The sequence below is a fragment of the Nothobranchius furzeri genome, chromosome 5 (assembly GCF_043380555.1).
Source record: "Nothobranchius furzeri strain GRZ-AD chromosome 5, NfurGRZ-RIMD1, whole genome shotgun sequence".
NCBI lineage: Eukaryota > Metazoa > Chordata > Actinopteri > Cyprinodontiformes > Nothobranchiidae > Nothobranchius > Nothobranchius furzeri.
The window spans coordinates 927,976-1,000,064 of NC_091745.1; the positions used below are offsets into that span (position 1 = coordinate 927,976).

The 72,089-nt window shown below is 42.3% G+C and overlaps 1 protein-coding gene across 1 annotated transcript; it reads right to left on the reverse strand.

Moving 5' to 3' along the window:
- Positions 1-1,317: 1,317 nt before the first annotated feature.
- ttyh2l (tweety homolog 2, like) lies at positions 1,318-59,472 on the reverse strand. The gene is made up of 14 exons (XM_015948400.3): positions 59,083-59,472; positions 57,097-57,269; positions 43,157-43,268; positions 28,635-28,855; positions 18,393-18,488; positions 17,182-17,254; positions 12,177-12,246; positions 12,025-12,080; positions 11,278-11,370; positions 11,102-11,194; positions 3,910-4,052; positions 3,582-3,770; positions 3,427-3,505; positions 1,318-2,258 (listed from the first exon to the last, which is right to left on the reverse strand). Exons 1-14 carry the CDS (start codon positions 59,209-59,211, stop codon positions 2,178-2,180), a joined length of 1,608 nt encoding a protein of 535 aa, XP_015803886.1. The 5' UTR covers positions 59,212-59,472; the 3' UTR covers positions 1,318-2,177.
- Positions 59,473-72,089: the final 12,617 nt, after the last annotated feature.

The window sequence follows — 72,089 nt, forward strand, 5'->3', positions numbered from 1 at the left end:
CAGTCCTCGTTGGCGGTGGGGCAGCATAATCAATTATAGAGGGAAGTGAACATGGAGTGTGCAGTAGAGCGGGGGACAGGTGCAGGGAGGGTGCTAGTTTGGAAGATGCTCTCTGAACAGCTGGGTCTTCAGGAGTTTCTTGAAAACCAACAAGGAAGCCCCTGTTCTAGTAGTGCTCGGTAGGTCATTCCACATCTGTGGAACAACACGAGAAGAGTCTGGATTGTTCCGAGCGTGGTTTAGGCACTGCTAGCTGAGGATCCCTCGATGACCGGAGCGGCCGGGCCATGACGTAAGCCTTTGCAAGAGGATTCAGGTAGATGGGAGCTGTACCATTCAGGACTTTGTATGCTAGTGCTTGCGATTTGAATGTGATGCGTGCAGCTAGTGGTGGCCAATCAAGCTCAACGAACAGAGGGGTGACATGTGCTCTTTTTGGCTGATTGAAGACCAGACGCATCGCTGCATTCTGGACCATTTGAAGAGGCCTCACAGTAGAGGCTGGAAGTCCAGTTATAAATGATAAATTCATTGTGTTTATTATATTTAATTTATTATTAAACATTTTCATAAGAATATATTATAAAGCACAAAAAGGTCAAAGGGCTAACCAGGGCTGAGGCAGTGGCAACAATTGAGCCTGGTGAGATGATGACAGGTAAGAAAATTTGAGCCACTGAAAGAGAGCTGCAACAGAAAGCTGTTTTGTAGGTCTTTTGGAATATTGAAATATGTAATAACTGAATTTTTTGTTGCAGTGAAAACGAGGCGCTTCTCATGAGACTCAGAAGAGAAATCGAGAGACGTTCAATCAGCTGAAGTTTTCTGGAACATGGTTGATTTAAAAAGTTTGAGGCTGGTTATTTCTTCTTGTTTTTAATAATAATACATGCAAACATCAAACAAATTGGAGCCTAGTTGCGGGTGTTAACTGTGCTACAAATCACCAAAAAGTAAAATCTGTCTTGAAGTTTCACAAATCACATATTAGGTTTTATGTAAGCTGCTATTAGTGTAGAATAATATGGTGCAGGCTGAGCAGTGCGTGTGTTATAGTCTTTGAGCTAGAGCAGATTAACGACGGTCAGAGTGGAGAAACATTGGGTGTAATTGCCCTTTAGCCATTTCCTGAACTGGAAGCTAACTTCAGCCTCGTAACTGAGTTTTTAATCGGTCTGTTTTTAGACCGACAGCCAACTGAGGACAAACCTCTTCAGGTCAAACTAAATCTTTGCTACCATAATGCTATTACAGCGGCTAATTCTAATTAGATAAGTAGTTGACTAGTGATAGTAGGAGAACAGGAACGCAGTCAGGAAAATTTTACAACCGTTTAATTCGACATATTCAGAACAAATAACAAGGAATGAAACATTTCTCAAATAAATTTCACATTTTAATGGTTAAATAGATTAATTAAATTTTGCATTTTCTGTTTCTATTCATTAGTGGCACTTGATGCTTTGTTGTTTGAAAAAGAAATCATTTATCTGTCCTAAGATTCATATTTTGTCTGTTGCAATAAAATCAGAACATCCATATAAACATTATTCACAAAATGACTTACGTAAATAAATTCAGAGATCTGTTCCCACAGGCAGCTACATCTCTACAGTTGCAATAAACATGGAAAGGTATTTGACATAAAGGCATCTTTGGCGTGTTTAAAAAACATATATTGTTTATATTTCCTTATGCATTACATTATTAATTAGAAACATTTAAAGAGTGGGTTCCATTTCATGGTGAAACTTCTAAAATAAAAGCCAAAATGAAATGCATTCTACTTCTAAATAATAGAGATGTTATAAGACTGAAGGTCACAAACATTACATCCTGATACTGTCCAATCATATCCAATCATGCCACAGGGATATTTATAGAAAATAAAGATGTTGGCCCTTTGGAGTTCAAGGTTTTTATATTTGGATCATAAATGTTGTCCCGTTTACTGTAACACATAAGTCTTCAGCTGAGTCTTTAAAAGTCAGCTTTGTTCAAAACAGCATAGAGCTTTCCAAGCAGTGTGCCCATGTGCTACTGAAGTCATGACATCATGCCTTAGACTGGCCGAAGCCAGTGGTCCCAGTAAACAGGATTTTGTCATGAAGACAGCTTTCATGGTGGAAGCTCAGAACGTCAAACAGGAGCACTGAAAGAGTTTGTTGGGTAGCAGGCTACACCTGAAAGTCGGTCCCAAAACGTCTAATCTGGGCATCGGTCATAGACAGGTAAGTTGTCCTCATACTGGGGGAGTACTGCAGAAAAACAGAGATCAGAAAGATTAGAATTTGAAAAACAGTTTAAAGCAAATTTTTATGCTCTGCCCTTCAGTGTGGGGGTTGCAGAGTTAGAAGGAAAATATTGCTGCTGCTATGACTCAAAAGAACATAAAAGAAGAGAAGAAGTATAAATGAAATGTAAAATAATTTTCACTCACATGCAAATCTCAGCTGGCAAAACAGTGCCAGGAAGTCAAAGCTGGGCTAACAAATTTACAGTAAATGAAAGGATGAAAGTGAGTTCAGAGATAGACGTGTGCAGAAAAATCACAGAAAACACGAAAATAACAAAAGTATTCCAACGTACAGCTTCACTTCAGTACTGAGAAACTGCTCACACACACACACACACACACACACACACACACACACACACACGCACACGCGCGCGCACACACACACACACACACACACACACACACACACACACACACACACACAAAATGCTCATCAAAACAAACAGAGACAAGGCACAAAATGCAGCATTTATTGAACCCCCCCCCCCCCCACCACCACCAGGTTTTCAAGCAGCTCTGTCACAGATACACCAGAAAACCGATGTCTATGCCTGTTGGAAGCCGCCTCACTGAGGCAGACACACTTTAAACGATGTTCCAGATTCTTTTCTGCCTTCTCTCACTCTAAAAGGAAGTCTTTGGTACGCTGAGGACGGCTGAAGCCACGGAAGCAGAAAACTTCACAGCAAGAAAAACCCTGCACAGCAGACCCTTAGACTGTGTATTTTTCTGTACTCCATCTGTTTTCTGTAATTTAGCCCTAGCTCCGTAGACACAACGGGCTACACGGTGAGTTAAAAGTGGAAACCCACTCTGAGGTTGAAGACAAATAAGCTGATTTTATGCTTTTGAAGCACAGACAAATTTACATGGAAGATAAATGTTTGAAAAACAATCAGAATGAGTAAAGTAAAAGGGAGCTCGGTATTATAATAAAAATGCACTTCCATAAACATCCAGTAGAGATCAGTCTTCCATCACATGCACAAAGATGAAGGTGTCTACATGGTGGTCCAGGAAAGCTGTGGGCTAGTGTCTAGTATGACTGTTTCCAGTCAGTGCCACCACCCTCTTCATCAGCATCATCATCACACTAACGATACTAAAGCCTCATAAGGCCAACGAACCGAAGGAGGCGGGGATCCTCTCCTTATCAGTGGCACATTCTCATACCGAGGCACCTCTCCAAACAGCATCGACTGATTCCTGTAATTCAAAGGCAAAAGTGGTAAGAAAGTAAAAACCAGATGCACAGATGCAATCATCTGCAGTCACAGCTCACATGTATTCAGGAGGTGGTATGGTAGAATTAGAAGTAGATTGAGGAGGTGGATGCAGACTGGCCTGACTGCCAAGGCTGCTGATGTAGCTACAGAAACTGTGCGTGTTGGATCTTTGAGGGTTGTATGAGAGCCGACGTGCTTGTGGATTGAATGGATCCTCCGCATCGATGTCGTTGTACTCCTTTTCCCTAGATTGGCAGATGTTGGTACACACAAAGATGCAGAAAGACAGACAGATCAAGAGAGAGACAGGCAGATAGAGCGCCTTTTGCGGAAGTACACTGTGGGCAGTACATAATAGAGTAAAAGGGTTCGCTCGGCACTGACCTGCTGCCCATTAATGTCCACAAGCGGAAAATCACACACAGCATGGCTGAGAGCGCGCAGGCAGACAGGAGAGAAAACAAAGAGAGGTAGAGGAGACCTTCCACCCCATCGTAGCACACACCCATCAGGGCATCCAGGTAGTCCTGCAAAACTCAGCTGTCAGCATTCAGTAAATGAAGATAAACAAGTTGCTAATGCAACACCACGACCATTACACAGATGGGGTTGCCTACAGCTCCACTGATTTAAAAAATATAGCTTCTGTAAAACTGGCAACTTTATTTTTTGCCCTTACTTCATTTCACTTCAACCAATAATATGTTCTCTAATGGTTTTGAGTTTCAATGAGCCAAGCACATTTTTCCTGTATGAAGACGTGCTGTAAAAGGTGTCCATGGACTTTCTTGTACATCTGGTTTTTAGTGGTGCAAGGATCTTGCTGATTCTGAATGATACTTTTAAAACAGGTTAAACGTGATTAGTTGGAATAGAGTTTTTAATGAAACTGCTTCATGTTCTTGGGTTATAATAAATACTAACTGCCATTCAATGGGGAGTGATCAAAAGAAAAAAAGCTCAGCCTAATTTTGATTATATGAATGCTATTGTTGAAATTTCTGTGTACTTTAATGACACTTGTGCAGTATCTAAATTTTGAATAATTGGCAACCTCATAAAAATGGTTGTGGTTGCACGCACACACACGTGTGTGTGTGTGTGTGTGTATATATATATATATATATATATATATATATATACTTCTCTTTCTTAGAGCTAAATGATCCAACGCTCCTTGATGCCACCACAGTGGCAAATTGACGGCATTGTTCTGTAAAAACGGCTGAATACTTGGTGCTGTCCTTGCAAATCACAGCGGTCATACAAAATAATAGATGTAGTAGTTTGGTAAAATGGAATATTTTGTGATCTAAGTTATATTATTAACCTTAATTTCATGTTATGGAGTTAAACAGGTGTTGAATAAAACCCAGCCTTGTGAAAATTCTGCAAATCTTGCTATTGTTCAGTGAACTACTGATTAAATTTGTACTTTTTAAAGGGGTGTACTCATTTATGCTGAGCACCGTAACTTCAACCAGAATCCCGAGTCTCGTTGGAAGCTACAGGAAGTGTTTAGAAGTGGTTATTTCTGCAAAAGGAGGATCTACAAAATACTGAGTAAATTTATTTTTTGTGGTGCCCAAACTTAGGCCTGCCTAATTTAAATTTTTTTTAACAATTATTACATACTTAATGTAAATCCTATAAACGTCATTTCACTTCTCATAATCAGTCTCGATTTCTGCTGCGACATTCAGATGGTAGGGTCAGTATTTGGTGTCAACAAGATGAAAGCATGGATCCATCCAGCCTCGTATCAACGGTTCAGGTTGCTGCTGGTGGTGTAATGATATGGGGGACGTTTCCTTGGCACACTTTGGGCCCCTTATCACTGACTGATCATCGCTGCAACGCCACAGCCTACCTGAGTATTGTTGTCTATCTCTTTATGACCACAGTCATGAAGCCACTACTTAGTTATTTTAGCTGTGTGCTTTTTAAAATGTTATTTTATTCATTTATTTGGTTTGGACAATGCATGTTAATGAACATACATAAAAAAAAAACATTGCATGTAAACACGCCACGCTATAGCCAAGGGCTCATTTCCTTCTGTAGTAAGACCGGGTCACACATGGGCCCAAGAAGACAATCAAACAATACTTATAATACAGTATATGTGCAATAATGAAAATACATTTCATTACAATTAATACATTTGAAAGTGCATTTAACTCATTCACACTCACACGCATACAATTCGGTCTCCCTAAAAGACTATTGAAAACATTCAAATTATAACCCCCCTACAGATGAGCGCACTCTTGACTAACCAGTGTTTGACTTGAAGGAGCTGAATGCAGAACACTAACCCCTACTGCATTCTGGAAGCCTCAGCGGTGTGGAACGGCAGCGAAACGGCACTGCTTTCAATACAATCCATTATACAAAGTCCTCCAACTCACAAAGCTGGAAAAGCACTTGACCTCATTTTCACCACAAACTGTGCCATAGACAATCTCTGTCACACCGCTGTATCTTTCAGCACGACTCTACAAGGGAGGTCCACTGCTTCCTCCCCAATGGTCTCATTCTGCCGCAACCTCCGCAATCTGGCACCCAACCACTTCTCCTCTCTTGTTGCCTCCACTCTTCCATCTCCCAGCACATTCTCTGCTTATGAAGTGAATGATGCCACCGAGTCACTCTGCTCCACACTCTTCAACTTTCAAGAAACTCCTGAAGACCCTGCTCTTCAGAGAGCATCTTCTAAACTAGCACCCTCCCTGCACCCATCCCCCTCTCTACTGTCCACTCCTTGTTCCCTCCTCTCCATGATTCATCATGCTGCCTCACTGCCACCTACGACTGACTGGAAATTGGTTGTTATTCTTGTTGTTGTTAGCCTAAAGGGCAACATGCCGATTATCACTTGTAAGTCGCTTTGGACAAAAGCATCTGCTAAATACATAAACATAAACATTATAGTCTATGTAGTGCAACAAACCAGCCGCGCCGCTAAAGATGGGATTGGGTTCTATTTTTTCCGCAAGTTCAGCAATTACCGCAGTTAACATAGGGCTAGACAGGAAATCACACTTGGTTCCAGTGTAAAAACCCCGGTAATTTTCAAAATAAAAGTATTGCAGCAATGTAATTCCATATACTGTACATGAAACTGACGTGTGACCTAACGACTTATTTACTCACAGCATTGTTCCAGAAGTGCAGCAGTGTGATTTCATGGCTTTATTCCCGGCAGTGGAGAGGATCAACATCATATATGACATCAAACAGCGATATCAATGTGATTTCCATTTTTTGGTTTAATGGCGGACAGCAAAACAAACCATAACTTTGGGAGTCTCGAGGGAGTTTGTGATCTTGCGATGCAAGCAAGGAGCATGGTAGGGAAGCCGCTTCACTGCTGAGACTCTCCCAGTGTGCACTCAAGTGTGTCGCGAGTAAACCGTTCCACTGCTGTTCTGCACCGCTTATGCTTTCAGTGTGCAGCCCGGGTTAGGGTGTATGTAGAATGCTTCGGGTCATTGTCATGTTGGAAGATAAACCTTCGGTCCAGTCTGAGATCCTGAGCACTCTGGAGTAGGTTTGTTTCCAGGTTATCCCTGTACTTGGCCGCATTTTTAAGTGTTACGATGGTCTGTTTCTCTTCCATTGTTAACTGCCTTTTTCTCGCCATTTTTGTAGCAACGCACCATTATCTGCAGTATATACTGTTCAACTAATGCTCAGAAGGGTATGGTACCACAGTATGTTCCAACACTGCTTTTATGCAGACAGAGGGGGTTGTAAGTAATCCAGAAAAGTTGGAACACCTGTGGGAATTGGTAGCACCAGCTTTCAAGGATTGACCAACCTCTGTTGCTGCAGAACAGCTGTGTTCCCTGAAAAAGGCCTTTTAGTATAATTCTGAAATGCACATTATTTTCAGTTTTGAGTAACCTTACCTCTGTTTTAACCTCTGGCAGTTAACCACTTAACTTTGTACCATTTCAAGCTATTCATTGGACTTGAATGACTTATACTGCGCGCACGCACGCACGCACACACACACACATACACACACACGTGTATGTGTGTTGGTTGGTTTTGAAAAGACAAGTATTGGCTGAGTTGTATTAACTGAGTGTTTATGGTATGTTGGTGTATAATTAGAAGCATTTCAGAAGTCTCAAAGCCTTTTATTCACACAGAGTTGATGAAAGAAATCAACGTTTTCAGTGTTGATTTCCCAAGTTGAACATTTCCTAGAAAGGAATTCAAAATGTTGATGTTTTGTTCTTTAAGCCTGTTATATGTTCACCTTCTAGCACAGTGCTCCACAAAATAAATCAGTATGAGTGTGGCAGAGGCATAACTGTGAGTCTATTCTCTTGCCTCAAGTATGTTTTATTTAGGCAGAAACGGGACTGATGGTAGTCCCCTTCTTTCCTTCTTTACTTCAGAAGCTCAAAAACAATCAATAAAAAGGAATTCATTTGAGAACTTGACTTTACCTTAGTGCTCAGCAGTCCACCCCCTGAACCTTTAGCAACCCATCAGTCTGTCCCTGATGTTTTCTTGAGGAAAAATAGTTTCTTTGCCACCCTTATTAACACCATTCTTTGCAGATGCACTCACACCTGCCTGCTTCCAGTTTGGAGAAAGCTCTGTACTAGAGCCCTGCACTGAAGCCCTAGGCCCAGTGGTCAGCCCGGCCCGTCGGCCTGAGGGCCGGGCTTCGGGCCGACGACTGTGTAATTACCTCGGACACGGGCCGGGCGCCTTTATTTTTAATCAAGTTTAAAAAAAAAACCTGAAACACTTGAACGCAGCAGCACCTGCCTGCTTCTCACGCACGGTTAGCTCAGTTAAGGTCTGTGTGGTTTATAAATGCACCGATATAAACGATTCTCAAACTGCTGATTGAAACCTGTGCCCCTATTCTAATATGCCATTTTATGTCCACTTTGATATGTCAGAAACCTTTCGTTTATTCTCATGAAAACGGCAGCATTCTGTTTTTCTGTGAATAAATTCGCTCTGCAGTTAAAAAATACAGCATTCATTGCTGTTTTTTTTCTAACTGGAGAGCGCATTTTCAGAGCAGATTAAATTTACAAACGCATCCGATTAATATAGTGCTCGTAAATTTCATCTGCCGCTCTCGGAATATACGCTCTGTTAGAAAAAAAAGCTGCATTGAATGCTGTTTTTCTTTCTTTCTTTCTTTCTTTCTTTCTTTCTTTCTTTCTTTTCTTTCTTTTCTTTCTTTTCTTTCTTTACAGATAATTAGAACGCTGAGCATTCTTCGTCTTCGTCTTCCTCCGCTTATCCGGGTCCGGGTCGCGGGGGCAGCATCCCAATTAGGGAGCTCCAGGCCGTCCTCTCCCCGGCCTTGTCCACCAGCTCCTCCGGCAGGACCCCAAGGCGTTCCCGGACCAGATTGGAGATGTAACCTCTCCAACGTGTCCTGGGTCGACCCGGGGGCCTTCTGCCGGCAGGACATGCCCGAAACACCTCCCCGGGGAGGCGTCCAGGAGGCATCCTGACCAGATGCCCAAACCACCTCAACTGGCTCCTTTCGATCCGGAGGAGCAGCGGTTCTACTCCGAGTCCCTCCCGAATGTCCGAGCTCCTCACCCTATCTCTAAGGCTGAGCCCGGCCACCCTACGGAGGAAACTCATTTCGGCCGCTTGTATCCGCGATCTCGTTCTTTCGGTCGTTACCCAAAGCTCATGACCATAGGTGAGGATTGGGACGTAGATCGACCGGTAAATCGAGAGCCTGGCTTTCTGGCTCAGCTCCCTCTTCACCACGACAGATCGGCTCAGCGTCCGCATCACTGCAGACGCCGAACCAATCCGCCTGTCGATCTCCCGATCCCTCCTACCCTCACTCGTGAACAAGACCCCGAGGTACTTAAACTCCTCCACTTGAGGTAGGACCTCTCCCCCAACCCGGAGGTGGCAAGCCACCCTTTTCCGGTCGAGAACCATGGTCTCAGATTTGGAGGTGCTGATCCTCATCCCAGCCGCTTCACATTCGGCCGCGAACCTACCCAGCAAGAGCTGAAGGTTAGAGCTGGATGAAGCTAGGAGGACCACATCATCCGCAAAAAGCAGAGACGAGATTCTCCTGCCACCAAACTCGACACACTCCACACCACGGCTGCGTCTAGAAATTCTGTCCATAAAAGTGATGAACAGAACCGGTGACAAAGGGCAGCCCTGGCGGAGTCCAACCCTCACTGGGAACAGGTCCGACTTACTACCGGCTATGCGGACCAAACTCACGCTCCTCTGGTAAAGGGACTGAATGGCCCTTAACAGAAAGCCACCCACCCCATACTCCTGGAGCGTCCCCCACAGGGTGCCCCTGGGGACACGGTCATAAGCCTTCTCCAAATCCACAAAGCACATGTGGATTGGTTGGGCAAACTCCCATGCCCCCTCCATCACCCTTGCAAGGGTATAGAGCTGGTCCACAGTTCCACGGCCAGGACGAAAACCACATTGCTCCTCCTCTATCTGAGATTCAACTATCGATCGGACCCTCCTCTCCAGTACCTTGGAGTAGACCTTTCCAGGGAGGCTGAGGAGTGTGATCCCCCTATAGTTGGAACACACCCTCAGGTCACCCTTCTTAAAGATGGGGACCACCACCCCGGTCTGCCACTCCCTAGGAACTGCCCCCGATGACCACGCAATGTTGTAGAGACGTGTCAACCATGACAGCCCTACAACATCCATAGCCTTGAGATACCCAGGATGAACCTCATCCGCCCCCGGGGCTCCGCCGCTGTGTAGTTGTTTGACTACCTCAGCAACTTCTGCCCCCGAGATCGGACAGTCCATCCCCAGGCCTCCCAGCTCTGGTTCCTCCTCGGAATGCGCATTGGTGGGATTGAGGAGCATTCTATCACGCTAAAACATTATGAAAGGTAAAAAAAAAAAAAAGTCGGGTCGGGCCAGAGAATCCTGAAAACCTGTTCGGACCGGATTGGGCTGGGGCTGCACCTCCTCGGGCCGGGCCGGACACGGGCTCAGATTTTAGGCCCGTGCAGGGCTCTACTCTGTACTGCTCCAGTCCCACAGCTCAACTTATTTTAATGGTCCCGAACCTTGCTGGACTTTTGAGGTGCACAAATATAAAGAAAATGTGTTTTTTGGAAGGGATTCAGTTTCATAGCAAAGAACATTTTTTTTCTGTAAATTGTAATTTATCTGATGACCCTTCATGACTTCCTGGAATTTATGCAAACAGACATCACAAAAACTGAAGCAGCAAACTAGTTTGCTCAGTTGCGACGGATTACATTTATATCATTTCCAAATATGTTGGCAATAACTGCAATCTAGGTGATATTTTGAGTCAAAACCAGATGTGTACAGAGATGAAAAGTCTTAATATTTGAAAAATCAAGCTTTCAAAAAGAATCTGTTTTAGAATGTAATCTGTGTTCTTCAGAAGCAGCATTAAACATTCACAAAAGGTGTTCAAATGTGTGAGTAAGCAAAGCACAGCAAGATAAGGTCAAAATAATTATAGCTGGTCGTCTCTAAGTGGCTTTGAGCTCTGATACAACGTGTTACTATTAAAAATGTCCCAGTCAGACTCTGACCGTACCTTTCGTATCCCACGGCAATCAAGCAGCGCTGTTAGCTGGTGCACACTGAACTCAGTGGAGTTTAACAGCCGCTGGATCCCTAAAAGGTCTCTCTGTAGAACAAGGTGTACAATGGGAGACAATGACGCATAACCTTCCACAGCCTGGTGTAATAGTCTGTCAGGGAGCCACTTACCTGAGCAGCGGGAAAAACTGGCACAGAAAATCTCAGCAAGCCCTGGATCTGGATTTGCATGGTGGTGAGAGAACGCTGACAGATTGTCAGTGACTGTGAAAACACAATCAAACCACCACATCACAGATGTCCACAACAAACAAGAAGCGGATCTCATTAGGTTTTGTTTGGGGACGATGCAATGTGTCAACAAATAATTTGGTATTAAATAAAGATTCATAATGTAGGGCAGATTCCTCTATAGACAGATTATCCTTTGCCATCAATCATCTCACCCACAATGATCCCTTGCCCATTATCACCAACAATCTCAAACAGAAACAAAGGAGTAATATGTATATCAAGTGGGCCATCGGGGAAAAGATGATCCTTTCTGAGTAAACAAGCACAGTTTTAATCCGTTAATGGGTGTTGTGATGGTAGCCAAGAATACGGGTTTTAATAATTACAGCTCATGGATTTACCCCTCCTCCCAAAAAGCAGCACAATACAGTGATTCAGAATGACATGAGATTACACTAAATAAACCTACATATTAAGACATTTCCAAAGTTAATCAGTCTGTACAATGCTTTCTTCAGAGGGGCGTATATCTCCAATAATAGTCCCTCAAGGTCTCATTATAAACTGCGTGTGTAGAACGAAAAAGAATCCCACATTTAAAAAAAAAGTTATATTCATTTTACCGTGTGATTCATGTTAAGAGACTATCTGAGAAAGCAGACAGCTAAGACATTTAGTCAATACCTGCTGAAAGGGGTTTTGTAGATTTGGACTGCAGAACAAATAATAGTGTGCGATATCTGCAAGGTGAAAGAAATGAGAAGGTTACCAGTGTGTCCTAGTGTTCTGTGGAAAGAGCTGTTGTCTGTGCACTTCTGTCTGAGGAGATCAATTACCTGCACTGAGGAAATCCTGGGTTTGGTTGACAATATACCTGACTGGAGACACACAGAAGTCGCTGGTGACCTGCAGGAGAACCACAACACACAAGAAGCATGCAGAGCTAAATGTGCAGCACTAATGGCAAGAGGTAGGCTACATCTGAATTCTCACCAAGCATCTGAAGGGACATTTTCTAAAGTGGGAAATTATTGAGGGCTGCGCAGTGGCGCAGTGGTTTGAGCTGTTGCCTTGCAGCGAGAAGGTCCTGGGTTCGCTTCCCGGCTTAGGATCTTTCTGCATGGAGTTTGCATGTTCTCCCTGTGCATGCGTGGGTTCTCTCCGGGTTCTCCGGCCTCCTCCCACAGTCCAAAAGCATGACTGTTAGGTTGTTTGTCCTGTGTGTCTCTGTGTTGCCCTGCGATGGACTGGCTCTCTGTCCAGGGTGTACCCCGCCCAGCTGCCTGTTGACTACTGGAGATACCAGACCCCACGTGGACAAAGCGGGTTCAGAAGATGGATGGAAATATTGACAATCTTTGAGCACATTAAACATTATTTCCCAGGATTTTATCGCCTTTAGCAAATACTTTGGCCCACATTCCCAAACATTTATTGCTAATCAGTAAAAGAAACATAAAAATATATCAAGTTTTATGTGGTAGTTCATACAATTTTAACCCTCCCACTGTCCTAATGGGTGTGACCCAGCGAGGAAAGTTGACCATTGAGCAGGATTGATGGTTTATCCCTTGAGGTCCATGTGGCAGGGGTGAGGAGTGAGCACCACCTCACCCCTGCCACATGGACCTCAAGGGATAAACCATCAATCCTGCTCAATGGTCAACTTTCCTAACAGAGTCACCCATAAAGACAGTGGGAGGGTTAATGATGTTTTTCTCATAAATACTAAAATCAACTTCATTTGTGGCATGCTTTCTCTTCTACCAGTAGAGCTGCTAATGGACACCTACAGACAATCAGAGGTCAAGTTCATGCACTCTCTGTGAATGCTCATCAAAGCAACACATCAATCTGACCTTACAAATAACCAAATAAAACTACCCACATGCCTTATTAACAGCTGGGAGAACAACAAGCTTCCATTCACACGAATGAGGCTCAAAGGCAACACGAAACCAGTTATTCTGCATAAAACATTCCTGCAATCCATTTCTAAATTGCCCAATGTTTAATTTGTCAGTGACCATCAAGAGGTGTCTTCTTCCAACTCACCACCACGTATGAGACGGACATGACAGGAAGCAGAGCTGCTCTGGTTTTACAAAGCAATGATGCGACACACAGACACACAAACGCGTACACAAATGTACTGATCACAAAAAAGCCTAAGGATTTAGCAGTAAATGTATATAATTCATCTAATATGGCGTTATATAGAAGATTAAATAAAGTTACGTCAGATTAGTAAAATTTTAAGAGTGAATCATTTGGTTTTAGATTAATAAGTCAATGTCATTTTTAAATATCTACTAGGGGTGGGCAATATGGCCGAAACACATTTATCACAATATTTCAGAGCATTCTGATTTAACGATTAATCCGACAATACAACAAAGAACAAAAAGTGTTGCTGATTTTCATTCCTTATTTCTTCGGCAGTAATATTAGAGCCCTATAAAATCATTTTATTTTTTACCAAATTCCACTTTTTATTCTTCTGAATTTCACATTTCCATTATAACCATATATATATATATATATATATATATATATATATATATATATATATATATATATATATATAAAGTCTAACATAATAACATGAAAAAATAATTAAACAAGTAGCCAGAATTCAAACTGCACACAAAAAAATAAAGTGACTTGGTTCTGCAGAAAACGGAGTGATTTTTCAAGATCTTTAAAAGATTTTATTCATATTTCCATTAAAAACATGTTTATGTGCAAAACTAGGTGTTACTGTGTTTTTTAGTAGATGTTTAGGAATTACAAAAAGCGAGAAATGACGTCAGCAACAAGCGGGAAAAAGAACGTGGTGGATGCTGTTTGTTTATATTCAGAGTTCAATAAAGTTAAGAAAAAAAAACAGACGAGCAGCCTTGACTTGAAAACACTGCATCCCACCTTCATTTGCAAAGCCTCACCATAAGTAGATGAAGCTTTTCCATTTCTCCAACAAAAATATCTGATGCATCAAAATAAACGTGTGCCTGGCACCTAATGTAGAAGTGGCAAGCTAGCAGAAGCCAGTTACATTCGTGTTAATGAAAATTAATTTCTGGAGTTAGCACTCAGCCAGCTCTTGCTAGCTTGATGCTTCACGTATCTCTTTCCTGTCTGTGTGGAGAAATGGGCTGTGTGACCAGATAACAGCAGCAGCCGAAACACCTCAGAGCCACCATGAATCTTTTCCATCTCGCTCATGAGCGAACACGCTGATATTTCAGCCGTTTGCCTTCACAACTTTAATAACTCTGTGCCGTTTGACCCACGTGAGCATAATGATGTGTCAACATCATTTGCATGTAATTTTTTTACACCAGATAAGATAAAAAATACTGGTACTATCGTGGAAGTTATATGGCCCACCTCTAGAGTCTACATATGTCGATCTACATCAACATTACAATACAGGGTTTCCCCCAGAAAACGTGATGCTTGTATATGCCCCAGGCTGATTCTATCTGCCAATTGGAGGCTCCCCTTAATGGAAGGGGTGCTTTTGAGCTGACCAATTAGCTGGCAGTGGGTGTGTCGGCCCTGTTTGTCTCCAGGCAGACCGCTTAGGGAAGAGGGCTAAAAAGACGTCCGATTGCGCGCAGAAGTGCTTCCTAAAGTCCACAACAACCTCTGTCGTCTTTTAAGTGTTTAGCACCAGGACATCAGCCATTTGATCATGGCTGCACAGGAACAGGGCCTGAAAACCAGAGCAACAGAGGCCAAGATCTACCACACCAGACAAGACCCAAAGTGTGGGCTATGCAAAGAGCCCCCTGACACAATCCACCACAGAGTTGCAGGGCTGGGCAGTATGGCTTAAAATCAGTATCACGATATATTGAGGATTTAATCTCGATAACTATAAATGGACGATAACTACATGCATGCGCAGAAACAAAAGTTGTCCACTAGATGGGGCTGTCACATGTATTAGTTGAGTCACATTTTTCCATGACTCAAGGCGGTATAGCTTCTTAAAGGGGCCAACCTACACACATCTTTTCATTTTTATCATCAAATTTATTGACATGGGAAAAATTATCACGATAAGAGTCAGAAATTTCGATAATGATAAATTCTCGATTTATTGCCCAGCCCTACTGCAGGGTGTAAGATGCTGGCAGGGAAAGCTTACATGGAACGTTGCAACCAAGTGGCAGGCATCTTGTACAGAACATCTGTGCAGAGTATGGACTAGAAGCCCCAAGGTCAAAGTGGGTAACACCCTCTAAGGCATGGACGTAATTGGGTGGTGGGGGGTGGTGGTGGTGGTGGTGGTGGTGGTGGTGGGGGGGGGGTATGTCCCCCTGTCCCCCCCACTTTTTCCAAAGTCAAGTTTTGACCCCTGCACTTTTTACCATCCAAAAACAATATTACGCTATGTTAAATTGACACTGGTTGAGCTCTAGGACCAAGCGGAAAACAACCGTTTGTGTTGAAGCCCGTTACCCATACTGTAAGCATACTGTAAGGACTTCTAAAGTGGGACTTCACACTTCAGCAGCTGTTACCTTGTCTGTATTAGAACATTCTTTGGGCTTTAACATGAACATGTCCATTGATTGGGAAGCCTCCTTTTGAGCAACCTGTTTGTTGTGAGTGTTGGATTTTTGGTGCTGTTTAACGTCATACTCCCCACTGTGAGACACAGAGAAATTATTCTGACAAATATCACAAAGGCTCTGTCTGAGGCGCCAAGAACAGGTTTTACCCATGAATGAATGCTCTCCCAGTCACTGTTGTAAGAGCATTTTCTGGCCCTTCATTAACCCTCTAAGGGTCATTTTAGCACATCCTGACTCAAGAAAATGATTGAAAATATGAAAAAGTTGCAAAGTATCCCTGTAACATTCATGATGCAACAAGTTTACATGCTTGCTTTGCAAAATTCCCACATTGAGAAGCATGCTCCTGTAAACATCTTAAGTTGGAGGACATGGCAGCTTATTACCCATTCAGCTCCGATGTTATGCATAAGTGTGCCTAAGTTTAGATAGTGCCAATGGACTGACAATTGGTAAGAGATGGATCTTTGGTGAGTTTACTTGAGCTGAGCTGGGACATAACATTCAAATGCTGACGGTGACATAAGCCACAGATCTAACAGTGAAACAAAAAGATTTGTTTGATTTGCATCCATGTATTTGTTTTTGAGTTAAAATCAGTACATTCCTTTTCTTTTGAATGCAAACAGAGCAAATCCTTGGGGGATAAAATCCAGACGTGAGGCTTCCCCACTGGGCACAGGACAAATTAACAAAGGACTCAGTGGACCTGAGGGCTGGAGGAAAGCTGGAAGCAAGGGGGCTATCTTCTGGACCCCTGACAGCTTCCCTAATACGAGCACCATTAAACACATTAAGCCCAGATGCGCTGAACACATGGTTTACACTCTTGAAGAGAGAGCAATCTGTCAAAAATAAAGAGGCCTAAAAGGGAAATAAAAAGGGAACACAACAATAGAAATGACTTTGAAAAAAAAAAAAAGAGAGAGGCAGCAATTAAAGCTAGAAAGCTGCTTTATTTACAGCTGGGCTAAGACTCCTGAATCTAAAAGACTCGGAATGTATAATCAGCTTTACTGCATGGCTGACCTTAGGAAAGAGCTTACTATAAACTTCACAAGCTGATACACACACCTCGTAAGAAGCTAACATTGCTGGACACTGACTGAGAGAAACACCCTGGGAGGGGTGCACAAGACAAATACAGGAAAAGCAAATAAGAGCCATGGCAGTAAGGATAATTACATAGAAGAAGTGACATCAATTCATTGTGTTAATTATATAAATGATTGGGTTAAATAAAGAATTTACTCACCACAGCTGTAGCAGTGCCAGTTCCCAGTGAAGCCCAGCTCAGAATCAAGGACAGAACAACAAAACCCATGATCCTGCAGTAAACAGCATTGTCAGGGTTTATAGGTCGGGGGGGGGGGGGGGGGGGGGGGGACGACAAACACTATTGGGGGTATCTTGATGAATCACTTTGTCCTCCGAGTGTTTCAGTGAGACAAATGTAGCCCCATTTTTACCCAATTAACTAGATTTATGCATCTCTTTTGTTTGAAATGTGCTCCCCTTCTGCCTAAAGACAGAGACCCAGCTGTTGCGACACAGCGTACGAGAGTGATTTTTTGTTTCTATTAAAGTTTACACAAAGATAAATTAATTCATAGCTTAAAGTTTGCTTTCCACAACCCTTAGAATGGTTTTAAGTATTTGGAAAATATTCAGTGCTTTCTGATGAAATTGTGCAATATAATGATCCACCAAATAGTGGCACAGTTTCTGAAACAGCTGCTAAGTCTCACTGTAATTTTAGAAAGAGACTAATAAAAAAATTAAAAACACACACATTATAAATTGTTCCACTACCAGCAAGAATATTAAGAGCCTACTAAAGTGCAGAACATGAGCATGAAGTAGATGTGCTGTGAGAAAGAAAAAAAAATCCCTTGATATTAAAAGTTAGACGAAGGCTGTACTGCTCAACCCGCCCCTCAAACCTCCTTGAAAGCACCAATAAAGCAGCCTGAGAGCACTTAATAATCAGTTAAGGGAGCAGCCTCATCCTGCTCAGGCGATCAATAGGCATTAGTGAGGCCCATTAGAACAGGATGTGAGAAGCGATCCTGAGCATCATCTGCTAAAACGAACACGAAGGTTGCACTAAATTGGGCAAATGGGATGGAGCAGTCGGAGCTGTGGATTTGATTGTCAGGTGTTGGTTTGAATCACTGGCAGCAAATTGCTGAAACAAACATTCTGCAAGTGACTCTTTGGATTCTAAATCGGAAATAAACAACATTTCACCTAGCTGGCTTGACTCAGGGTTTTTGTGTCTCCTATTTATGCATTCCCAAACTGAAGAAAGGGCTAAAAGGTCTTTGAAGATTTCTGTTAATGAAGTGCTTAATTGTGTATGGTGCCAGACTGCCTGACCAAAACCAATATGTAACAGAAAAAAGAAATTAGCCTGAAGCTCAAAGAAGAGACCAATTCTCCCACATTCACCATGATGGTACCTACGTGATGAGAAGGCATTGAGACTGCTTGGCAATCCCCAAACACATGCCCAAGCAGATGACCAGATCAAGGATCAGCAGCAACAGATAAATCAGCCATCTACAAGACAGGAAAATGATGCATCAGTAACAACCCCCATCATTAACCCTCCTTAACAGACATTATTGGCACATGTTCAATACTTGGTGTGTGCTCACTAAACACATGTTCGGCAGGGAAAGTGAGAGACAAACGTGTGTCTTGTATCAGCATTCCTATCTCTCGGTTAGAGCCCATCTGTTTCAGGTCATTTCCAGCTTGTTTGGCTAAATTATTCAACAGCATCAATCCATAGACATTAATGTTTTATTACACTTTTAAAGTGTCCTCCTCAAGAATGGCTGACACAAGGTTTGAATGACATGTGCAAGTATGCATTTCTTTTTTGGGGGGTGGGGGTGGTGGAGACTAGCCAAATTCTCTATTCCCATCTTTTTGTGGTTCGCTGGCACACCCTGAACATGGACGTTCAGGTTGTCACACGAACAGTTACATTCTGATGATACAATGGACTGACACAGGCTTGGTGTGCTGTACCTGCAGGATAATAGTTATTCTGTGCACTGAGGTCAGCAGAGAATATGATTCACTCACAGTGAAGAGGTACTCTCACAGACTCAATAAACTGCAGTCTGACCATTACTCTACTCAAAGACGAGGGCACATGAATGAAGGTTGTGCACTTTACTTTGTCTGTGAAGACAAAACCAAATTCACACATAAAGACAGAAAAAATATATATAATACTGGGAACTAAATTTAGAGAATCATTTCTGCTTTGTTCAAATAACATTGGATTGGCTGTAACATTTCCAATAGGTCCCTGCAGTGTGCTGTTCAACAGCTACATAGAATCCAATCAAAACCCAGGGGACCAGTGTCGGATAACTGTGTTCTAAAGACAAGATCCGGTCTCAGTGCAGCAAGGACACATGGATCTGAGTCATGTAGGATTATGTATGAAATCAATATAAGGATGCGGTTTCACTACCGGAGGAAAAAAACTGTTATTTGGATGGTGTCACAATCTGCTCCTGCCTCCCTGACTGTGACTCTCCCCTGCCTCCTGATTAGTCCTTATTGTTCTCACCTGCCCCTTGTTAATCTGCCCATGTGTTCCTGATTGTTTCCCTGAGTATTTACAGTGGGGCAAAAAAGTATTTAGTCAGCCACCGATTGTGCAAGTTCTCCCACTTAAAATGATGACAGAGGCCAGTAATTTTCATCACAGGTACACTTCAACTGTGAGAGACAGAATGTGAAAAATAATCCATGAACTCACATGGCAGGATTTTTAAAGAATTTATTTGTAAATCAGGGTGGAAAATAAGTATTTGGTCAATAACAAAAATTCAACTCAATACTTTGTAACATAACCTTTGTTGGTAATAACAGAGGTCAAACGATTACAAAACTAATTGAAACAATTCATTCTGTCCTCAACACGGATCAGTCGTCAGGTTTGCACACACAGTAGCTGGTATTTTGGCCCATTCCTCCATGCAGATCTTCTCGAGAGCAGTGATGTTTTGGGGCTGTCGCCGAGCAACACGGACTTTCAACTCCCTCCACAGATTTTCTATGGGGTTGAGGTCTGGAGACTGGCTAGGCCACTCCAGGACTTTCAAATGCTTCTTACGGAGCCACTCCTTTGTTGCCCTGGCGGTGTGTTTGGGATCATTGTCGTGTTGGAAGACCCAGCCACGTTTCATCTTCAAAGCTCTCACTGATGGAAGGAGGTTTTGGCTCAGAATCTCACGATACATGGCCCCATTCATTCTGTCCTTAACACGGATCAGTCGTCCTGTCCCCTTAGCAGAAAAACAGCCCCAAAGCATGATGTTCCCACCCCCATGCTTCACAGTAGGTATGGTGTTCTTGGGATGCAACTCAGTATTCTTCTTCCTCCAAACACGACGAGTTGAGTTTATACCAACAAGTTCTACTTTGGTTTCATCTGACCACATGATATTCTCCCAATCCTCTGCTGTATCATCCATGTGCTCTCTGGCAAACTTCAGACGGGCCTGGACATGCACTGGCTTCAGCAGCGGAACACGTCTGGCACTGCAGGATTTGATTCCCTGCCGTTGTAGTGTGTTACTGATGGTGACCTTTGTTACTGTGGTCCCAGCTCTCTGCAGGTCATTCACCAGGTCCCCCGTGTGGTTCTGGGATTCTTGCTCACTGTTCTCATGATCATTTTGACCCCACGGAATGAGATCTTGCATGGAGCCCCAGATCGAGGGAGATTATCAGTGGTCTTGTATGTCTTCCATTTTCTGATAATTGCTCCCACAGTTGATTTTTTCACACCAGGCTGCTTGCCTATTGTAGATTCACTCTTCCCAGCCTGGTGCAGGTCTACAATTCTTTTCCTGGTGTCCTTCGAAGGCTCTTTGGTCTTGGCCATAGTGGAGTTTGGAGTCTGACTGTTTGAGGCTGTGGACAGGTGTCTTTAATACAGATAATGAGTTCAAACAGGTGTCATTAATACAGGTAACGAGTGGAGGACAGAAAAGCTTCTTAAAGAAGACGTTACAGGTCTGTGAGAGCCAGAGATTTTCCTTGTTTGAAGTGACCAAATACTTATTTTCCACCCTGATTTACAAATAAATTCTTTAAAAATCCTGCCATGTGAATTCATGGATTTTTTTCCCCATTCTTTCTCTCACAGTTGAAGTGTACCTATGATGAAAATTACTGACCTCTGTCATCATTTTAAGTGGAAGAACTTGCACAATCGGTGGCTGACTAAATACTTTTTTGCCCCACTCTATACCTCCCGTCTTGTTTGTCTTTGTCGGATCATTGTTGTTTGTTGTCAGCGTTGTTTTGTCCTGTCGTTCTCGCTCTGTTATTAAAACCATTTTACTTTATCCGAGCCTGCATTTTTGCCTCCGGGTCAGCTCTCCACACATGGTCCGCTGTCATCCACACCCGCAACGTGACAGAATGATCCGACCAACCTGGACCTGTGGTGAGCTCAAGACATCTCCCTGGAGGATTATTTTTGCTTTGTCTCCTTTTCAGCGGAGGGAGATTCCGTCCTGTGGGGTTTTAGGCACATCCTACCCTTTCTCGGGGTGGTCAAAATCATTTTTCCTCTCCTACTGTTTCGCTCTGTCCTGCTTCCCCACGGAAGCTGCGGATCCTGGAGTTTTGGTGAGGTAAAACACCCTACGCACACCAACATTCTTCGGGGAGGTAGGGCTGGACTTCCTGCTCCATTTCTGCTTCCCTTCACCTGAGCCTCCGCCTATGGACCCAGTTGTATTCTGATGTGCACCTGCTCTGACCGCTTGTTGAGTACCTGCCGCCGATCCTGGTTTCCTCGCGTCGCTCCTGCAGTTTCATCTACTTCCTGGTACACGCCTGCGGGGCCTACGCCTGCAGGTCCTTCATGCTGCAGCCTCTTCAGAGTCCTGCTACTGCAGCCCAAACCAGAGCTCAAGGAACTCTCCAAAGCCAGAGTTGTGCCGCCTATTTCAGAGGCCCCTGCTCTGCCAACCAAGTGTTCGAGTTCCAGTGTCCGAGTGTTCGAGTTTCCAGTGTCCGAGTTCCAGTGTCCGAGTTCCAGAGTCTACGTGTCTGAGTTTCAGTGTCCGAGTGTTCAAGTTCCAGAGTCTACGTGTCCGAGTTCCAGTCCAAGTGTTCCAGTCACCTCAAGGCACTTCACATAATAAACATTCCAATACAGGTCAGGGGCCTCATTTATCAAGCTTGCTTACGCACAAAACGGGGTCGGAAAAGTGCGTAAGCAACTTTCCACGCAAACTTTAGGATTTATGAAAGAAAACTTAGCGGAAAAATGTGCGCAACTTTAAGTTGACTAAGGACCTTGCTTACGCCCATTTTGGACGTCGAGAGCACCTGCAGTGCTGCTGCTGAGAAGGATAAAATTAAGAAATCCTGCACGCGCACACACACACACACGCACACACACGCACGCACGCACACACAGCCTGAAGCGCAGAATGCAGAATATCAGCAGGGGGACAGATTGAGACAGAATGTCATGCGTCTGTGACAGTGTGCGTCCTGCCACTGTGACCCGATTGATCATGCACCCTGGCTACTTGGACAAGGGAGATCTCTGTTTGGCTGACTGGTTAACACGTGTGACTTACACCCGGCAGTCTGGGGATTGAATCCCGATTGGACCACTTTTTTTAATATCCGCAACATGTTATATCATGTTCAGCAGATACTATTTTTATTTTGGGTCAAATATGATTTGCACGTGAACACCCATGGGAGCTGCGTTGCGTGAGGAGCATTGTGGGTAGTTCATGTTCTTCGTCATTTAGTTCTATTTTGGGGTGTTTATGTATGTTTATTTTGGAGGGTTGAGTTGTTCTTATTACTTCATTCTGAGTTGTAAACATGGTGTTACTTGTTAAGACATGTTGGCACCATCGACATAAATACTGGACAATTCGTGTCAATAGGCTCCAATAATACGTTTTTAAGCATAAATGGGAGGTGGCCACCACCCAAGGGGAAGTTTTAAGCACCAAGGAAGCAGCCGCAGCTTCCACAGAGGATATCACGGGGCTGCTCCCAACTTCCCACTTGTTGGACTTGTGGCGGTTTGGGTCACATCTCAAACATCTATCCCTTGCGACCACTCGACCGTGGGGGTGGGGGGGTAACAAGTGAATAGGGGTTAAAAACTCTGCTCCACATTTATGTAGAACCAGCTGTAGCTGATCTGAAAAACGTGAGGTTATACGCAAATGACTACGTGGCTGCACCGCACTGGTCTCCAGGTGAGGCAGCTGCACCTCCTCCTGGCTCAGCCACTTACCTGCCGATATAACACGCTGGCTCTGTGAGTCGCTCGCCTCCTTGAAAAAAATGCCCTCCTCCCCTGTTTCATCTAATGATCGTGGTTGACAGGAAATCCTCCAGAATGCTGCAGAATCTGTGTCTGCTCTTCTGAGCGGTAAGCCTTGTGTGAGTGCGTGCATGCTCCTTAACAACTCGTTTTTAATTCAATTCAATTCAAGTTTATTTATATAGCGCCAAATCACGACAAGAGTCGTCTCAAGGCACTTCACATCATAAACATTCCAATTCACAGTTCATTAAGCCAATCAGAAATAATGTTTCCTATATAAGGAACCCAGCAAATTGCATCAAGTCACTGACTAGTGTCAGTGACTATACAGCAATCCTCATACTAAGCAAGCATGCAGCAACAGTGGAGAGGAAAACTCTCTTTTAACAGGAAGAAACCTCCAGAGAATCCTGGCTCAGTATAAGCAGCCATCCTCCACAACTCACTGGGGATCAAGACAGAGCAGACACACACACACACACACACACACACACACACACACACACACACACACACACACACACACACACACACACACACACACACACACACACACACACACACACACACACACCAAGTAATGCTGTGATTTCTTAGTAAATATTCTATTTGGTGAGATCAACTTTATTGTATTTATCCTAGTGGATCTCTAATTAAATGGGTAAACTAACAGTAACATGTCCAAAGTCAAGGAAAGCAAAAAGTTATTATCAGGAGAGGGAGAATATTTAAGTGGTTAGCAGCAGTGTGCTAGACGATGGCCCCCTCCATGAGGCCACCACAGCTCAGCAGAACATCGTTGTAGCTTCTTCTGGGGAGAAAAACACTTAGAGAGAAAATAAAGTTAACAGCTGAAATTGCAGAAAGGAATAGTGTTAAAGAGCAGATAGTAGAAGAAAGCAGTAGAGTGTGGAAAGTGGTCAGTGTGTCCTCCAGCAGTCTAAGCCTATAGCAGCATAACTACAGAGATAACTCTGGATAATCTATCCTATTTAGATGGAGGCATATTGGAGGCAGGGCAAGGGAGAGCCGTCTTTACCGACTGTACACTCCACCTCCCTCTACTCCCCCACTTGTCCTGATTTATGCTTGGTTTATGCTTGACGCATTCACTTTCCGCGCGGTGATGCGGCTCGCGGATGGAACGCACTTCACAACTCGCAGCGTTTATGGTTTGTGCGGCTCCTCTCTGCGGTGAGCCAATATTCTCCCAAACTGTAGGGGGCAGCATGGAGCTCTACAGCATGCATCCAACACTACACCATAGTAGAAGTAGAAATTACTGTTTACAACATGGCATTTCAGCATTTTTAACAGCGTCCTCATCTTTTCCGACAGTGCGAGCTATTTCTCTCCAAGAATTATTAACAACATGTTGATCCCGGTGATCTCTGAGATCTGAATCATACAAATGTCTGTATTTACCAACCTCTGCCATACTAGTCCTTGCCGGTCCGCCATGTTTTTCCGCGTCCGTCCGTCCGTCCGCGTGGTTAGAAATTTTCCGAGGTGCACGTTGCGGAAATTCTGGGCCGTGCGGAGGTGCGGCGGAGAGGCGTGGTTGTTAAAATTATGCAAAATGACGCAACTTTTCCGCGCGGAGCCGTGCGGACCTCGCGGACGCGTCAAGCATAAACCAACCTTTAGGCTAACATCAGATTTTACCCATAGGCCCTATCAAATAAAAATGTTTTAAGCCTATTCTTAAATGTTGACAAAGTGTCTGCCTCACGGACTAAGGCTGGGAGCTGGTTCCACAGGAGAGAAGCCTGATAACTAAAAGATCTGCCTCCCATCCTAATTTTAGATATTCTGGGAACCACCAGTAGACCTGCAGTCTGAGAGCGAAGTGCTCGGTTAGGAACGTATGGAACAATCAGGTCACTGATGTATGATGGAGCTTGATTATTAAGAGCTTACAAGATGGAGAAACACCAAGCCCGTTCAAGGACTCAGCCAGAGTTTCAGCAGTTTTGGAACCACTGGAGGAGATAATGCAAAGAAGGATTCTCCAGAGAATCAAGAAAATTATGGACAATCCTGAGCATTCTCTTCACAAGACTGTCCGACAACGGAAGAGTGTCTTCAGTCAGAGGCTTCTTCAGTTTCGCTGCAACGCTGACCGCTACTGGAGATCCTTCCTGCCAACAGCCATTGTAATATACAATAACTCTTTGATGACTTTATTATTATTATTATTATTATTATTATTATTCTGAGCTACTACAGCAATCAATTCCCTCTGGGATTAATAAAGTATTTTTGAATTGAATTGAACTGAATTCTTCTTGATAGGCTCATAAACTGGGTGGAACTATGAGGCACAGTCCATAGTTGGTTCCAATTGTATCTTGAAAACAGGGGTTATGTTATTTCTATTGGGGATCACAAATCAAAGCTCATCACCATGACATGTGGGGTCCCCCAAGGCTCAATTCTTGGATCACTACTCTTCAATCTCTACGTGCTTCCCCTGGCTCAGGTCATAAACAATAACAATATTGCCTATCATTGTTATGCAGATGACACCCAGATCTACCTAGCTCTATCATCTGGTGATACCTATTCTAGTCCTCTAGACTCACTCTATCAGTGTTTGGAGCAATAATAACTGGATGCAGTCAAACTTTCTCCAGTTAACCAAAGACAAGACTGAAGTTATTGTCTTTGGAAATAAGAAGGGTAGGATGGAGGTACTTGGCTCCAGAGGAATAAAGACAAAGACCCAGGTTAGAAATCTTGGAGTGATAATTAATTCAGACCTGAGCTTCACTGGTCACATTAAAGCCTCTTTTTAGAGTATTTCTCTTATCCGATGACACCATCTAGTGGCTGACAAGCACATCACACGAATAGCTTCTCCTTCCGTTTTTTTAAGATGGCGACTTCACGTTTCTTGTTTATAAATGTGCTTCTGTAGCCGACAAACAGAGATAAACATGTTTTTTTGCAAGTATTATTCTCATGTCATGTTGCGTTCTCATATATTTATATTGTAGACTTATTTGTCCGTGAAAGTTAATCAACTCTGCATCAGCCGAGGTATTCCTTAAACTTGACTCAGGGGTCTCATGATCAGACAAGACCTAAAGAAACTCATTCATGCATTCATCTCCAGCAGGCTGGACTATTGCAATGGTCTTTTGTCAGTTCTTACCAGTAAACAACAGAATCAATTTCAAAGTACTTTTACTAGTTTATAAATCACTCAATGGCATGGGGCCAGAATACATGTCAAATCTCTTTCCATTGAGGTGGTCACTCCATGCCCAGCAGGGTTCTAAGATCCTTAGGAAGCAGTCAGCTGGTAGAACCTCATGTCAGAACCAAGCAGGGTGAAGCTTTTAGCTACTATGCTGCACACAGATGGAATCAGCTTCCTCATGATCTCAGTGCCCCCAACTCTAGAAACTTTTAAATCAAAATTGAAAACCATCATGCTTTCATCAGCCTTTGAATACACATCCTTGTAGCGTCATGCTGACACATCCACACGGATGACCAATAAGATGTGATGATTCCATTTAAATATGAAATATCAACCTGATTGATCTTTGAATGTTTAACCAGAAGAGTTCAGGATTCTTTACTTGTTCAGGGACCAGAAACACACTTTGTATTAATTCAGGCAGAGTCAGGTATATAGTTAAAAGGAATTTTATTATTTTCTAAACTAATTATAATACATGACAAGCTATGAATAATGATATGTGATGGAGTGTATATGCGGTGATGGAATGTGAGTTGAAGGTGGTGTGGTGTAAAGTAGATGTGTATCAGAACCTTTGTATCTGAAAGAGATTGTGAATTCTGGGTGTAAAAGAATTTGTTGTCTGCTATAAACTAGAGAGTTGGTTATTAATAAAACAGCATCAGACGCAATCTGTTGTGTCTACGGACCCTGATTGGAGACCCCCGGTCAGATCCGGAATGTCAGGAAGTCTAGTGGACCTCAAGGCACCGAAGTTCGTAGAATTAACGCAGTGCGACCAGTCCGGTCTCGAGTTGTCTCCAGGTCACAACAGCAGGAAGGTTCGTTGCGTCTAACAAGGATGCTCTCTGAAGGTGCCGTGTGGATGTGTCAGCTGGCACTGTGCCAACAGGTTTGACAGTGCGTCAAAGAGAGGTGTCTCAAGGTGGCTGGTTCCGAATCGGCCAATTCGGAGTTCCGCTCAAAACTAAATAACCCGGGAAGTCACTTAAGTTTTAATAATCTAGAGCTTATGATTTCTGCGAATCAGAATTTGACATGTTTGTAGGTTTTTACCAAACATCCCTCAGAAAACCACACCTTCCAGATACAAGATTTTTAATGTGGATAAAGAAACTTTAAACTTTATGTGACCTTAACCTTAATCTGCATCTAATGAACATTGTGTATGAGTGTAGATAACGATTCACTTATTAAATCAAACAGTACTGATCATAACATATAAATGGATCATTATAATAATATTCATTTCAACTTCACACAGATTATTCAAACATTTCATATAACATGTGGTTCATTCAACCATATGATTATTTATGATTATTTAACTTGTGAGTTGTAAAAGTTCACTTTTCATTCAGAGTGTGGAATCCAGCAGTCTGAGATAAGTTTGACAATCTTGTCTTCATGAACCGTCAACAAGCACTGCAGAGTCTTCTGGGTGTTAGAAGATAGAACAGCAAATCCACCTAGATAGTGGAATTATGTCTATAGATGACCGGACAATATGTAGGTCGATATACAGGCCAAACTGACTCTTGTTGGATGTTAAATTCTTATGCTGCACTGTAGTTGCTCACCCTTTAACTTTGTTTCTTTTTCATTTTTAAATTGTATTTTCTGTCACATTGATTTTAATGTTCTTGATATCGTTCCTAATGGAAAACACAGTGACTTGCCTCTGTGTATGAAATGTGCCATATAAATAGAGCTGCCTTGCCTTAGGCTACTGCCCCTGCGACCCGACCCGGGATACGCGTCATATCTGTTTGGGATTATTTCTTCTTTACCCATTACATTCAGCTTTTTGTTTTCACAAAACATTTTCAGTCAGCATCATAAAATTATCTGTAGTCAGTGCAAGCAATAGTTTTGGAATGTGAAGATAATTTAAGGTTAAACAGATGCTGCCATGTATAATTTTCTGAGGCTAATGCACTTCAGAGCTCAACCGCACACTAGAAAATAAGTTCAATTTCAGCTTTCATTTATTTAGCAGTCAGAAAAAATAGCCCTTTCCGGCTCTGGTTCCTCAGGAGATCAATAATATCCCATCTGCTTGTAATCTTTTCTGAGCAGAGTTTTTACTCCATATACACACATAAATAAAAGAGCTTTTATCTTTACAAGGGACTTGCGATGTTCTGCCTACCTGTAATACTCAATGAATGCTGTCTTCTCTGCAAAGGCTGCCAAGTAGACTTTAGTTTGGCTGATGTTTGGTAATGCAGTCAACTCCTGGATGATGTTGTTAACCATCAGCCGTATGAAGCGCAGAGATTGGATGTAGTCGGCTCGAGCAGCAAAGATCTCATCCAGACGTTCGAGGTGCTGCTTAAGTTTATTTTCAATGTTGCTCACAGATCCAGCAACCTGAGGAAACAATGTAGAATAGAAAGAACAATTTCAACTGGAACATAGGATGATGTAAGGTGATGAAATGCCAAACGAAATTGAATCAAACTCAAACTGAAACAGAAACATTGTTTTATACAGAGAACGGTATTCTTAGGAAAATCTGATTTAAGTTAGAGAGAAAGAAATAAAACAAGACTTACCCTGGGAGAAAATAATAACTTGTTCTCAAATATATGATTTTTTATACAGTTTGTGATAAAGTGGAATACTGATCACAGTGGAGAAACCACTTATCACAGGCATCGATAACCCAGAGGACAAATGTGAAAGAAACAAACCGAGAATAGCTTTTTTTCAATTCTTTAATTCAAGTTGCAGATTCTTGCGTTGATTTGGTGTAGTTTAAATATCTGTAACCACTTTGTTTACTTCCTTCATTTTTAGCTCTTAATTTTCTTCCTTTCTAAAGATGAATTTTGTTTATTCTACAATTTTTTCCAATTACACAAGTTATGCATTTAAAGCAGTTTTAATGCTTTGGTGTTACTTTGTACCTGTAAAGCACTATATAAATAAAGGTAGAGTTGAGTTGAAACAGCATTTGAAACGGCTCTGACGGGGTGACTTTTTTGTAACTCATCGGGTAAATGTAATTAAAGCTTGAAATGATATAAGGAATTTTTTATTGACGAGTGTCAGATTCTTCTAAAAGCCATTTGTGTGTGATCAACATGTCACATCCTCTCCATCTTCATCATCCACTCATACCTCCACCCACAAATCCTCTGCCTAGAACTTAATTTCCCATCATCCCCCTCTCACCGGATTTCCTCCTGTGTCATCATCGTCATTGATAAAAGAAGGACGTACAAACCACAGACTCACTCAGCCATCGATTCAGGAATCAATGTCAGAGACCCGAGCTACCCAGCTCATCCTTCCAGCTTTCCAGTTGTTTATTCAAGCCTCCCAGCTCTTCAGGCATTTCGCCTCTTCTCAAGTAAGTCAATCTCTTACTTTTCGGAACAACGCACACAACATAGTAACGCGCCACTTTACATGCCCAGTAACGATAACGGTGTTGGAACAATGGGAAAAGTAATTATTTAGATTACTCTATTACTTAAAAAAATAACGCAGTCAGTAATGCTGTTATACTTAAACGTTGTTACTCCCAACACTGGGTGGGAGTGTGGGATTTTTTATGTGTGTGAAATCATTTATCCTCTCTGTCCCTCAGAAAAGGAGCCCCACAAGACTGTGTGCTGAGTTCCTTCCTGTACTGCTTGTACAGACAGGACTGTAAGCCCACCCACAACACTAATGCTATCAGTAAGTCTGCTGATGGTACAACCGTGGTGGGCCTAATCAGCCAGGGAAATGAGTCAGCACACAGGGAAGAAGTGCAGCAGCTGGCGGACTAGTTTACTGCTAACAACCTGACCCTGAACACCGACAAAATCAAAGAAATCATCATTGACCCATTGGGGAAAAGGTGGAGCACCAATCACTCACAATAAACAGGTGAAGAAGTGGTCACAGTTCAAGTTCCTGGGCACAAACATATCAGAGGACCCCACATGGACACACAACACCAAATGTCTGATAAAGAAGGCACAACAAAGGCTTTACTTCCTAAGGAATCTCAGGAAGATCAACCTGCCACAAAAACTGCTGGTGTGGTTTTATCACTGCTCCATAGAGAGTGTCCTGGCCAACAGCATCCTGGTGTGGTACAGCAGCAGCTCTGCAGCTGACAGGACGGCCCTGTAGAAAGTAATGAAAACAGCAGAGAAAATAACAAACACACACCTGCCTGTCCTGGATGACATCTTCGTCACTCGCTGCCTTCAAAAAACTACAAATATCCTAAAGGACTCAACCCACCCTGCAAACAATCTCATCAGACTTCTGGCAAATGATACAGGGCAATAAAAACACGCACCACTGCAAGAGCCATCACTGAACTGAATGCTGCTGCTAGGAGGTCACGCTAACACGGATTCAGCTAACCCTGATATCCAATGTGACTGTTTACATTTATATTATGTTTACTTTGTATTTCACTTTATAGGTTAGACATGTCTTATTACGATGTTTACATTATACTTTTATTGTATCTGTCTATTGGGGGCTCATGTGTCTGGGGCTGCAGGTTGGCATATCGGCCAGCTCGCTCCTGGTGGCATCCTGGTGGGGCCCGGATTCCTGGGCTCTGTTGGACCACTGCCAGGGTTATGGGGACCCTTATGTCTCAGGCCACTGAAGCCCAGGCTGGATCTGACCTGCTGTCAGGAGCTGTGAATGGGGCCTGAGGGTTTTGGTCAGGTCTGCGGCCCATCACTCTCTATTAGACACTAGGGGCTGCTTGACTTGATTTTTTTTAAGTCGACCGTCAAGTAACGAAAATCGAGTCGACTTCAACTAGTCGTTGATGACGTCATACACCTGAAGCAGCTAAAACTGACGATGGGTGACCACGCATGTTTTTCCGACGCACGGGGGTTGGGGTGGGGGTGGGGGGGGGTAGTTAGCTGGAGTTTTTGACAATTAAAATTGCGCCCACATTTTTTAAGTTAACACACATTTATTTTAACAACGGTAAGTTTTGCATCTTTACTGTTCCCCATTCATGAGGCCACCACAGCTCAGCAGAAAATCATTTGAGCCATTCCCATCAGTACCGGGTCATCCCGGGCCGGGTAGCCCCAGTCGGCCCCAGCCTGGCCCGGTTGATTCCACACATCCTTGTCTTAAGCCCATGTGGGCTGATTCTAGCCACCAATCAGAGGCTTGCTCTAATGGAAGGTGTGAATTTGCTGTCAGCAGTGGGTGTGTTGGCCCTGGTCGGCCTGAAGCAGACCCCCTCGGGAAGAGGGCTGAGAATGAGCCTTGGTTGGCCCGGGAAAATTCCAGGCCACCCAGATATGTAAACAACCTACGCTACCCGGCCCGGGCCGACCCGGTACAGGTGGGAATGGGGCTATTGTAGCTTCTTCTGGGGAGAAAAACACTTAAGAGAAAAAATAAAGTTGATAGCTGGAAGAGTAAGAAATAATACAGTAAAATAGCAAATTGTAGAAGAAAGCAGTAGAGTGTGGAAAGTGGTCAGTATGTCCTCCAGCAGTCTAAGCCTATAGCAGCATAACTACAGAGATAACTGGATAACCTAGCCATTTAGATGGAGGTATGTTGGAGGCAGGGCAAGGGAGAGCCATCTTTACCGACTGTACACTCCACCTCCCTCTACTCCGCTACTTGTCCAGATCTGGGCTATCATCAAATTTTAACCATAGGCCCTATCAAATAAAATTTTTTTAAGCCTAGTCTTAAAAGTAGAAAAGGTGTCTGCCTCACGAACTAAAGCTGGGAGTTGGTTCCACAAGAGAGGAGCCTGATAGCTAAAAGATCTGCCTCCCGTCCTATTTTTAGATATTCTGTAAACCTGCAGTCTGAGAGCGAAGAGCTCGGTTATGAACATATGGAACAATCAGGTCACTGATGTATGATGGAGCTTGATTGTTAAGAATTTTTCATGTGAGAAGGAGGACCTTAAAATCTATTCTGAATTTAACAGGCAGCCAATGTAGGGAAACTAAGACAGGAGAGATATGATCTCTTTTTCACAGGGGAATAAAGCATTCATATTCTTAGAGTTTTTTCTTGAGGTATTCTTCAAGCTGCTCCGTGTCTGCCACTAGATATCCGTGGCTCTGTTTGTGTTTTTGAGGGCGCAATGGAGGCGCTGTAGATGACAGCGGTGTCCTGACCAATCACAAGCTTTTGCTCTCCGTCTAGACAGACAGATGTTTAGAAAAGAACCCTCAACTCCGTCCATCCTTGCGGGCCTGTTGGAGAGCTCTCGAAAGGACCGATAATTAAATTAAATTAAATTAAATTCAAAAATACTTTATTAATCCCAGAGGGACCAGGATCCACTGATTTCCCTCTTTCCTATTCACTCTCTCTTTCTTTACATTTTTAATCACAACTGTCAATATTTTTGCTCATTTTAAACTTATTCTGAATCATTTTCGAAATAATTTTTTATATTTTTTACATTTTTTGTTTTTGTGAAGTGCCTCGTTACTTTTATCTTGAGAGGCGCCATAGAAAAGATCTTTTCTTCTTCTTCTTTCTTCTATCACTTGGGCTGGTGTACGCACTACTCCGTCACATCTCCACACAGTTGTCCACCTTAAGGGACTCACTACGCCTTTTAGGGAACCGTCTGAAATAACTCTGATGCCTAAAGTTCCAAATGGTACTCCACCACCTACCGGCAAGCCTCCTCCCATTACACCTCCATCTCTAGTCGTATCTCCAGCAGTGTTTAAGGGGGGATGATTTTTATCTCCTTTCCTTCTGTTCTCTGTTTCAAGTCACACAAGTTTTGTTGAGTGTGTATGTGTGTGTGTGTGTGTGTGTGTGTGTGTGTGTGTGCAGTGGCGGTTCTACATCAAATTACTCCCCGGGCGAGGCCCCCTTTGAGCCCCCCCCCCCCCCCCAACCGCCCCCCCCCCACCACCACCACCACCACCACCACCACACCACCCCACCTGCATGAACACACGCCTGTTTTCTACAAACAGGCATGTTTTATTAGAACGACTATTGAACATTCCTTTTTCTAAGTTGCACATATTTACATTAATTACTATGAAGTTGTCAGAATGTAAAGCACTATACATTATATACTGTATCAAAATATATAGAATCAAATATACAAAAACAAACAATAACTAAATATTAAGAATATATGAACATAATAGATAATAAATATTCTAAATAGCAAAAATATTTCACACATAACAAACTAAAGATAATCACTACAGCATTGCACTTAGAACAGAAAACACAAACTAAAATTAAAACCTAACCTTGATGCAACATCATCAATAATGTCATCACATGAAATCTGCTCCCCTACTGAGTGATTGATACTAATCAGAGCCAGGTTAGTGAGCCGCCCCTGAAACACAGGTGACCTCAGGTATGACTTGATCAAGTTTTGAAAAGCTCCTCTCAGCTTGAGCCACAGTGACTGGCAGAGCAGTCCAAAAGTTGGGGTAGATCTCCAATAGATCTCATGATCCATAATATTTTAGAATTGCCTCTGAAATTGTAATTTAAACTGACATAAAAACTGTAGACTACCAAAAATGCCAACTTCTACAGAACAAATCATGTAAAATAATCAGTGCAGCCATCTGCAATAAATAAACCGGATAGTTAGTGGTGACTGGGGTGTTTTCTTCTGCTTGTAGAGTTGTTTTATTTATTATTATGTGAACATGATCAACATGTGTTTGTTGTTGTTCAGGCAGGCCACAGGCTGCAGTGAGCATTTAACAAATCCTAGTTTGAATCAGTAAAAAACGATTCAAGGACTTTTTTCAAACCATTTGAATATTCGTTTAAATATTTCAGCCCTATTAGCTCTGTTAGCAATTAGTTGACCACATTTAACCGTTAAAATCCCAGTTAACTGGTTCAAAAAATTGAAAACATGCATCATGAGAGCGAACATACCTTTATCTTTCTGCTCTTTTTTCTTTTTTTTCCCCCTGAACCGGGCACCTGGTGGTTTTAGCCTTTTTATGTTCATCTCTTCTGTTTGGCTCTTGACTCAGTAAGTTTCCTTTAGTCAGGACTAAACAATTTGACCTTGATAGGGGGGTGACCACAAAATCGTTTTTGTTTTTCCTTTTTTTATTCGGCCATTTCACACAATTCAGAGAAACCTGAAAGAATGATAGGCCTGTGTTTATGATATTATGAATGAAATATGGAAGAACGTTAAGATGTGATCGACTTTAGCCATGTTAATACAGTTGATTCAGCCCCTGCACGCTCATTTCATTTGGGAAAGACGCAGAGGTGAATTCCCCCGCCGCACCCCTCCCCTTCCTGTTCTTCATAGACACACGGTGCACGTGAACGTTCTCAGTCAGCAGGAGCGCCAGCAACTGCAGGGGGCGCCAACTTGCTGTTTCCAATCCAGACACTGTCATATGACAGATAATAGAAAACCTCGGTGCGGCGCAGATTTCCTTTTTTTTTTTTTTTTACTCCGCGCTTGTGCGCCCCTTTTGTGTCATGAAAAAATGCCGCCCCGGGCAACTGCCCTGTCTGCCCGTGCCTAAAACCGCTACTGTGTGTGTGTGTGTGTGTGTGTGTGTGTGTGTGTGTGTGTGTGTGTGTGTGGATATAATTCATGCCTAAACATAACTTACAGACTTGGATGACTTTGATGTCATGCTGTGAGTTTCCATAGTTCTATGACTAAGTTCATAACAGTTAAAAGTGAGTAAATCCACTAAATGTTATGTTAAATCCAAATTCCATTTTCTTAATTTTTCAATTCCTAGAGCTTTTAGAATTTAAAAAATATTTTTACAAATTTTATGACTGATTACGTTCATTTTATACTTCATTTTACGATATTAATCTCTAATTCCTTCTGTGGTACATTCACATAGGGTTGATTACTAACAACACTGATTAACTGTGTGTTTCTTCATTTTTATATTAATGATTCGTTTAAGAATGTACACATATTTACATTATTTAGATTACCACTGAGTACTTTATTACAAAACTTTTATAATTTCCTTAGAATTCAATTTTAATTTTTGCCAGTTATGAGCTACTGATTATTTTGGCTCTTCCATTTTTGATAACATTTTCGCTGAAAAGCTTTAACTCGTTCACTGCCAATGATGAATAAAGACGTCATTTGCATTATTTTACTGTGTGGGTGTCGGAACGAGGCCCCGCACAGTGAGAATAAACATCTCAGCTCTAAAGCCGATCTTCATCCGCACACGTCACACGTCATGTAATCAGGAAGTAGAAAATCCATGTGTTAGGAGATCGTTTTGGGCCGCTGCTGTAAAAAAGTGAAGCATGAACCGGAAAAGCTTCTGCCGACCACAATTCAACAACGGATTATGAAAGAACGGATAATGCTGGAAATGCACAGATTCTTCCTGATGTAAGAGGTGAGTCTCCTCTTTGTTTTGGTTGTTTGGGCGTCGACATCATCCTAGCGTGCAACGTTCTGTGACTCTTAAAAAAAACAGTTAAAACGGTGAGAAACGCTGGCAGCGAAGGGCTTTAGCGATGAGGAAACGGCTGGCAGTGAATGAGTTAATTTCCCTTACATATATTATAGGGTTTTATTTTGTTCTTTTTGCAACACTTTTCCAGTGCACGTAGTTTACTGCATCCACTCCTTTAAGCGGACCTCTTTTCACATAATCTACATTCACCTGTCACATACAGGCACATATAGTAGTGTTTTTTTTTTATTTGTTCTGTTCCATCAGACGCCATCTATGTGGGTCTACGGTCTAAACTCTCTAGTTTATAACAAACAACAAATTCTTTTACAACCAGATTTCACAATTTCTCTCAGATACAAAGAACGGTTGCTACAACATCTAGCTTCCATCACAACACCTCACATCCACCACACCATGTCTCCTTATTCATATCTTGTCATGTATCATTAGTTTAGGAAAAATAATTACATTTGTTTTATAAACTATATACTGACTCTGTCTCAATTAATAAGAGGTGTGTTTATGGTCCCTGAAGAAGCAAAGAACCCTAGAATCTTCTGATTAAACATTCAAAGATCAGATTGTTATTTCATATTTATATGAAATCATCACATCTTATTGGTCATAATTAATATGTTTTAATTGCTACAGCAACTTACATTAAAATGTGATTAGTTGTAGTTACAAATTAGTTTTGCCAAAACATGTGAGTTAGTAACTCAGCTACCACATTGTGAAAATAATTAGGTACCTAGAAATGTAACGAACACCACTTTTATGTTCCATAACACAGTTAAGTTTGATAATACAACATCAAAGATTTTTTCAACTGAATGATTTTTACTATCTACAATGAACATTTCAGATATCTGAAATGTTCATTCAGTAAGAAAGTTCTAACAGATATCTGGGATGTTAATTTCTACTAGGAACTATAGAATTATAGATATCTGGAATACATATCCATTCTGTCTAATAAATGTTAAAAAAAGGCCACCTTAGGTTTTTAGGGATTCTGAGATATCTCAAATTGTTTTCTTAGAAGTGTTGTTGTTGTTATGGATATCCAACACAGGCTGAGCAGAATGCTAATAACTAGCAATTCAACAAGAGTAAGGACAGTAGCCACGTTTACATGGACAAAATTAATCGGATTGAGCGTCCAGTCAGATAAAAAATTCTGCATGTAAACATGCCAATCGGAATGTTCTGATCCAATTCGGCCCGATCGGAATGAAATTTCAATCCGATTGAGAGAGGTGGCTTTGTCCATCACCATTCCGTTTGACATGCATGAACATAGCCATTCGGATTGTTGGAGTAAAATAATGCTCACAGTGCATGTGTGCAACAGCTAGCGCCCCCCCCCCCCCCCCCCCCCGTCCTCATTAGATGACCTGACTTTAAAAATGGAGGCCTAATTAACGAGCGCCGGCTTTTAAACATGATGGCAAGCCGTCTCGTTTCAGTATTATTTAATCCAGAACTAGCATTTTGTGGAAGTAAAATAAAATCTCATTATTGCACAAATTGTTCGACAAACATGTTAGTCTTTACAGAAAATATGCAGATTCTTTCAGGGTTGCAGCATGGATCCCTGTTTCTGTGAAGGCAGCAGATGTTTCTGCAGCAGGTGGATGGAGACGTGCACGTAAAGAAGACAGGATAACATCGGTTACACACACCTGGTTTGGGTTTAGGGAGGCTGATGTTGAGTAGAAAAACATCCACAGTTAAATATTCTGGGCGACTTTCTGTGTAAAAGCAGATGAGGTGAGATGTGGTTCGTTTATGAACACATGATGAACACATGATGAACACAGGCTTACTAACTTCCTGAACATCCCGTTATTTAGTTTAAACAAATTTGTCTCAACAGTTTCAGCTGATTGTCCCATTTTATTAATAAACCACAACAGAGCTCAGTAATAAAACATGAGTCTGACCACCCCACCCCCGCTGCACACAGCCATCACATCAGACCCGCGGATCAGCTGATCAAGAGGCAGAGACAAGGATAACCTTCCCTTATTTTAATGTCGTCAACAATAAATAAAATGCAGCAAAGCATAAATCTGCAGTTATTCACTGAAGAAAAGGTTACTACTGTGATCAATAGGGCTGAACCATTTTAGGAAAAGATTGAAGTGCAATTTTTCTAGCAGAAATTGTGAATTCGGGTATATTCACAATTTTCTGCAAACAAAGGTCCAACACTAGCCTGTGTAACGTGATGAAGGAGCTATTCCTCCAAGGTATTTAACCTTTATCCACAGTTCCCTTTGACACCGCGCCAGAGTGCATGAAACAGCCTCAAGGTCATGCATATTGCTTCTAAACTGTTTACTTTCCAGCAATGAAGACAGAAGATGAAGAGACTCTTTTCTTTTATTAAATCAAAGAACTCCATTTTCAATAAAGCTAATTAAAACAACTGTTAGTCAATAATACAATGTGACCGATCTGTGAAATCACAATATTATGATTAATATGTTTTAATAAGTAATATGACTTAATCTAGTTCACTAGACACACTGACACACGTAAGGAAAACAATCACATGACACATTGCTGTACTGATCCAATCAGAACCTTCCTATTCTGAAGCGTGGCAGAGTCTCTGTGGTGTTTATTAAATCTGTCAGCTTTGATTCGTCCAGAATCAAAAACGTCCAGATTAATAAAACTGTTCCAACGCCATCTTAAGTTCAGCTCTCAAGATCTCGTTCTCAAGATCCCATGAAGTTCACCACATGTTAAGTGAAGTATGGACAGGCCATCTATACTTCTCTTTTTAAGCGGAGAACCATTCAAGCTGGGAAAATTTCATGGTTGCCAACCAAGCAACGGTACCTTTCAGAATAAAAGCTGAACTCGCTGACCCAAGGAGGGTCCCCTTTTGACGCTTTGAAACACCTGTCGCTTTTTTCCTGGAGACTATCCAAAGACTGGTTTGTCGTACTGTCGACGCTGTTTTATCGGCTCCAGTACCAGCGGAGGGTCTGTGGACCTGGCATCCGGATCTGTACGGAGGTCTCACTGAGGGTATGTGGATGCGACATAAATGGCGTCTCATGTGTTTATGACTACGAGTCTCAAACTCTGATCAGTTAGGAGCAAAACATAATCTTCCACTCAGACTTTGTTTCTCCGGATGCGAAGGTTCTGAATTTGACACTCATTCACCTCACACTTCATTCAAACAGGGCATCCATCATTAGAGAGTTAGTCTTGTTAAATTGTTTAAAATTATTTGGTTATAAATTTCCTTAAACGTTTGAAAGTCTCTCTCTCTTCTCTTGTCTCTCAGTTAATACAAAGTGTTATTTAAAAATCCCTGCATTAAAAAGATCCAATCTTCTGATTTAAATAACCCAGTGTCCATAGGATGGATTTCATACTCGATATGAAATTTAATGTCTTATGGTCCTTAATTAAATGTAATTAACATCTATCATTACACCTGCCAAGCCATCCTGTAGATTAAGTGAAAATATGGTCTACACTCTAATCTAGTACAACAAATCATTCATATTAATATTTACTATTTAATCATACAATAAAAACAGTTAAAGCTATTCATATTTTCTCCCATTATTATCTTTTTTTGTGTGTTTGTGAAGCAACTTGTGATTTTTATCTAGAGAGGAGCTTTATAAAAACATGTTCTACTCCGAAAATGCATGGAGGAAATCTGTTGGTAGAAATAGCTTTTAAATGTATTAAATAAAAAATAATGCACACAGTTTCCCCTGCATTACCAAGGCAAACCAGGCTTTAGAAACCAGCCTGAACCTGCTCCGAAGTGGGAGGAGTCTCTCTCTCCCTTACTCAACTACGTTCTCTCTCTTTGTCCCGGGCTCACCTACGGTGCCATTATTATCGGCTCTAGCAGCGCTGTGTGTGGGAACATAAAACAGGGAAATAACCTGAACATGCAGCTCTGGCAGCTGTGGAGTTGGGCTCGGCTCTGGACGGTACACCTCACCCCCTTCACCCGTGCTGGCTTTTGCGGCCGCCATAACACAGGGGGAAAACCCCGGATGTAAAAATAAAAGTTACACAACTGATCCTGGATCAGTCAAAACCGCTAAAACCGCAGCTTTGATGGTCACGTTATTCGTGCTGTTTGAAATCGAAATTTCAGTCCAAAAACGATAGACCGTTCAGCCCTAGTGAGCAAAATATAAACATTAAATAGATTAAATGAAAAAGGAAAGCAGGAAGAATTTTTTTTTTCCGTTTTTACATTTTTCATTTCTTCATGATGTTTGCTTACACTTTTTTTTCAAGGAAAGAAAACTGCGCGTGCTCAGCCTATTTCATCTGATTGAATACTTGGTGCATATAAACTCACGGCATGATCAGATGATTTAAGTTAGTGTGCAGGTAAACAGAGGTTCGGGATTTCCGATCAACCAAGATTTGAATCGGATTGGGGAAATCCGACACACGTAAACATGACAAATGAAACCGGGGATAACAGTGAACTACTTTTTTAATAATCATTTGCAGTTGTTCCTTTTTTCCCCTCTTTTCTCCATTGTTCCATTATTATAGCAGATCCAAGACGTTAGAGAGAGATGGTTCATTCCCACAAAATAAAAATCTACCACAAAGAAGATGGAACATTTTTCTCTAAGAGAGACATTACAGCCATGATTACATTTTACTGAACAATGCCAAAGGTGGTGTCCGAGTAAGACTTTAGATTGAGTGCTGATGTGGAGATCTAGCAGAGATACAGGCATCTCCTCCACTCAAGCAATCCCTTAGGGTAGAGAAACGTGGTTGCCAGTAAATGGCTCTCGCTCTCGCTCTCCTCCCCACTCCTTGTGCTCATCATCCCTCTAAATTCCTGCCACAACACTTCAAATCTTATCAAAATGCCAGTCTGCCTTCTGACTGTGGGGAATAGAATTCATCAGCGAGCACATTTGCCTAATCTGGAATTCCCTCCTCCCCCCCTTTTATTTTTATTTTACTTAAATAGATTAAAGATGTATTTTTTATTTTTATTTTTTACAGAGAATTAGGTTGTAAGAAAGACTCCAATGCTGGACACGCCTTGCAGGAGCCGTACCCCAAAAGATTTACGGTTGAACTGCACTGCTTCAAGCGTGGATCTATGAAGATTTATACCAGATTAACCGCAGAAAAAAATAACAATCACAGCACTTTACACTCTGGAGGGGTCTTTTAAGGGGATTGATTTACAACAAAGGAAGTAGCAGTCATTTTGTTCCACAGATCACAAGACAGCTTTCAATTTCAAAGATGAAGCACTGTGTGTAAAAGAGCAAGAATTCTAGTAACACATTTGATATCGGGTAATTGTTATGTTCTCTCACCTAATGTTTCCTGGCAGCAGTGAAGGGCCCTTTAATATTGGAAGCTGAACACTACAAACAAGTCTGAATTCCAAAATATGTGTGAACCATCAGTAGACAGAATGGCCTTCATCCAGTCTTTTCTTCTGTGACACAAACCCACTCATTCTCATCATTTTCAGAAGACAATACCTTTCAAAATGTCAGAAATCAAGAAGCTCTCAAATCACAAACCTAACTGAAGAGACAAGAACCAGGCACAGTGATTTAGCTGTTACATTTACTCCTTTATGATAAAGAGAGCCATCTTTAAGTCATGAAATAAAGAAAACATAATGAAATTAATCAAAAATTAACTAACTGTGAAGAGATTCTACTTCACACAACTTAACATAATAACAGAATAATGTGGTTCCGGGTTCATGGTCAGGTTATGCATTCTGTAAGTGCAGATTGTTGCATTAAGCTGCAATTTTGCACATAAGAAAGCATTTGTATCTCTGGGGAACATTACTTCCTCCCAAGCAGCTAATGCATATATCATAGGTTCAAATCAGTAACTAGAAACCTCAGCCTGCTGTGAGAACAATCAAAGCTGAATTCACAACAGCAGAAAGCGCAATAAATGTAGTTTTTCTTTTATTTAGCTCCAAATAATACATAGCAGGATAAAATAAAGTTGAAAAAACTGTATATTGGATTTTTTAAAGGCAATGATTTCATGTTTCTCTGAAGGGGCTGCAAAGGGTCTTTAAATCAATGAACCCAGATGTTTTAAATGGACTGTTACACTTACAGTGTGAAAAAAGTGTTTTGCCCTTACATATTTGCGACATGGTCACACTTCAAAGTTTCTGATCAGCAAAAATATTTCAATATTAGTAAAGAAAACATAAACAAAAATAAACTGCTGTTTTCAAATGATGACTTGTTTTAATAATGGAAAAGGCTATGCAAACCAACCCGGGGCTGGCGCTCGACTTCCCTGCCCCTGCCCATTATAATAGTGGGCCACATATAAAACGATCAAATGCAACAAAAAGACGTGTCTCACACTAGAAATCTGAATTAAAAAATTTGAATGATTCTGGGAAAAACTGAAAACTAGTCCTAGTTCCAATCAACGCTCGATGCCCAACCCGACTTATAATAAACTAATTTCTGTAGCAAGTTTAAGCATGACGCAAACCATTAATCTGACATCCCATCATTTACTTCCCAAAATGGACACTAATTTGCTCATATTGATCCAATATGTACACTTCAAGTGATACTGATATGCTCCCAAACACAGAAACACACACATACAGATAGACAGACTGCACAAGATGGAAAGAGAAGAAGCTTAACATCCATTAATGCACAGCAGATGGGACTTAATCCTCTTCTTTCTCATTGGGATTGTTGCTTCTTGCAAGGCTGTGTTCATACTCTCCTTTCTTCTTCCTTATAACTGCTGTACCCAAGTCTCCCAAAAGAACGTATCTGAATGCAGGTCAGAATTTGCCATAAAATAATCCCTATTTACAAATCCTCAGACAGAAGTCACCTTAATTCCCCCACTGTGACAAAAAGCGGAAACAGACCCCTGCAGCTCGCAGTACTCTGAATACATAAAAAGCTCTGGTGTCTATCAGCTGTAAAGAAGTTCTTCTAAAAAGCAGCGAGGCATGCCTATTCTTAGTAATTATTATGTTTAACAATTATCTAATTGGTAAATCAAAGAATGCTTTTATTTCTAATTAAATTAGCACAAATCAAACCTAAAAAACCATTAAAACAGAAAATGTTTGTGCTTTTTTGTTCTAACTGGAGTATGAAGTATGAAGTATAAGTGTAAAATATAGCAGATAGATCAGAGATGCTGTGATGCATTACCGTAGTTGTTTAATATTTATCCCAGATTGGTGTGTTCTCACCATACTGTTGATGCCATCCAGTGTGTGATTGGCACTGTAGAGGGAGTAGGTCAGCTGGTAGACACCATCGTTGGTCTGGCTGTTTCCATAGAAACCCACTCCTACAGCAGAACTGTGAAAGGCAGCAATCCAAATGAAACAAGTTAACAGATTGCTGCATTTTACTTATTCAGTTTTCACTTGGACTGGATTACAGAAACACTAATATGTATAAAATTGTAGAATTAATAATTAATCAAATGAAAAGTGACTGTTTTTGTCATTTCACGTAAAAAAAAACCTTTAAGTCTCATGAGTCACAAAGCAAACGCTGCAAATATGGCTGAAATCAGTTTGACATCTAAAAAAGATGCCTGAGTAGGATGGTGTCAGTACTCTAACTCTGAGCCTCCACAAGAGGAAGGATTAGTCCTTAGATCCTCTCATCCCCACCAGTGTATGAATGAGTGTGTGAATGGATGAATGATACACTGTAGTGTAAAGCGCTTTGGAGTCCTTACTCTGAGAGGTGCTATACAAGTGCGGGCCATTTATCATTATCAATCATCCCTGAAGTCTGAAGAAACATTTCACTATTCAGAGCAGGAGTCACCAACCTTTGTGCAGCAGAGAGCTACTTCACGATAACTGAGCCATATGAAGGGCTACCAGGTTGACACATTAAGTTTGGTTTGTGCACAATACTGACCTTTGACCTAGAGTAGCTTTGAACTTAAATAAACTTCATGTATAATAAACATATTTTAAGGCTTTTTAACAGTATAAATTCTAACTCTATATCAATTCAACTGTAATAAAAAATGTTCCTTTCTCTTTTTGGGCTTGTCCCTTTAGAAGTCACCACAGCCAATCTCCACTTAGTCCTGTCTTCTACATCATCTACCCTAACACCAACTAACATCATGTCCGCTTTCTCTTTTTTGGCCTTTCTCTCAGTCTCCTGCCTGGTGACTTCAGCTTCAGCATCCTTCTGCCCGTGTCATCATTGTCTCTCCTGTGGACATGTCCAAACCTGTTGGTCTGTCCTTCCTGATTTTTTCTCCAAAACATCTAACATGCTGTCTCTCTGATGGACATTCCTGATCCTTTCCATCCTCCTCACTGCCAAAGAGAACCTTAACATCTTGAGCTCTACCCATGCCAACCCGTTTCGCACTTTTCCACCCTCTCTGTTGCTTTGGACCATAAAGCCTAAGTCCATTAGGTTCTCTACTGGGCCATTCCCATCTGTACCGGGTCGGCCCGGGCCGGGTAGCCCCAGTCGGCCCCAGCCTGGCCCGGTTGATTCCACACATCCTTGTCTTAAGCCCATGTGGGCTGATTCTACCCACCAATCAGAGGCTTGCTCTAATGGAAGGTGTGAATTTGCTGTCAGCAGTGGGTGTGTCGGCCCTGGTCGGCCTGAAGCAGACTCCCTCGAGAAGAGGGTTGAGAATGAGCCTTGGTTGGCCCGGAAAAATACCAGGCCACCCAGATATGTAAACAACCTACGCTACCCGGCCCGGGCCGACCCGGTACAGATGGGAATGGCCCATACCTTTACTTCTACTCCCTGTAACATCACCATTCCAGTTGTGTCCCTCTCATTTACACACATGTATTCTGTCTTCATTTCTTTCTTCTTCTGTACATATCTCCACCTCTCTAGCTCTTCCTTCTACTGCACCATGCTCTCACAGTAGATCACTATGTCATCTGCAAACATCAAAGTCCAGGGAGACTCCTGTGTAACATCTTCTATCAGCCTGTCCATAACCAAAGAAAACAAGGAGGGGCTCAGAGCAGATCCTTGATGCACTCTCACCTCCTCCATCACTCCTGCATCACACACCTCACTGCTGTCTCACACCTCTGATACATTGTAACAGACCATGTCTGTTTGTGGCCACTAGATGGCCTCAGCACGCAGCCAGCGCAGCTGTAGGAAATTCTAATCAAGGTGCTCCCTGTTAAAAGGAAGCACCTGGCAATGTGTAGGGGGAGAGAAACCAGATGAGAGCAGGCACGGAGGTGTTTGTTCTCCTCTCTCCCTCTTTTGACTTTAGCAGCAGCAGACTTTAGCGCAGCTTGTGGTTACCCGAGTGATTTTGATCCGTTCTAGTGAACCACCTTCATTTGTTTATCTATTTAGTATCGTCCTCGATAAAGAGGGACTCGGCTCACCCTTTTGGTGACGGTTTTTGCATTTGTTGTAGTTTTCACCCAGTCTTATGTGCTTTGTGTTTATTAGCGCTCGTTTAGTTTGCTATTGGTCCTTTGTTTATTATTCCCCAGTTTTGGATGACCATTTGTGTTTTTGTGTTAATTCTATTTATTCCTTCCAGCCCAGAGAGCTGTTTTCTTTAATAAACTCCCTTTAAGAGATTTGGTTTGGTTCTCTTCACAATTCATTTTCTTTACTCCCTCCTTAACCATCATACTCCTAGTAGAGCTGAGGGATGGAAAATACATCTTCTGCACAACTTTGAGTTACTTCTCTGCCACTCTAGACCTCGTCATTCACCCCAGCTCCTCTCTCAGTACCGTTGTAGGCTTTCCCTAAATCTACAAAAATGCACATCTGATCTTCTCTGTTGTTCTCCATGAGTATTCTTAAAGCAAATGTAGTATCTGTACTACATTTTTGTGGCATCAAACAATTCTGCTGCTCTCTAGTGCTTCCCTCTGACCTAACACTACATGTCACCACTCCTTCCCAAAGCTTCATTGTATCAATCAATAGCTTTATTTTTCCTGCAGTTCCTATAATGTTGTAAACCATCTCTGCTGCCGGTGTTGGGAAAGTTCGTTTAAAAAAAACAAAGTAGTTCAAAGTTCAATTCATACATTTTAAAACAAACTAGTTTGTTTCTTAGTTCATAATTTAAAACATTTTGAACTAAGCTCACAGTTCCAAAAACAAACTAGTTTATATAGTTATTTTGTCTCATCTATACACACACACACACACACACACACACACACACACACACACACACACACACACACACACACACACACACATATATATATACATATATATATATATATATATATATATATATATATATATATATATATATATATATATATATATATTATTTATTTATATATATTATTTATTTATATATATAGCACTCATGCAGTCCACACTCATGCCCAGCTGCATTTGTTACCCTACAGTATATTCTGCAAAGGCAGATCTGTGGTCCCTCACACTCTCTATTGGACGCTCCTACAGAGAAACCTTACATAAACAAGCGCGTGTACACACACAGGTGCTCACATGGTGCTCTCAAAAGTATGGGCTTGGACACGTTCAACACGTCTTAAGGCTGTCGTTGCCACTAAATGCACTATGATTTATTATCGTGATTGTTCAGTTAAACAATGTTGATTTTATATTTCATCATCATGTTAACACAGTGATAGCTTGCTCCTGATGTATTGTTGTGTGTCCCATTTTTTTCTATTCTTTCTCTTTCTGCAGGTCTAGAAGCAGACTCTTGTTCATTATTGTTTATTTTTGTGGACCCCCCCCCCCCACACACACACACACACCTTTTGTCTTTTCCTTTCTCTTTCACCTCTGACTCGGTGTCTGGTCGGAATTACAAAGCATTCAATAACAATAACAATAAAGTTTAAAGTATCAGGCGTGACTAGTGTTGTCACGGTAACCGGTATAGCGGTAAACCCCGGTAAAAAAGTTGACAATAAAAATAACCGTCCAGTTTTTAAAAAACTAAATTATCTCGGTGGGTTTACCGTGGCCGCGGTTTAGGCGCGGTGACCCTTACCAGCCACCGTCGCTTCAGCTGAAGTTCCCGCGCACACGCACTTTTTAGTTTGCAACCAAAACTTTGAAGCTGAAATAATGGCCGAAGGAGGAGACGGCAGCGCCCAGGACATCCATCAGCCCTCAAAGAAGACTAAATCGGAAGTATGGGCATATTTTGGATTTCTGAAAACGCTGAGGGACAGTTAATAGAAGACGGCTATCCCGTTTGCAGAACGTGCAGGAAACAAGTGTCTGCAGAAGGCAGCAACACTTCGAATCTAATGGCACATCTGTGTGACCATCACCCACGTCTCTACAGCCAGTGCAAGGTAAGTTAACATTAGCATTTTAGCTTAAATGCATGACGTGAGGACTTTTGGTTGAGGGAGAATGCAACGAGTCACTATATACTGCAGCCGCAGCGTCCTCTGCCAGCATTTAAACCGTGTCACGGACACCCTGTTGCTGGATGAAGCATCTTATTTGTTGATGATGAAGAGAAATATACAATTAGTTCCTTGTCATTGATTTGTTTACTTATTCAATGCCATTTATACTTGAACATTTGGATTTGATTACATAGTGTAGTAGTTATTTTAGTAATTTGTTTAAAGTGGATATTTATTTTAAATACATATTTTTTAAGGTTGACTTGTACGGTGCTCAAGTCAAGTGTGGACTGGAGTTTTAGATTTTCATTTTGATAATGAAGAAAACAAGTATATGAGAAAACAAGTGGTGTTTCTTTGATTTGTTTACATATTGTTTATGTTTTGAATGTTTGGATTTGTATAATTTAAACCTGCACTGACTACTGTAACATGTTCCAGAAAAAGAAGCTATTTGTTCCTTTACTTGTGAAAAGTTGCACTTTTGCTGAGGCTTTGTGTTATTTTAGCTTTAATAAACACTGTTAAACCTTTTCAGAACTATTTCAGTTTGTGTAGAACAGGACTATCAATGCTTTCTGAACATATGCAACACCGTTTAAAAAATACCGCGATAATACCGAAAACCGTGATAATTTTGGTCACAATAACCGTGAGGTTACATTTTCATACCGTGACAACCCTAGGCGTGACATTAAAAGTAGAGACTTTGATGCTCCACCTGACAGTAAATCTGTAAGGCTTGTCACCAGCATTCAGACGTCTATTCTGTTTGCTTCCCAGCCAGACAGGACACGGGGGGGGGGGGGTCCTCACTTTTTTAGCACTCAAATTCAAATATACGTACGCAGCCAAACTTTCATTCTTCTGTTGCACATTTGGCAGTCACTAATTCTTTAATTTGGGCTCTCCTGTGTTCATTTTGTATTTCTAATAGAAACCACTGCCTGCTTCTTTATCTCTAAACTAATTTCCAGCTTATGATGAGGGGCATGGTGTGCCACATATCTAGCTGCAGAAATTTGATTCCAAAATGACCTAATTCAGTTTGTTATAAAAAGAAATCACATGTTCTTGCTTGATGTATTTCAAAGCATATGTGTTCAGGCTGATATGTGTGGGCCTTCACAATGAGACTACCAAAATGTAATATCAGCAACAATGAAGAGCAGCTAAGGGTGCAGTCATGAAACAGTAATGAGACAACATTATTGGGCAGTTTAGCCTCAGGGGAAGAATTAGGATTTTTCTTTTTTGGCTGAGCAAAACACTCCCTGCAGCTTCAGGTAAATATAAATGGATGTAAACTATAAACATTAAAGTACGAGATGACTCATTCACCTGCCACTTTATTAGGTACACAGTTCAAATCTGAAACGGAAAATATAATAACACTTAAATGCAGATTATACACAACACTTGTAGTCTGTATGATATATAGTTCATTTAGCTTCATTTTCATGTTATTATTTTATATTTTGTGATTTCGATGTTCTTCTTCCTGTGAGACTGGTAGGGTGGCACCCTAGCTCCCCCTATGGATGAACCGCCAATGGTTGCTTTAGTTTATTGAAGGTTTGCAGACATTTTTTTGTGTAAAACACTAAATGTCACTCCCTAGAATCACAATCAGGTTGAAGGAACGGGTGGGTGATATAGGAAGCCTAAGTCTGCCCATCTATTTCCAAACCATGGATCCCCGCAAGAAGGAAACAATTAATGGAAGTCAATGGGTCTAAAAACGCTATTTTCTAATTCCATTTGTTATGCGCCATGGCTTTCCCATATGATGTCTGTGAATTTTAGACACATTCTGTTGCGAGGAAGTGCTTTATTTGGAACGGGGGAAATGTTATTTTAGGTTGTGTGAAAATATGTCCAGGACTACGAATGTGTACGGATGTTCCGATCACATTTTTTTTTTGCTCCCAATCCGATTCTGAGTCATAAATAAGAAGAAGAAAAAAAGAAATACTTTTTGGCAAAGCATTACAATAAGAAAAAAAAAGTGTGTGTGTGTGTGTGTGTGTGTGTGGGGGGGGGGGGGGGGGGGTCCAGGAAAGCATCAAAATAAGAAGAAAACACATCCAAATTGTCATTTAAGTTTCACTTTCATTTTTTTAGGAATTGCACCAAATAAAAGCTTGTTTATATTGTGAATATACTTAAAAGTAGCAGTGTTGCTTTTATTTCAAGTTGTTTACTCCCTCAATATGCAGCTGTGAACGATGCATGTTCACGTGACGAAGCAGGCAGGCGAAGCGTAACTTTCTCTGTTGGCTGGCTCCACGTTTTTGTCTGACTTCAGGCTTGCCAACAGCAGCACTTGGTGTCTGAGTGCTTGCCCGCCATAAATTGCGTAACGTTAATGTGTTGTTTTCGTTCAGGAAAGAAATATTATTGATGTAGAGGGAATTATTGAAATGAAAACTAAGCAATTTTTATTCAATTTGAAAATCTCTATCTCAGGATAAGTGAAAGTCATGTTTGTTGTTTTAAAAGGTTAAATCCGATTTATTTCTCCCGATTCTGATCCTTTTAAAAACACATGATCTGGCCCGATTTCCGATCACGTGATCAGATCGGAGCATCCCTACAAATGTGTATCACCAAATTGGCGTCATTGAACCAGAAACGTAAAAAAGCAGAAGGAAAAATGGCTGTAAGTTCAGCAAACTTCCTTGAGGAGGAAAGAACCACCATAAATCTGGTCATGTGGTCAGCAAGAGGAGATTCTGTGGTGATGTAATATATGAGATGTGCCGATGTCTTGTTTGTAGTCATGCTAATTACAAACTTTTACAAGCTAATACATCTCAAAGTACATGACTAGCATAGTCAAAACACTCATTATTAGCTTTCATTTAAATTGCAGTACAACATATGTGCGATCCAGGGCATGAAGCAAAGGGGATTAGAAAATAGTGTTTTTAGCCCCGTTGATTCCTTTTTTCGTTCTTCTGGGGACCCATGAGCCGACCAGAAAGGGAAGAGATTTAGGCTCCCTATATAAAACAGCATGCGTATGTAAACTCCTATTGACCTTTCTTCTTAGTGGAAGTTTTTGAGTTTAAATAAGACTAAGCATTTAGTTTTTTTCGATTGCTAAAACTCAAAAATCCAAAATGAGGCACGAATTTCACAACCTCTACTTCTGTTCCCAATTGTCTGACTCCATTTATCACTACTGAAGATTGCCTTATCAAATTAGCAATCTGATTGTCCTCCTTTACACTCTGATGTCAATTTCACATCACCATGCTGTCAAAACACACTGTAAAAAATGACTGTGAATTACACAGTAACTAAATCTTACAATGTTGTTTATCAGACGGACCTTTACCCGCATATCTTGGTACAGTTATGGTGGGACCCCTGGGGGTCTACTTGGCCTTCCAAAGTTCTTGCAGAGTTGTGTTTTGGGGTGATTAATAAGGTCTCTTCACAAGCCAACAGGCAAAGCTTCAAACAATTTGAAAATCTGACTTAACTCTATGGGTTAGCTGTTGCTGTTACGTCTACATGCTTTTATGCTGTTATGTTTTTATTGTTTGTTTCTTAAACTTTTTTACTGGTTTTATATGTGTTTTTTTCTTATTGTAGAGCACTTTGGTGGCATGTTTCATGCCTGTAAGGTGCTTTCTAAATAAAGGTGATTGACTGATTGATTGATAAGATTATTCTAAAGCGACCCCTGGGGATCATCTGACCTGAGTCTGGGATCAAAGGTTGCTGCGTGGCAGCCAAAATGTATTTCTTTGAAATTTGAATTTAGAAAATGGTGGGAAAATGATTAACTTTGGAATAGAGTAGAATAGAATAGCATAGAATATAATAGAATAGAATAGAATAATCCTTATGTCCCACAATGTGGATATTGAGTCATAGCAGCTAGTTTGTAAATTAAATGTTTTGCTCCAAGTTAAATATTCAGATTACAAATTAAATGTTTTGGTGCGACCTAATTATTTAATTTGTAAAGTGAACAATTAAGTCTAAATAAAACATTTAGCTTGTAATGTTAATATTTAGTTGGAAACTTTAACATTTATAATTATGTATGAATAATCATTGTGAAAATATTACTTAGAAAAATGAACCACCTATTTTTTTTTACCTTATTCTAGTTTTACTTAATTGCTGTAAAAATTATGTTTGATTTTAAATGGCACCACATAGATATGTGCAGAAATACAAATTATTAATACTTTAAACTATCATTCACAGCATTTTAATTATATTTCAGTTGATTGCATTTTACTTCTTCCACCAAGTCTCAGAATTAGTTTTCTGAATTATACCGTACCAATTGTCTTTTTTTTTCTACAGTCTTTGAATTATACCCTGTTGCTATGAACTACTTTTTCTTCTGCCTTCCACAGAACAACTCATTAACTATTCAGGAAAACGGTCAGATCGGATAGATAATGATATTAACCACATTTTGCGATGTAGGTGATGACAAACATGCAGTTATTGTGTTATTTATAAATCGTGTATTTTACTGGTAATTCATCTCGAGTCCCAGTATTCATGCGCTCATGTCCGGGAAACCACCTGGCTCACGTGATCACTATCAGTGAGCGGTTCACAAGCTGTAGCCAGCACCGTTAGAACGCCGCTGGGCCACTCATTGGTCCAGCCGACAATTGCGCGGCAGTCATTGGCGCTGTTCTAACCGAACAGCGGCAAGAAAGAAAAAGAACTGGAGGAAAGAACTTCAGCTGCAGGAAAAAAGGGATTCGCAACGTTCTCAAGTCTGCTGCAAGACGAATCAGACTGTTTTCACGACGGAGATGCGTGGAGCATCATTGCATGTAAGTGCCCGTTCTCTTTTTACTGACTTTTAGTCAAACATTGTTTGATCATAAGACCAGTCACCAATGTTTGAGAAAGAAAAAGTTTGAGTTAACTGCCGTTCTGGTTCAAAATGTCTTACACGTGTACTGTTTGTAAATTCAAAGCTGTGTCAACTCCCGCATTTATTCGACATGTTAAAATGCACAGAAATGTCGCCAACATTAGATTTCACTGTGGCTATGCAGACTGTCCTTCTGCTTTTTCAACAGTAATTGCTCTTCAAAAGCATATGTACAGAATCCATACGCCCACAGTTAAATCAAGGGCGCAAACGCAAGGACATGCTTTGACATGCAAATTTGAGGAGCGTACCTTTGTGTCAAAGCGTGTAGCAACCTTATGGGAGCATCTACAGCTACAAAAGACAAGTGGGACAATTCAAAAGTGCCTTGCCCCTTTGATAACTGTCCAAAGACTTTTTCTGTCCGTTCATCTTTCACCTCACACATCAGTCTGAAACACAAAGCAATAATTTGCACCTCTATTGCTGCTGCTGCCAGCACAGCTAGCTTGTTGGACACTGAAATGACTAAAACAGCTCAACCAGGTTTAGATGACAATCATGAAGCAGAAGTGTTGGATGGTGACACTGAATTAGATGAGAATGAGTTCATGACCAGTTTGGCCTTGTTCTATCTCCAGATGCAGGCTAAAATGCTGCTGCCTACCAGCATGATTCAAAAAATAATTGAAGAGTTCCAGCAGGTGCACAGTTCATGCACAGCCCATCTTTTGTGTAAGCTCCATCAAGATTTGACTCAGTTAAATGTGCCTGAAAATGAAATCAGAAATCTCATTGATAATCTGTCAAAAAACGACCTGATGAAAAGATGCAATGGAGTTTTTAGAAGTGATCAAACACGGAAAACGCTTTTCAAGCGTGAATTCAATTATGTTGAGCCAACAGCGATTTACCTGGGTATTGACAGAAATGGAAAAGAGATTTTGCCAGTATGTGTCCATTAAAGAGACACTCAAGGCATTACTTAGCCAAGGATCAGTTCAAGAGCAAAATCTCCAAGCAAAATCTGAAACAACTCCTGATGTCCTCGAAGATCTGAGAGATGGTAAAATCATAAAAAACATTACATTATTAAATGAATCACCATCCTCAGTAGGTATAATCTTATATCAAGATTCATTTGAGGTTGCTAACCCCATTGGTTCTGGCAGAAAGAAGCACAAGATCTTGGCTATGTATTTGACGCTAGCAGAGATCACGGCATACAACAGATCTTCCATTGACCAAATGCAACTAGTTTTGTTGTGCAGGGAGGAGGACTTCAATTTTTTTTGGCCAAGAAAATGTATTTTGTGCTGCAGTTAATGACCTGAAAGAAATTGAAGACAGTGGTATTCATGGTCCTAGAGGGAATAATGTGAGGGGTACTGTTTTGGCCATAACAGGAGATAATCTAGGATCTCATTGCATTGGAGGTTTTACTGAAAACTTCAGTAGAAGCAGATACTTCTGCAGATATTGCCTCATTGACAGGGAAACCTGGGAGCAATCTCCAACAAAACCAGGTCCAGCTAGATCAGTTGAGACCTACAAAAACTGTGTGGCAGAGGGGGAAATGGCATATGGGGTAAAGTCTGACTGTGTTCAATCAGCTGAAGTATTTTCATGTTTGCCAGCCAGGCCTCCCTCCATGTTTGGGTCACGATCTGTTTGAAGGGATTGTTTCTGTTGATCTTGCTCTATATATAAAGCACCTAGTAAAGATTGAGAAACAGTTCTCATATAACCATATAAACAGGATAATATCACATTTGCCCTACAAAGGCAACAATGCCAACAATAAACCATGTGAGGTAAAAGCAGATGGCGAAAAGCTTGGTGGCCATGCTGCTCAGAACTGGTGCCTCTTGCGTCTCCTTCCTGTAATGGTTGGGGACAGAATAAAAAATCCCCTTGAAAAGTATGTTTGACAGTTGTGTCTCAAGTTGAGAGAGGTTGTTGAGCTAATATGTGCACCGAAGATCCACAAAAACCAAGTTGCATATCTTCAGATGCTTATTGAGGAGCACCTTGAAATGAGAAGAAAAAATTCCCAGGAAATTTCCTGCAACCCAAACATCATTACCTTGTTCACTACCCTGCGCTTATCCTCCATTTTGGCCCACTTATTCGATTATGGACGCTGCGTTTTGAAAGCAAGCACAGTTATTTTAAACAGTGTGCAAGGAAGCTTCATAATTTTAAAAATCTCTGCAGCACTTTAGCTGAAAGACACCAGCTGCTGCAAGCTTACTTGCATGCTGGCAGATTCTTTCCGCCATTGCTTCAAATAGGGGAATCCATGAAGTTCCATGACAAACTCTACCGGATAGCAATACAGAGAGCAGCCAGTCTCCGTGACCTTCGTCCAGAGAACACTTTTGAAACAGCCTCTGTTACATTTACAGGGACGCTGTACCAAAGAGGCATGGTTATTGTTGTCAACCAAAATGACACAGGCTACAAGTTTGGGAAAATTGTGCTCATACTGATTAATCAGTCATGTGTGTATGTTGTTGTTGAGCTGTACCAGTCAGTGCGTGTTTTGGATCTCGGTGTACACGGTCTACAAAACAGTCATGATGCTCATTACGAGTGTGTGTCTATGGACAGTCTTGCAGACTACTATCCATTGGCCACATATAATCAGTTTAGTCTGAACTTGATTGCCTTGCACCATTCAGTGTGTTACAGGTAAAAGACATGGACTCCATTGAGCATGCTATTCAGAGCGTGCTACCACAGCTACAGAGGGAGAAGGTGGAAGCAGTGATTCACGAGCTTGAAACCACATTGAGTGTGGAAGGGCCAGATGATCTTCAGTTTATCAAAGAGGCAGACATCAGTCACCTACTATCGCCCATTCAGTGCAGAAGATTGATTAATTCTTTCAAAAGTCATAAGCTGTCTCAATTAGCCTACAAGTTTATGTTCACTGCAGTTGTATTTTGATGATAATGACTATTAAGAAGAAAAATGCAGGAATGAAACAAAATTAACCATTGTGTTTTTTCTGCCTATGTCAATTTGTTATGCAGATCCAAAAAGTCCTCAGCCTATCACCTCCTCACCCATTTCTTCCCCCTCTAGCTCATTTTCAAATTAGCCTTACACCAGTCCATTAACCAGTCCACAAGGACACAGCAAATGGGTGGATGGATTTCAGGTGCTATGGGACAAAATGAGGCCCTCTCTCAAAAGAGCCATTGATGATGGTAATCGTCCAGAGCCAGGGGATCGCAGTCTTATGGTGAAAGTCAATGTTGATTCCATGAGAGAACACTGCTTGAACCCGACACGAAAAGACTACACAACAGTAGCAAAAGCCATAACTTAGATGTATCCTGGCAGCTTTTTAGATTAAACGGATGATGGAGAAAGTATTGGATGTGGATTAGGGTTGTCACGGTAACGGGTGCAGCGGTAAACCCCGGTAAAAAGGTTGACAACAATAATAACCGTCTTGTTTTAAAAAAATAAATAAATTATCTCGGTGGATTGCCGTGGCTGCGGTGTAGGCGCGGTGACCCTTACCAGCCACCGTATCATCTGCTGAAGTTGTCTGCGGCACATGCGCACTTTGTTGTTTACAACCAAAATCTTTCTTGAAGCTAAAGCTGAAATAATGGCCAGAGGAGATGGCAGCACTCGGGACATTTATTATCCCTCAAAGAAGACAAAGTCGGAAGTATGGGCATTTTTTGGATATTTGAAGAATGCTGAGGGACAGCTGATAGAAGACGGCTATCCTGTTTGCAGCACGTGCAGAAAAAGTGTCTGTGAAAGGCAGCAACGCTACGAGGCCATCATAATGCAGCCATTGTCTCACGACTCCGCCGTCTCCAGTTCGCCACTTTTCACAAAATCTTCTGGTTGCCACTGGTCCTGGTGGTTTTTCTTCCAGTTCGACGAGTTTTCTTTTGGAAGGCTGGCTGACTCCAGTTAAAAACCGCCACATTTCACCGCTAGTTTTAACACAAAGCTAACTGCTAACTTGATAAACTGATTGAATGGGATAGGTGGAAATGACGTTGGATGCGGCGCTCACGTTTCGCGTACGTTTGTGTACGCTGCATGCAGTCGGGAGGAGTATCAGAAATCCATGGAAGATGACTGATAAACATAACTCATTTGGTGCAAACATTTACTCGCCAGGTGGCAGGTAGAGCTCAAAAATGTACTCGCCAAATGGAGCAATTTGCTCGCATTTGGTGAGTGGCGAGTGTTAATTTCAGACCCTGATCAAAATATCAACTTCCAGGCAGAAACAAACTTTCAGAGACTTGTCAGTACAAACTTTTAATCTAAATATATTACTTTGTATTTTAGTAATCAAAAAATTTTATTCGCAAACTATCGGTGTATCAGATCAATATCACATATACTAGTCCTCATTTTACTTGGTATCGGATCGGAAAGGAAATCAGTGGTATCGCGCATCACTTGTGTGTTACAATGAAAAGTTGTTTTTAATAAGTATTTCTAATGATAATCGATCACTTTGAGCTTTTCATGCAAGCTGAACATGACAACAGTCTCCTACACCTATCTCCTGCATTTGCTTCTGATAGAAAACAGACAGTGAAACTCTGGGTTTTGAAAATCCTGATAGATTTATGTCAGTAGGGCTGCACAATACATCACAAAGGTATCGTCATCGCGATACTGGCATGCAAAATACGCAGATTGCAAAGAACAAAAAAATAAAAACACAATTGTGCAAGCCAATATCGCCATCATGATACATTTGCAATTTAAGATTGAATTTCTTGTATTATATCATGATACATAAAATGCTGAAATTGACAACGGATTTTCTATTCCCAGTGACTGTGTTGGCAATATTGTGTGAAATATCCACTGTATTTAAAAAGCAACAAAACCTGTGGTTAGTAGTGGTATAACAATAAACACAACTGCTTAGACTGACCATATGACGAGTCCTGTGACAACAGCAACCCAGGTGACACAGCAGGTATCAGGCCTTTTGGTGTCTTCATCCCCTTTCCTTCTGCAGCAGCACAAACACACCAGGTACACCGCCAGGACAAGCAGGCTCAAGCTAGCACCCACTGCACCAACGCACGCCAGAAATATTACAGACTGAAAGAGAATGATGACAAGAAATGTTAAACACCACTCATGTTTAAAGATATTTTAGGCTAATGTAGATGTGCTTTATTATCAAGTAATTACAGCTGACTGCTGCACACTGGAAAAAAAAACACTGAAAGAACGTCCGTCTTCTGAAGTTTGATTGTAAAAACGTTTTAGAAAGTTTCAAGTGGACTAGGATTAACAGTGAAGCAGTCTAAGTAAAGAACAAAGAGCCATGGCTTTAGAGGGGGAGGCATCATGTGACACAGGGGCTTTGGCTCAAGTCTTGTGATTTCTGAGTGTGCAAAATATTTAAAGCCTAAAAGATGGTCGGACACAGATGAGCGTTGGTGTTGAAATTATTTAATGTAATCACATTTTTGTGTAGATAAAATTCAGATTGTTTCAGCACTTTCAGGACTAGATGCAATATTATTTACCAGTTGTGTTAGCTTGAGGTTTTATGACCCACAAGCTCATGAAAATCCAGTTGACTGTCCAACAGATTTTAACATTCCATCTTTGACAGATTGTATTTCTGGACTGATATTAAGAGAGAATATTAAGATAACATGTTTTGCAGATTTAACAAAGCCAGTCATTGTAGCTATTTATTTTTTACTTATTATTATTTTTGCTTTTACTAAAGATATCTCAGGTGAGGAGCAATAAAAAATGCTTAATCCTCCACCAACCATAAATCCAAGTCAAACAGTTAAACAGCTGGTTTGTTGGTTGTTCTTTTCGAACAGCTGAGTTAGAATCGACCTCGTGTGAAGTCCATGATGGGTTCAAATCCTGTCGTGTTGTCAACCCAGCTCATGCTCCACATAAGGACATCACTCCAATGGCTCCTTTAATTTTTCACTCATTGGTTTAATAATTATACATGCTGGCACTTCAATTTCCACTGTACTCAACACCATGACAACAGAACAGATGCACGATGGAAGGAGGACAGACGAACAACTGTAATGTCATCAACCAGAATGCTCTGATGTTTTATCTTCGAAAAAGGATGTTTGTAGAAAATTGGTATGAAACAAGCACAAACAATCTTGTTTCACTTTTCTTAAAGGCTAAAGATCAGTTCTCATTAGAGCTGAAACACGTCTGCTCAGCAGGCTGTGATGGGTAGTTTGTCATATCCACTAACCCCAAAACGGTACATTTGAAAGCAAACATATGTATAAAAATGATTTAAATGTAGTGAACTAGTTTATTAGTAAACAGACTCAGACTTCATTGCATTTATAAAATGAAATAAAATACACAAATAAGCACCCTAGAAAGCAAATAAAAGATTCATGAAGGCTGGGCTCAGCTTCCCAAAGAGATTTAATTCCTATGTTGTTGTTGGCATCAGTTAGTCCCCATTTCTATAAAAACGAGTTTACAGGCCCTCAAACTCTGTTTTCATCTTTCTACATTTAAGGATTATTTACTTAAATGCCAGCTTTGCCATTTAAAAGTTCTAGAGGCTTAAAACTGCACATCAATCATCATTTAGAAAATGAGCTTTTGACTGACTAAAGAAAACACACGAGTGTGCCAGACCTCCTTTTTATCACCTGGTTCCTCAAAGCGTATACACGCATCAGGTGGAAACTGTAGGTGTTTCTATTTCCTGCTATTTTTCTATCAAAACTCTAGTTTACGCACAGCCATCCTTACAGAAGATGAAGACATATTTGTCTCTCCAGGACAGCCTTTTCAAACACTTCTCACTGAGCGTATGCAGTTAAATATAAGGTTTATAAAAGCCGGGGTTCAGCAATAAGAACAACGTGCGCGTTTGGGTACAGGAGCATTTACCAACCTGCTGGTAGCTCGCCTCCTCCGGCTGGAAAGTGTTGTTCACCGGCTGGAAACGAAGATTGAAGTGTGGAAAGTTGTGCAGCCAGTATGTCCACCACGGAGCGACATAATCAAGCCTGGCAGTGGCCATTACTGCCGGAGGAGTCAATCCAGCAAAGCTCTGAAACAAGTTTCTCTGGGAGACCCACACGCTGCGTCCTCCCCAGGAGGGCCGAGTGTTGACAGAAGGATAAAAATAAATAACAATATAAAATGTTTGAGTTCTTATCGAGGCTTTCACGAAAGTGTGAGCTCCTCGGGTGAAACACCTTCCAAAGCATGGTCCATATCACGGGTCTCAACCCCGGGCCATGGTGGGACACAGCCGGGCAGCGGAGGTCAGGATGAACGCCTCCTCCTCCAGAGCTGGAGGCGTGCCAGCAGCACGGCTACACCCAGCCGGTATCAGGGGAGGTGTAAATCACAGGAACTAGTACATTAAATCCAGCCAAACTATTAAAAACCGAACTTTCAGATCAAAGCTTTCTGCTTCATAAAGCACCTCGCCCTTTGTGTTTGAGTAAAAGAAACGCGAACAAATCCGAGTCATTCAAAGGAAACTGTTTTCCGCTCCAGCCGACCTGAACTTCTGTCAGCTGGTAAACGACAAGCTGGGATTTTCAGCACTATTTATGACTTGTGCTGTTAATGTCTGACCTCTTGTGGACAACAAGGCGCATTGAGGTGAACAGAAGCTCCTGCAGACTACATGTCTGTGTGGGGACGTCAGGGAGGGTTGGAGTAAAATCTAGATGATCTGACAGAATGCGTTCACAGTTTGGGTTTGGAGAACAGAGTTTTTACTAAAGGTTTTGTACAATAAAGGCGATGTTATGATCAACTTCTTACAATGTGTATGGGTCTTTGGAAGAGTCAGAAGATGGGAAAACCCAGCAACAGCTCTCATGTTCAGATATTAAACCTTAAAGCTTTTCTGAACAAGTTTAGTTGTGTTGTGAGAGGATCTGGGTGAGTGGAAGACTTGCATGACCAAAGTTAAAGGAAAAATTGTAGAATAAGTTATCATTATTATAGAATCATTAATATGCAATAAGGCAATAAGACACATCTTGGCCCAGTTGGATCTTGATAGGTTCAGGTTGTTGTTCTCTACATGCTTGGTTACACAATTTGGACACATCCTCATAGGTCTGTAGTAATGGTACACAGACAATAATGTCAGTTTTTGATTTGTTGTGACCGATTATCTTGTTTAACTTGCCAACTCTTGTTGCAATTTATGTATTTTTTTTCTTTTGTTCAAAGAAATGTACAGCACACTCACTTGAATGTCTAATAGGTTGTTTCAGTGAGAGTTGTTGAAAGATCAGAACTGTACAATACCGACTCTCAAATGTCTTAAGTGTTCAAAAGCAGACAAATGCAATAGTCCATATAGGAAAATAAGAAGAAAGATAGAATACATATTAAACCTGGTTGTGAAGAACAGTTGTTTTATCTAAGTGGAACACAGGCTTTCGAGCTAAACCATCTGGGTTCCTCGTGGCAGTTTTTATTTTTCTATTTGGGTGCTTTGATGCACCTCCATGGCCAGGATACCTTGGGATTGTGCTCTAGGCTGAATAGCAGGTGACTCCTGATATGCTCTGTATGAATTTTGATTCTTTCTGACTGTGCTCTGCATTTACAAGAAGCTGAATTTAGCTCTCTGGTGATTCTCGTGCTATTCACTCTCAGTGCTGAAACCAACCGAGGGGATCAACGTCAGAGACACAAAGAAAAGGCACTTCTGCCTATATCAGGCTTCACTGTTCCTACGGTTACTTTAGTCAAGTTAAATAAAACGTATAATAGCCACAAATTCAACAGATTACAGCAAGAGATGCATTACATTTTCTCCATTTTTCCTAGGCCAATGAGTGTCCAATTACACTTAGCTTACATATTAGCTTCTCTCAAGAAACACGTTTAGCTGCGAAAATTTTTAACAAAATGTTGTAATGAATTTCAAATGGAGATATGGAGAAACCACAAACTGTTAAAATTTACACATAACTTTTTAAGAAACAAGTCATATCAACTTGTGTCATAAAATGTTGTCCTCCAGAAACACTGCAACACACCGAGTAGCAGGAACACTTTTCTTTACCATGATTAAAAACATTACAATTAAGTTAATGTTCATGTATTTAGCAGACGCTTTTGTCCAAAGCGACTTACAAGTGATAATCGGCATGTTGCCCTTGAGGCTAACAACAACAACAACAACTTGAAATCAGTCATGGAGAGGAGGGAACAAGGAGTGGACAGTAGAGAGGGGGGACGGGTGCAGGGAGGGTGCTAGTTTAGAAGATGCTCTCTGAAGAGCAGGGTCTTCAGGAGTTTCTTGAAAATTGAAAAGGAAGCTCCTGTTCTGGTAGTGCTTGGAAGGTCATTCCACATTTGTGGAACGATGCATGAGAAGAGTCTGGATTGTCCTGAGCGTGGTGTAGGCACTGCTAGCCGACCATCCTGTGATGACCGGAGCGGCCGGGCCGAGACGTAAGCCTCTGCAAGAGGATTCAGGTAGATGGGAGCCGTACCATCTCGGACTTTGTATGCTAGTGTTAGCAATTTGAATTTGATGCGTGCTGCTAGCGGTAGCCAGTGGAGCTCAATGAACAGAGGGGTGACGTGTGCTCTTTTTGGCTGATTGAAGACCAGACGTACCGCTGCGTTCTGGACCATTTGAAGAGGTCTCACAGTACAGCCTGGAAGACCAGTTAGAAGGGCGTTGCAGTAATCGAGGTGGGAGATGACTGTAGATTGCACCAGGAGCTGGGTGGCATGTTGACTTAGGTATGGTCTGATCTTTCGTATGTTATACAGCACAAAGCGGCATGAACGAGCAACAGAGGCAACATGATCTTTAAAGGTCAGGTGTTCATCAATCACAACACCCAGATTTCGAACTGCCTTTGAAGGAGCCAGAGACAGGAAGTCATTTTGGATTGAGATATTGTGCTGTATGGATGGTTTTGCTGGGATGACAAGTAGTACAATTATTCTTTGGATTATTGTTAGAATTACAGATGTTAAGACCGTCTCGTCTCGTCTCGTCTTCCTCCGCTTATCCGGGTCCGGGTCGCGGGGGCAGCATCCCAACTAGGGAGCTCCAGGCCGTCCTCTCCCCGGCCTTGTCCACCAGCTCCTCCGGCAGGACCCCAAGGCGTTCCCAGACCAGATTGGAGATGTAACCTCTCCAATGTGTCCTGGGTCGACCCGGGGGCCTTCTGCCGGCAGGACATGCCCGAAACACCTCCCCGGGGAGGCGTCCAGGAGGCATCCTGACCAGATGCCCAAACCACCTCAACTGGCTCCTTTCGATCCGGAGGAGCAGCGGTTCTACTCCGAGTCCCTCCCGAATGTCCGAGCTCCTCACCCTATCTTTAAGGCTGAGCCCGGCCACCCTACGGAGGAAACTCATTTCGGCCGCTTGTATCCGCGATCTCGTTCTTTCGGTCATTACCCAAAGCTCATGACCATAGGTGAGGAATGGGACGTAGATCGACCGGTAAATCGAGAGCCTGGCTTTCTGGCTCAGCTCCCTCTTCCCCACGACAGATCGGCTCAGCGTCCGCATCACTGCAGACGCCGAACCAATCCGCCTGTCGATCTCCCGATCCCTCCTACCCTCACTCGTGAACAAGACCCCGAGATACTTAAACTCCTCCACTTGAGGTAGGACCTCTCCCCCGACCCGGAGGTGGCAAGCCACCCTTTTCCGGTCGAGAACCATGGTCTCAGATTTGGAGGTACTGATCCTCATCCCAGCCGCTTCACATTCGGCCGAGAACCTACCCAGCAAGAGCTGAAGGTCAGAGCTGGATGAAGCTAGGAGGACCACATCATCCGCAAAAAGCAGAGACGAGATTCTCCTGTTGAGATGTTAAGACCATTAAAGGTAAAACGTATTCCATGCATGCTTAAAATAAAGCTCTGAATATCTAATAACAATTTAAACCAATTTTTCCAAAGACACAACCAGAGTACTTCTCAGGGAAGATGAACCATTAGGTGGCAGCCCAACACTTTCTGCAGGTCATGTTTCTCTACTGTTCACTGCTTCAGAAGAGCCCCATCATTAGACACAGCTCTGCTATGTTGCAGTGGAGTTCTAAAAATCCAGTAGAAACATCCTGCTTTAATGAACTGGAGTTTATAGATCAGATCCATTGCAGTCTCGGGCCTTTCATCCAAGTCTCATGGGACTAGCAATTTGGGGCATGATGTTACAGGAGAAACATTTCAAAGAGCACTTTGAAGTCATGTAACTGTGCAGTCCAAGTGTTGAAGACTGAAGAAGTGAAGTCATAGACAAGTCTGAAGGTCAGCCCAACAACTCTATTTTAATGTTGATGAATTCTGGACCAGAAAGTCGCATGCTCCTTTCCTAACCTTGATGTGGGGAGTCACAATTGGCCTGAAGATCCCTGAAACTGCAGTGAGAATGACGACAAACCCAACATGTCAGTATCATAAAAGGAGTAACCCATAACCCCGCTTTGACGGGAATCTTGATATAGCACTGTAAAGTAAAGTAAACGAACTACTCAGACAGAAATCAGTAACATGCAGAGGCCCACAGATTCAGGGTGGTAGAAAGAAAAAAATCACGGCATTGCTGCCAGTTGTTGCTCACTCCTCATCAGGAGCTCAAGTGTCCTCAGTAAATGCTGGATTTGCCTCCTGATTGACTGCCTCCATAACAATCACTGGATGATTGGTTCATTTAGATGTCTTCAGGGGTGTGTCCAGGGAGTGGCCTGGGGTAGCCCATGCCACCCTTGGAATCTGACTGGCCACCCCAGGTATCACCACACTAATTTACCTTTAAATAGGCTTTTCACTGTCCACAAAAGGCTTGGGGGTAAAACAAATAAAGCATAACCATTGGTGCCACCCATGCACAAAATTGTGCCTCACCTGGGCCACCCCATTTTAAAAGATCTGGACATGCCACTGGATGTCTTGTACCCTATCTCCAACTTCCAACACTACATTTTATTCTCCCAAAGCATCAGAGGTATTGCTCCGTGAAATGTGGAAAATGCATTGTGTTAGACTTTTCCTCCCTCATGTGGTTATTGCACATTTTTCTTTCTTTTTTTAGATTTGTGACTCAAATCCACTTGCTCTATTTTGAGTGATTTATACATGAATGAAGATTTATGCCTGAGAGCTCGATGTGCTGGTATTATCCAATCAAACCGGGCTGCTCAGAGGCTCCTGAGATAGCATTAAAGTGTAATATCAATGCAGCAATCCTGGGGTTATTGCCACTTTGAAATACCCATGGTCCCTCTGCTACTGCCACATGTTATGATTGTGTCTGTTGAGATAACGTTTCAGAGGAGATTGCAGAAGTAAGTGCATGGAAAGTTACCTTGTTTCATTTACATTATCAGAGAGAGTAAAAGAGTAAAATAAAGCAGGTGTCAGAGAGTACAGGTGATGTGAAATCACAAAAGCCAGTCTGTCTGAAGCGGCTGCAGAACTCATTTCCTGCAGTGTCTTTACTGCAAAGTAAACTAGGTTCATTTATTTTCCTGACAGGTATTTCTTTAGACTATATAAACATATATCAATCTGCCAGTAGCCTGCAAATGTTTATTATTTTTCAGGTATAAAAGCTAATCTGGCAGAATGTTGTAAAATAATGCAAAAAAAAAAAAAAGAGAGAGAGAGAGAGAGAAGGGGTCCATTTTTGTGTGGTTGCATCGTTGCAATATTTATACTTCCAAACGTTGTATTTATTTTCCATGACAGACTTTTATGAAAATATTTAAAAAAAATTCAGATAAGAAACACGTTTTGGTCCTCACTTTTAAAGCTTTCATTCATTCATTCATTCATTCATTCATTCATTCATTCATTCATTCATTTCCGTCATAACAAATACATATAAAACACATGAAAAGGAAAATAATTATCTAATAAAGAACATAATAATAATTATCACAGGTACAAATTCCTCTTATAAATTAAACAGTTTCTTTAGATATAATTTATGAGCGAAAAGGTATAGGCTGAAGTTAAACTTATTTAAGCCTACCCATTAATTCATTACCAAAAAAAATCAACATTGTCATAAATATCTAAAGTAAATAAACATATAAACAATACAGTTATTACATGCATCATCCTAATCTCAACAAAATCAATCAAGAGATATAAACATGAATAAAACAAAAACAATTGAAATCAATCAAGAGGTAAAAAACGTGTGACAAAACTAATTTTCTGACATTTATGCAATTACTTTACACATCATTATCGCCCTTTCTTTCTGCCCTGGATATAAAATAGTCTGTATTAGGATTCTTAACATTATATGTGCTATTTAGGATCGTGTCAGAGTTATGACGGCAATTTCATGCACTGATGACTTTAGGGAGGAGAATAACCTGAACAGACATCAGCAAATTTTTCTTTTTTTGTTGATTTTTTTTCCCTCCCATAGGGGAATAGTTTCTTATTTGGCAATTTATCCAATTACAGATTTACAGCAGTGCAAAGTCAACCATATGATACAGCCTAAGTCTATTTTTCAGCCTTTTCAGTAAATCCAATCTTTCCAAATGGTTGCTGATGTTAGTAATTGCAACAGCATTATATTTATCCAGAAACTCCATGGAGTGGAAATAAACATTGCTAAAGGGAACAGAGCTGTTTGCACGCAAAATATTTAATCAGGCACTTTGTGGCAACATAGTGAGAAATTAGAATCCATGTTTTTTAAATTACATTTATATGCCATCTGTTGTAAAGTTGAATTATTATGCTATCTAGACAATAATTTTAAAAATCCTTCATTCATCAAGAAAATTTGCAGATAACCCAGATTCAGCAAATGTTCTTAATAGTGATTAAAATTTAAAAGTGATCTGCAACCTTTTTTTTGCATCATGTTTCAATTTTAAAGAAGCCAAATTTTTCACCAACTAGTGAAGAATAAAACAGAATAAAATGTAATCATCGTATACATTACAATTGTTATGCATGCATTTTCTCTATTGTGACAATTTAAAATGTAATTATGATTTTTGTCTTTTTCTGAAACATCTGACACACCAGTAGGTACAATAAAAGGAAAATCTCAAAATGCGTATATACTGTAGTTTGTTTCTTTAAAGAGGCAGTGTGTAGTTTCCTGGTGCTAGGGGACAGAACATACATTTCAGGGTAGTTTTACACCACATCGCTGACTGTTGCTAGTTAAAAATAAAATTACAATAAATGTTACCTGTGGGGCAGAGAGCATGCAACCTCAGTGTGACTCCTCAGACTTTGATGGTAATTCAGTTAATTCTATCGAGAGAATGCAATACCGGCGCTAGTTTTCTGGCGCTGTAGTATCTGGATCATCTTGAGGTCCTGCACCTGCCCATGAAATATTCATTCTACGGCAACACCGCTAGGCCAAGAAAAACTGCATCTCTTTTTTGATTCTGTTCATTCACACACGTTTTGGAAAGAGTTTATCAGTTTAGTATTAAGTTCATCCTGCCTAAATATTTTTGAACGTGGTAACGTAGCTTCTGTAAGTCGTATCTCCAGACAATCATCTATGTGACGTCATTAACAGGCGCAGGACCCTAAGCCGGCCAGAAGGAAACATGGGCTGTGTCCAAATTCAGAGCATGCATGCTCACAAGTACCTGTCCTCATTTGTCCCAGGAGAACGTGTTCTTCCATGACCGGTTAGATCTGATGTTGACAGCTGTGAATTTAGATAGTCTATCCTTAAATAGTAGTCATGTCCCAACTTCGGCAGATGTCCTCCGGTCACCTAGCAACCACTATCACAATATGAAGAAGCTGCAGAAACGGAGCTCGCACATATTTTGAACTTTTTCCTTGTTTAGTTACTTTTTGAAGAGCTACAGCAGATGTACTGCCAGTGCCGGCATTTTTTGTATGTCAGGCTGAGACATGCTGGTGTAGTATTATTTGCCTTTTTTAAGTCTAAAAGCTCCTACCAATTTCATGTCAACTTAAGCTAGCTTCATAACATGAGTATTTTGGGGTACTGACAAACATGAAAACGCGACTGTATTTCATATTTATCTGTGTGATATTCTGCAGTGCATCTCAGGACTTATAGAGGTGAGGAAACTACACCGCACCTTTTCTCAAAACAGGTGAAAAGAACAGATATCAAGAGCACTCATTGAATTTGGACAGTCTTCGTCGCGGCGCTGAGACGTCACTGGCCTTAAAATCCGACGTCATGAGCAGGGGCGGCGTTAGGCCCGGCTACTTGGGCTGAAGCCCCAGATGTTTTATGAAAAGCCCCGGATCTAAATCGTGGAAGTAACATGCAGTACCAAAGCCCAACAGAGAGGGAGCAGCTGGCAATAATTTGTATACAGCCTGCCTGAGCCTCCACCACTGAAGAAGCCCTTCAGCAGCCGGCTTCTTCTACACTCTCTGCCTGAAACGCATGAGTGAAGATGGACATAAGGACGTTTTTTAGACCAAAAGTACGGCGACAGAACCCCAGCTTTGATGAGACTGGTGTTGACTCAGGTTTGTGAGTCTTATTTGAAAATATTTGTTGTGCTGCTGGTTTGCCTAAAGTTAGCTTACTATCAGGTAAAGTTGTTGGAGAAAGAAAGGGAATATTTACTATCATCTCACACTAAACACTAACAGGAACAATACTCTGCCCTGAATATGCTTAACATGTAGCTTCAGATTAAAAATTATGTGGTACAAGACAAATATATATGATGTTGACTAGTGCGTGTCACGTGTGTGTGCGCGCGCGCCTGAGTGCGCACACGCGTGTGTGTGTGTTAAGCCCCGGATGTTCTTCAGTCCTAAATCCGCCCCTGGTCATGAGCACGCAACCCCTGAATTTGGACACAGCCATGGCAACTAACATGGCGTCCCCAAAGACGCTAGACTCTAGACCGAATTTTTGTGGTTATAAGTTAAGTAGCCACCAATATTTTTCAACAACTAGACATCATTTTATTCATTTTCAACATTTTGATGGACATTTCCAGAGATTAATGGTAAGACCTAACATTGTCTCTCTTCGGTTCTTTGTGCTATGCTCTAGCAGTTTTATTCTTTTATATTATTCTTTTAACCTTATGTCATGTTCCTTTTCCTGCCATGACCTGTTTCCACAACAACCCCAGTCAGCACCTCGTCATCTTTATCCATCTCATCTGTTCCTGCCATCAGCTCATTACGCACAACAGCCAGCAACCAGTTCACTGCCAGATTATTGAACGCTCTGCTAGTAAATTCTCCAGCCTTGTTACTCACCTTGCTGTCATAGATCCAGAACCTCGCTCCGTCCCCGACCTCGCCTTTTGGATTACCCTGTCTGCACCTCTGCTTCTCTGATCCTCTGGCTCCGTCCCTGCTCCGTCCCCGACCTGGAGATTTGGATTCCCCTATTGGACGTTTCCCACCTCAGATCTTCTGGTAACAACCTCCTGTCTCCTGACAGTCTTTGCCTCTCCCCTTTTAATAAACATTCTTAAAAAGTGTAATTCTGTGTTGGGTGTTTCTTACGGGTCCGCCAGTTAAACGCATGACACCTCATATGTTTTTACTCCTGTACAGCACTTTGGTCAGCTCGCATGCTTTTTTTAAATGTCTTCGTCTTCGTCTTCGTCTTCCTCCGCTTATCCGGGTCCGGGTCGCGGGGGCAGCATCCCAATTAGGGAGCTCCAGGCCGTCCTCTCCCCGGCCTTGTCCACCAGCTCCTCCGGCAGGACCCCAAGGCGTTCCCGGACCAGATTGGAGATGTAACCTCTCCAACGTGTCCTGGGTCGACCCGGGGGCCTTCTGCCGGCAGGACATGCCCGAAACACCTCCCCGGGGAGGCGTCCAGGAGGCATCCTGACCAGATGCCCAAACCACCTCAACTGGCTCCTTTCGATCCGGAGGAGCAGCGGTTCTACTCCGAGTCCCTCCGGAATGTCCGAGCTCCTCACCCTATTTCTAAGGCTGAGCCCAGCCACCCTACGGAGGAAACTCATTTCGGCCGCTTGTATCCGCGATCTCGTTCTTTCGCTCATTACCCAAAGCTCATGACCATAGGTGAGGATTGGGACGTAGATCGACCGGTAAATCGAGAGCCTGGCTTTCTGGCTCAGCTCCCTCTTCCCCACGACAGATCGGCTCAGCGTCCGCATCACTGCAGACGCCGAACCAATCCGCCTGTCGATCTCCCGATCCCTCCTACCCTCACTCGTGAACAAGACCCCGAGATACTTAAACTCCTCCACTTGAGGTAGGACCTCTCCCCCGACCCGGAGGTGGCAAGCCACCCTTTTCCGGTCGAGAACCATGGTCTCAGATTTGGAGGTGCTGATCCTCATCCCAGCCGCTTCACATTCGGCCGCGAACCTACCCAGCAAGAGCTGAAGGTCAGAGCTGGATGAAGCTAGGAGGACCACATCATCCGCAAAAAGCAGAGATGAGATTCTCCTGCCACCAAACTCGACACACTCCACACCACGGCTGCGTCTAGAAATTCTGTCCATAAAAGTGATGAACAGAACCGGTGACAAAGGGCAGCCCTGGCGGAGTCTAACCCTCACTGGGAACAGGTCTGACTTACTACCGGCTATGCGGACCAAACTCACGCTCCTCTGGTAAAGGGACTGAATGGCCCTTAACAGAAAGCCACCCACCCCATACTCCTGGAGCATCCCCCACAGGGTGCCCCTGGGGACACGGTCATAAGCCTTCTCCAAATCCACAAAGCACATGTGGATTGGTTGGGCAAACTCCCATGCCCCCTCCATCACCCTTGCAAGGGTATAGAGCTGGTCCACAGTTCCACGGCCAGGACGAAAACCACATTGTTCCTCCTCTATCTGAGATTCAACTATCGATCGGACCCTCCTCTCCAGTACCTTGGCGTAGACCTTTCCAGGGAGGCTGAGGAGTGTGATCCCCCTATAGTTGGAACACACCCTCAGGTCACCCTTCTTAAAGATGGGGACCACCACCCCGGTCTGCCACTCCCTAGGAACTGCCCCCGATGACCACGCAATGTTGTAGAGACGTGTCAACCATGACAGCCCTACAACATCCATAGCCTTGAGATACCCAGGACGAATCTCATCCGCCCCCGGGGCTCCGCCGCTGTGTAGTTGTTTGACTACCTCAGCAACTTCTGCCCCCGAGATCGGACAGCCCATCCCCAGGCCTCCCAGCTCTGGTTCCTCCTAGGAATGCGCATTGGTGGGATTGAGGAGCTCCTCAAAGTATTCCTTCCACCGTCCGACTATAGCCTCAGTTGACGTCAGCAGCTCCCCATCCCCACTGTAAACAGTGTGGGCGAGTTGCTGCCTTCCTCTCCTGAGGCGCCGGACAGTTTGCCAGAACCTCTTTGGAGCCGATCGATAGTCTTTCTCCATGGCCTCACCAAACTCCTCCCACGCCCGAGATTTTGCCTCGGCAACTGCCACTGCTGCACCCCGCTTGGCTATCCGGTACCTGTCTGCTGCCTCCGGAGACCCACAGACCAGCCACGCCCTGTAGGCCTCCTTCTTCAGCCTGACGGCTCCCCGAACCTCTGGTGTCCACCAGCGGGTACGGGGGTTGCCACCACGACTGGCACCGGCCACCTTACGACCACAGCTAGCAACAGCCGCCTCGACAATCGCAGAGTGGAACAAGGCCCACTCGGACTCAATGTCCCCCACTGCTCTCGGGACGTGGTCAAAGCTCTGCCGGAGGTGGGAGTTGAAGACCGTCTTGACAGGTTCTTCTGCCAGGCATTCCCAGCAGACCCTCACTATGCGTTTGGGTCTGCCAGGTCTTCGCGGCATGTTCCCTTGCCATCTGATCCAACTCACCACCAGGTGGTGATCAGTTGACAGCTCCGCCCCTCTCTTCACTCGGGTGTCCAAAACATACGGCCGCAGGTCAGATGATACGACTACAAAATCTATCATCGACCTGTGACCTAGGCTGCCCTGGTACCAAGTGTACCGGTGGGCATCCTTATGTTCGAACATGGTGTTCGTTATGGCCAAACTGCGGCTTGCACAGAAGTCCAATAACAAAACACCGCTCGAGTTCAGATTAGGTGGGCCGTTCCTCCCAATCACACCCCTCCAGGTCAAGCTGTCATTGCCCACGTGAGCATTGAAGTCCCCCAGCAGGACAATGGAGTCCCCTGATGGAGCACTATCTAGCACTCGTCCCAGGGACTCCAAAAAGGGTGGGTACTCTGAACTGATATTTGGCCCATAAGCACAAACAACAGTCAGGACCCGTTCCCCGACCCGAAGGCGCAAGGAAGCTACCCTCTTGTCCCCCGGGGTAAACCCCAACACACAGGCAGAGAGACTCGGGGCTAACAAAAAGCCAACCCCAGCCCTCCGCCTCTCACCCGGAGCAACTCCAGCAAAGTAGAGTGTCCATTCCCTCTCCAGGTCTCGGGTTCCAGAGCCAATGCAATGTGTCGAGGTGAGTCCGACTATATCTAGCCGGTACCGCTCAACCTCTGCCACAAGCTCCGGCTCCTTCCCCGCCAGCGAGGTGACGTTCCATGTCCCAAAAACTAGTTTTCTTGTCTGGGGATTGGACCGCCAAGGCTCCCGCCTTGGTCTGCCACCCGATTCGCATTGCACCGGACCCTTCATGTTCCTCCTGCGGGTGGTGGGTCCACAGTTGGACAAGCCCATGTATCCGGTTCGGGCTGGGCCTGGCCGGGCCCCATGGGCGAAAGCCCGGCCACCAGGCGCTCGCTCACGGGCCCCAACCCCAGGCCTGGCTCCAGGGTGGGACCCCGGTAACCCTCCGGGCCGGGTACTCCGACTCTTCGTTTTAACCGCCATGAAAGATCCTTCGAACCGTTCTTTGTCTCACCCTTCACCTAAGACCAATTTGTCATGGGAGACCCTACCAGGGGCACTAAGTGCCCCAGACAACATAGCTCCTAGGATCATTAGGGCACTCAAACTCCTCCACCACGATAAGGTGACG

Excerpts from the sequence above, each read along its gene's own strand:
- ttyh2l (XM_015948400.3), bottom strand. The coding sequence starts at position 59,211 with ATGGCCACTGCCAGGCTTGATTATGTCGCTCCGTGGTGGACATACTGG. Across the intron at positions 43,269-57,096 it reads GTCACAGGACTCGTCATATG|TTCTGCTGTAGGAGTGGGTT; the intron begins GTCAGTCTAAGC and ends TGCCTTTCACAG. Across the intron at positions 18,489-28,634 it reads GCATTCATTGAGTATTACAG|ATGGCTGATTTATCTGTTGC; the intron begins GTAGGCAGAACA and ends CCTGTCTTGTAG.